This window comes from Monodon monoceros, unplaced genomic scaffold (genome assembly GCF_005190385.1).
Source record: "Monodon monoceros isolate NGI ecotype Baffin Bay Population unplaced genomic scaffold, NGI_Narwhal_1 Super_Scaffold_10, whole genome shotgun sequence".
Taxonomy (NCBI): Eukaryota; Metazoa; Chordata; class Mammalia; order Artiodactyla; family Monodontidae; genus Monodon; species Monodon monoceros.
Window position 1 is genome coordinate 56,943,119 of NW_021703766.1, and position 59,231 is coordinate 57,002,349.

The 59,231-nt window shown below is 43.0% G+C and overlaps 3 protein-coding genes and 1 non-coding gene across 5 annotated transcripts; 2 read left to right on the top strand and 2 right to left on the bottom strand.

The window, feature by feature from the left end:
- Positions 1-7,689: 7,689 nt before the first annotated feature.
- On the bottom strand, positions 7,690-20,043 carry LOC114886529 (zinc finger protein 211-like). 2 transcript variants are annotated; one of them, XM_029207074.1, is made up of 4 exons: positions 19,795-20,043; positions 19,131-19,169; positions 18,392-18,518; positions 7,690-9,841 (listed from the first exon to the last, which is right to left on the bottom strand). In XM_029207074.1, exons 2-4 carry the CDS (start codon positions 19,161-19,163, stop codon positions 8,448-8,450), a joined length of 1,554 nt encoding a protein of 517 aa, XP_029062907.1. In that variant the 5' UTR covers positions 19,164-19,169; positions 19,795-20,043; the 3' UTR covers positions 7,690-8,447. The 2 variants fall into 2 exon arrangements, with proteins under 2 accessions (XP_029062907.1, XP_029062915.1); XM_029207082.1 differs by lacking the exons at positions 18,392-18,518; positions 19,131-19,169; positions 19,795-20,043 and adding an exon at positions 10,531-10,595.
- Positions 20,044-26,486: 6,443 nt separating this feature from the next.
- Positions 26,487-35,136, top strand: LOC114907965 (zinc finger protein 211-like). Its single transcript, XM_029244129.1, has 5 exons — positions 26,487-26,735; positions 27,361-27,399; positions 28,012-28,138; positions 32,704-33,586; positions 33,755-35,136. Exons 2-5 carry the CDS (start codon positions 27,367-27,369, stop codon positions 34,185-34,187), a joined length of 1,476 nt encoding a protein of 491 aa, XP_029099962.1. The 5' UTR covers positions 26,487-26,735; positions 27,361-27,366; the 3' UTR covers positions 34,188-35,136.
- Positions 35,137-45,239: 10,103 nt separating this feature from the next.
- On the bottom strand, positions 45,240-45,346 carry LOC114890099. The gene has a single exon (XR_003792236.1). It is a non-coding gene; the product is annotated as a U6 spliceosomal RNA (small nuclear RNA).
- Positions 45,347-51,107: 5,761 nt separating this feature from the next.
- Positions 51,108-52,643, top strand: ZSCAN4 (zinc finger and SCAN domain containing 4). Its single transcript, XM_029236626.1, has 3 exons — positions 51,108-51,503; positions 51,628-51,812; positions 51,890-52,643. The coding sequence occupies exons 1-3, from the start codon at positions 51,108-51,110 to the stop codon at positions 52,641-52,643; spliced, it is 1,335 nt and encodes a 444-aa protein (XP_029092459.1).
- Positions 52,644-59,231: the final 6,588 nt, after the last annotated feature.

A 59,231-nucleotide genomic window follows, 5' to 3' on the forward strand; every position in this document is an offset into this window, starting at 1 on the left:
TAAGGAGGTTTGCTTCTACCATATAGAACCTAGGACTGGGTCACCCAGTCTGTGGCTCGATCAGCTCACTGCCCCGGGTGGGTGTCTGCCACCTGTGATCTCCCTTCTCCTCTGAGTCCCACATCTCTAGACCCCAGTGCTTTTCTTCCCTTCCTGCCGGATTACGTGTGTATGATGCTTACAACCTTGGTTGTACAGGAGTCCTTCTGCCAGTTTCCATTTAGTTTTCAGTGAAGATTTTTCCACTGTAGATGTATTTTTGATGTGTTCATGTGGAGAAGTGAGCTCAAGTCCTCTTACACTGCCACCTTGATTTCCTCTCAGCTGGTCCATAACGAACAAAAACAACCAAATGAGAAATGAACCTATATTGTTTGGAGGACAAAAGGTCACTTCCTTCAACACCAGAGACTGACAAAGCCCTCTATTTGCCTTAGCTTTAGTCGGAATCTTCTGAGCGTTCTTTCCCACAGATCTTGGTCTTTGACCCATCCTTGCAGGGCCTGCTTAGCCAAGTTTTATCAAGAAATCTGCAAAGCCCGCTTAGTAAGAATAACTCCCTCAGTGATATCTGATCAAACACCCATTTCCTATTCTCGATATCTGACCTCTACGGCAAGATTTTTAAGTTGGTTTACCAAGAACACCCCTTACCCTGTTTTCTGTTAGTAATTTTCCATCCACTGACCCGTTCACTCTACTCCTTGGCTCAAATCCTCAGCTGTCTTAAAGTTGAACTCAATATGTCACCTATATTGTCAGAAGCTTGACACATCCAAAATATTGATAGTTCTGAATAAAGAATTCCTTACCATTTTAACAAGTGTCAGAATAAAGTTTTCCCATAACACTGTTAAATCCATTTCAGTCAAACATAAACCTACTCTCTGTAGACAAGGACAGAGTATTGGGAGGATCCTTACGCACCACCAAAAAGGGCACCTAGGGAGCCACTTGGGCACTGAGGAACTTGGATCTCACATGTACCCTCCACATTCCTCTAAATCCATAGGAGGTATTGATAATATCCCCATTTCAGACCTGAAGTAATGGAAGGGCTGAGAGGGGACTTCCTCAAAGTCACAACCCCAGAGGGGACTCAGTCAGAATCCACAAAGAGGTCTCTAGACTCTGCAGCCTCTGCTCCTTGCTGTGGCTGCTCAAAGGGAACAAATGCTGTGAAGAGGATTTGAAAAGTCCCATTTCCTACCCAAGGAACTGTAGGAGAGGACCCAGGGAGTTCAGATGAAGCAGAAATCAGAAAGGTCACGGAGGGCACTGGGGTTGTAGTTTAGGTGGTAACAGGGTGGGAGGATGTAGGGGCATTTATCCTGCAGCAAATGGACCATTTCTAGAGAGGAAAGTGTGGCCCACATACAGGGTATCTTCTGCTCTGCTTGTGAACCCCCAGCAATGGACTAGGAATTGGGATTCAATGTTAGGTCACCTGGTTCAGGTCACAGACAGTCTGGTCACTGTAGTCCTCTTTCACTCCCCAAGCAGGTTTGGGGACTCAAAGAACACCTTGCCCATCCTGACACCCTCTGTACCCTTCTCCCCAAGAGCCCCTCTCATTCCCTCTACCCCATGCTGATGGACAGGACTATCTTTTCACTGGGAACAAACATTGATGGCTTTCCTGTGAATGACCCCACTTATCTACCCAACCTGCCCAGTGCTCGGAATGTATTATTATTTTTCCCATTTGTGAAAGGAGGGGTCTGCAGTTCAGAAAGTTTGAGGGACTTCCAGAATGGCATTCAGCTGCCATCCCTTTGATGAGAGTGCATCCTCTACACTGAACAGGTGCACTGGCTTCTCTTCTGCACCTCCCTGCACAGAATACATCAGCTGTGTCCTGACCATGAACTACCCACAGCTCACGTCTGCATCCACACCAGGGCCTCCAGCTCCACCTCCCCCAGTGTACATCTCCCTGCAAACACCTTTCCTTTTGTGAAGTTGTTCACAAGGAGAGCAGCACGAACACAACAAACCACACAGGGTCTTCAGCATCACCCCAAATATGACACGTACCTCCACCATAAGACATATGCAGTGATTTGTTTCCAAGGTCGTGTCCATGTTCTTCATGAACCCACTTCACAATGTGCCTGGGTACAAATTGTCCTGGTAAGTATTTCGAACCCTGTGAGGGTCCCTGAAGGACAAAGGATGTCCACTGCAGCACTCTCCCTGTAAACAAGGCTCTTCCTCCTAACCCCCTCACCCATCTCCTTACAGCTCCTCCTACCCACCAGAAAAACATAAATCACCGAATGATTGCTAATCAGCAAGAACGTGCCCACAACTCCTCAGGACTCACCCTTGACAAACCTTCATCCAAATGCTAAGGGCTGAATGCAGGCTGACACCTCACATAAACCCTGTAAATCCCCACCCCAAGTCCTTTGCTTGATAAAGCTGCTCACAGGTGTGAACCTCCCGCTTGTAACAAGGTGATGACCCAGTCCCTGAACACCATCAGTGCATCATCAAACTTGTAGTGATGTGGGAGAGGCTATACTTTCTAAGCCAGTCTGCACCCACCTCATCACATGGATCCACGAGAACTGTGTGATTGTGTGTGACCCACACGCCAGAATGTTGAGCATCCCTATAACACGCCTGTCCCACAATCTACCTGGAGTGTTTGTGTGGCCACCCCTGCCATGCTGGGTCAGCATCTCCCATTTTATTTTCCCAAGGTTTCATTTCTGTCACACATCTTTTGTGCTGTGGTACATGAGCTTGTACATCCAGGCTGCATTGAAGGGTGTTAGCATTCAAAATTTAACACACTGTGTCCCCAATTGTGCTGATATGCAGTAATATTTAGAATACTTTCATGTGCAATAAAGTTACCAGAGTTATGTGAGGGCTCTTTTATTTTAGAAATACATGCTAAGAAATTATGTATTCAATGACATGATACCAGGAATTATAAATTTAAAAATCACTACATATATGATGTTACACAAGCATAAAAATGTGCATGATATGATAAATGATCTAACACAGGGGTAGGATCCAACAGTCATTCCGTTTATATAAACACTTGAAAATAGTCATCACAAAAGTAGAATATGTTCTTGCATCAGTAATTTTAAAAAAATATTTATTTATTTGGCTGCATAGGGTGTTAGTTGTGGCATGTAGGATTTTTCGTTTCTGCACCCGGGCTCTGCTGTTGTTGTGGCACGCGGGCTTAGTTGCCCCACGGCATATGGGGTCTTTGTTCCCTGACCAGTGATCCAACCCGGGTCCCCTGCATTGGAAGGCGGATTTTTAAACATTGGACCACTAGGAAAGTCCCTTGCAACAGCAATTTTAATGTTGAGGATGAATTAAAAATGGCAGGAGGAAACTGGTTTCAGGGGTGTGCACAAGTATCAAAATGTCAAAATGTACATTTCAAATACTTGCAATTTATTCTAAGTCAACTATACATCCATTAAATGATTCATAAAATATGCAAAAGCTGTCACTTTATAATCATTCTACTATGGTAACTACAATCTTAAAATTATTTGCTGCTGCTGAACCTGTAAGGTGGAAAAAGTATACAATGGTGGCCTACTGAAAATGCTTCCCAACTCCATGTTCGGTGACATTATGTTGGCAATTTGACATTGGCTATGGTGGGAAATCGGCAAACACTACAAAACAGGGCTTAACTTACTGTGTAATTGAATGTTTGGACTTAGGCCTGAGGTAGCATATGTTAATGCAGATTTATCTTAAACATGTATAATGTATGTGGTCATTATGTCATGCATAGTAAAAAAAATTGAAGAAAACATGAGAACCTATTCCAAATTACAATTACATTCAGAAAAAATTCACTCACATTATTGGTGGATGAGTGAAATCTCACAGATATCTTTGTTGTTTCCCTGCTCTCCTATTTGTCAAAAAAAGAGAAAATAGGCAAATCTCACAAAATAAAAGTAGGCAAAAAATAGGAAAAAAAATTTAACCAGACAGGACACACACTAAGTCCTGGTTAGGACTTAGTTTTGCATGATATGAAGATAAAATGCTAAGATGCCTAGATGTTTCAACCAACACCTGTAATATAATAATTACACTTTGAATGAGTTAATGTGAAAAATTATATGTAAATATAATTTCTGTACATTTTGAAGTATGGATTTTTGGTTATACTTCAAGTTTGTTGCTAAAAATATTTTTAATAACAATAAACATATGTGAAAATGAGGGCTGAACACTCCATTGTCTTCAAGAAAGAAGGGTGAAGTTGGAGAGCTGAAAGCAGAGGTGGTTTTTTTTTTTTTCCAGAGGTGGTTTTTGATCTTCTGTTCACTCGCTGTTAATTGGGAAAAAGGACTTTATTATGGATCTCAAACTCTTCATCTGTGAAGGAATTATCTTTCTGCTTCCTCTGTTCATGGGTATGACGTGAGCATTAAATGCAATAATATATGTGAATGAATAAAGAGCATTTTTTGAGAAAAAAAAAAAACTTCAACATCAAGAATCCTGAGGGATGGGGCTTCCCGGGTGGTGCAGTTGTTAAGAATCCTCCTGCCAATGCAGGGACACAGGTTCGAGCCCTGGTCTGGGAAGATCCCACATGCAGCAGAGCAACTAAACCTGTGCACCACAACTACTGAGCCTGCACTCTACAGCCTGCGTGCCACAACTACTGAAGCCCACATGCCTATAGCCCGCACTCCGCAACAAGAGAAGCCACCACAATAATAAGCCTGCACACCGCAACAAAGAGTAGACCCTGCTCGCCGCAACTAGAGAAAGCCCGGGCACAGCAATGGAAGACCCAATGCAGCCAAAAAATTAATTAATTAATTTTAAAAGAAAAAGTATACTGAGAGAAATGCAATTAAAATCATAATGATTTCATAGTGCCATTTTACAGTCTTCATTGGAGATGTCTGCCTGCATTAAGACTTAGCTTTTAAGTTAGGTTGGTCAAGTGTGGGTCCCAAAGAAGGGTGGGCAAGTTCTTGCTGATTAACAATCATTGTTTCATCGGTTTCCTAGTTTGAAATTGTCCGTGGTAGCAGTATTTGTATCAGGCGAACTGGAAAATACTACAAACGAGGACTTCAGTATATTATTCAAAATCAAGATTTAAGAATATATGAATAGGGCTTCCCTGGTGGTGCAGTGGTTGGGAGTCCGTCTGCTGATGCAGGGGACACAGGTTCATACCCCGGTCTGGAAAGATCCCACATGCCGCGGAGTGGCTGGGCCCGTGAGCCATGGCCGCTGAGCCTGCGTATCCGGAGTCTGTGCTCCGCAACGGGAGAGGCCACAACAGTGAGAGGCCCGCATACCGCAAAAAAAAAAAAAAAGAATATGTGAACAATGCAGATTAAATTTAAGGTATATACATGGTTTTTGTGGTAATTACATTGTATGTAGCACGCAAAAAATTGAGGATAAAAATAAGCTATTTATTTGTTAATGAAAAGAAAAATAGTCAAAAGATATGAACAGACATTTTACCAAGAAGATATACAAATGGAAAATAATGCAATTAAAACTACTGGTTGCTTAAATTCAAAATTTAAGGAAATTCAAAAGACTGACCATACAAGTATTGGCAAGAATGTGGAAGCATTTTACATGCTCCTGGTGGGTATGTAAAAGCAAACAATTTCAGGTCACAGTTTGGCAGTTTCATAAGTTAACCATTCACCTATTTGATGAGTCAGGCATTATACCCTGAGTTACTAACACAAGGCAAGTGAAAATACATACATACATATAGAATTGCACACAAATGTTCTAGCACCTTTATTTACAATAGCCAAAACTGGAAATAGCCCAAATAACCATAACCAGACAAATGGATAAACAAATACTATAAGTATAGGAAAGAAACTACTCAGCAATAAAATAATGAACTGCTTATATATGGATCACTGAAGAATCTCAAAATATTTATTAATCATGAATGAAACCAGGAAAAAAAGTAAACATTTCATTAATAAAATCATATAAAATTCTAGAAAATGCAAACTAACCTACTATAAATAAAAGTAAATGAATGGTGATCTGTGGGTGGAGGAGAAGAAGGACATTATAAAATGGCATGAGGTAAACTGGAGATGATAGACATGTTCATTATCATGATTATGATGAGACTTTGTGGTTTTATATGTAAAAATTTATACACTTTAAATAGATACAGTATATCACATGTCAACTATACCTGAATAAAAATTCACAAAATTGTTCAAAAGAAAAATCTAGATCTCTCACTTTTTTCAAAAACTCAGGTCTGGGGAATTTCCCTGGCAGGTCCAGTGGTTCACTGCCATGGCCTGGGTTCAATCCCTGGTCAGAGAACTAAGATCCCACAAGCCACATGGCACAGCCAAAAAACAAAAACTAACAAACAAAAATCAGGCCTAGCAATCCTATATTGCCTCTCTTTTCTGATGACCTTGGAGGAACAGCCTTGCTTTAGTGGTAGCAAATACTGATGAGTAATAGATTCCTTCCCACCTGAGTTAACAGGAATGCTGGCTGGTCACAGAGCCACACTGTGGACTAAGGCAGTGGTCCCCAACCTTTTTGGCATCAGGGACCAGTTTCATGGAAGACAATTTTTCAACATACAGGGGAGGGGGTGTGGGGGGTGAGGGGTGGGGGTGTGGGGTGTGTGATAGTTCAGGAGGTAACGTGAGCAATGGGGAGCAGCAGATGAAGCTTCACTCACTCGCCCGCCACTCAGCTCCTGATGTGCAACCCGCTTCCTAACAGGCCGCGAATCAGTGCCTGCTGGTCCAAGGCCAGTGGGTTAGGGAACCCTGGACTAAGGGATTTCCTTTCTCTGTTTCTCTGTCTCTGTAGCAATGACCTTTAGGTGAACATCCAAGAGAAGCTATAGGAATCCAGAAAAACAATAGCTTATTTTCTTTCACAATGACCTCAGCTACAAAAGATACACTTGCTGGAAGTTGTGAGAATTTCTGGGCATCTGTGCCCACTGATACTGCACAGTCACAGTCAATGGAGCATTTGTTGATGCAATTTTAGAAGGGGCACACTCCATCTACTCCACTGCACTCTCCTCCACTCCAGGGTTTCTTTACCAAGATGGTTCCCCCTGGCCCTAGTCTTACAGTGGCATTATCTAGTGAACTCTGGGGATCACGGCATGTGGTTCTTTTGCAGGATAACTGCTGAGCATTATGTGATATTTACTGTGAATAAGAAAAAAAATTTGTGTTGTTATCAGAAGCACTGAAGGCTGTCATAACTTCCTGGCTCCTCAGGGTGTTTTCTGAGCCCACAAAAAATCCTGATACCCAGTCCACAAATTAGGACCCTAAAACCCTGCAGTCTTTTCTAGGAGACCCTGGGCAACAATATATTTACCTTAGGCCAAAACCAGAAAGATATATATATATATATATATATATATACACACACACATATATATATGTAGTGTGTGTGGGGGGGTACACGGGCCTCTCACCACTGTGGCCTCTCCCATTGTGGAGCACAGGCTCCAGACGCGCAGGCTCAGCGCCCATGGCTCACGGGCCTAGCCGCTCCGCGGCATGTGGGATCCTCCCAGACAAGGGCACGAACCTGAGTCACCTGCATCGGCAGGCAGACTGTCAACCACTGCGCCGCCAGGGAAGCCCGAGAGCTATATTCTTAATCATACTGACATGTGAGGCACAAAAAGCATGGGACCCCCCTCCCACCATGAGAGCTGTGCTGTCCTTAATGCTGGTAGAGTCCAGTTGTTTTCAGATCACCTCACACAGTGAATGGAACTCCAAGACCAAAGGTGGCTTAAACATTAATGCCTTTATTATTGCAAAATGCAGAGCAATAGGAGGCTTGCAATTCCCAGCTTTGTGACTCAGAGGCTGGGAAAAGCCAAAAGAAATGTCACCATAAACAAACATATCCCTGAAAATGCAGTCCTTCCTGGCAAGTCACAAATAGAACTCAGACTGGCTCCACTGGGCCCAAACTGGATCGGGTCCAGGCCCTACTTTGGAAATGGGAAGGGAATGAGGATCCCACAAGAGCTAAGACTACTCATTACTTACCCCGCAAACAGGAATGGGACAGAAGTCAACTTCCCTGAACATGTTGGGAGATAACTTTTGCACATTGTGTGAACCTGCTGGGTAACACAGGTGAAATGAATTCTGTCATACTGGCAGTGACATAAAGCTAGAAAGAGCCTGGCAGGAAATAAAGTATAACACAGCTCCTTAAGGATTCCTACATAACACTCCCCACTGCAGATTTTTGGATGTATGGGCTTTAATTCAGGTAAATGGCTCCCTCACAACTTCTCTCCTCCACTGTAATTACACTAGAAGGAAACTGCACATCCCAGCTATCTATGGCCCTTCACTAGTGTGAAGTCTCTCATGTTGAATGAGGTTATATTTGCAGCTGAAAATTTTTTCCAACATTCAATGCACTCAGGACCTTTTTCCAGTGTGAACTCTCTGGTGCTGAATGAGGCTGGAACTTTGGCTAAAGGATTTTCCACAGTCCCCACACTCATACGGCCTTTCTCCTGTGTGGACTCTCAGGTGTTTAACGAGGTTAGATTTGCAGCTAAACGATTTCCCACATTCATTGCACTCAATAGGCCTTTCTCCAGTGTGAACTCTCCAGTGGTTCTTGAGGTTGGAACTATGGCTAAATGATTTTCCACAGTCCCCACACTCATAGGGCCTTTCTCCTGTGTGGACTTTCCGATGTGAAATAAAGCTGGAGCTTTGCTTAAAGGATTTCCCACATTTACTGCACTCATAAGGCCTTTCTCCAGTATGAAGTCTCCTGTGGTGAATGAGGCTGGAGCTTCGGCTAAAGGATTTCCCACATTCACCGCACTGATGAGGCCGTTCTCCAGTGTGAACTCTCCGGTGGTAAATGAGGCTAAAGTTTTGGCTAAAGGATTTCCCACATTCACTGCACTCATAAGGCCTTTCTCCAGTGTGAACTCTCTGATGTTGAATGAGGTTCGATCTTTGACTAAAAGACTTCCCACATTCCCTGCACTCATAAGGTTTTTCTCCTGTGTGAACTTTCCTATGGCTATTGAGGCTATAGCTCTGGCTAAAGGATTTCCCACATTCACTGCACTCATAAGGCCTTTCTCCAGTGTGAACTCTCTGATGTATAATGAAGCTGGAAAGGTAGGTAAAGAATTTTCCACATTCATGGCATTCATAAGGCCTTTCTCCAGTGTGGACTTTCTGGTGCTGAATGAGGTTACATCTTCGGGTACAGGCTTTTCCACATTTGCTGCACTCGTAAAGCCCTTCTCTAGTGAGGACTCCTTGGTCCTCAACAAGTGTGTCTGTGCAGTTGAGGGCTTTTTTGCCTTCTCCCCAGTTCTGATGCTTTTTTCCACTGTGAAAGACAGCCTCACACTCATTACTGTTGTTTGGCTTCTCCTCAGTGTGAATGACCTGTTGATGGAAAAATCCCACGCTGGCTAAGAAGTCCTTCGCAATCTCCATACAGATAATGGATTTCCCTGACAAGTGGGTTGTGCAACTCTTTACATACAAGTCTCGGTCTGCAGAACTTCTGATGGGTATCTTTCCAATGTGCTGCCCCTGGTACTGCTGAAGGTTGGCAGTGAAATAAAATTGTTTCCCATATGTGTATGGTTTCTGCCCAAGATGCATTCCCTGGTGCTCAGGCAAGTGCAAAATATCTCTCAAGATTGGGCCCCACATCTCAAAGGGCTGGGCCTTCTGGGGAGATGAAATTGCTTTAAGAGTCCTGATCTGTGACACTCCTTCTACAGAAATGCTCTGTTCAGGAGATGTTTCCTCATCTTCCACTTCATGCCAACAGCCTGAAAAAGTGATGGTGAAGTACATGTTAACCATATTGAGAGGGGGCAAAACAATCACAAATGTAAATTGATGCATCAAAGAATCCGTCCATGAAACTGTTTTCAGGAAAAGAAAGTTGGGGTCAGCTTGAGGAAACAGCTGCTGTGCCCCACTGGGTCCCTAAGTTCACAGGATGGTGTGGGCCTCCCCAGGCACAGGACATGAGTAAAGGGTGTGGCCCAGGGAAAAAGGCATGTCCTACAGCTCATTCTTCTGCTAATGGCTTTTAGCAGGATTATATCTGCTGACAACATGGGATGCTGTGCAGAAGTCCAGTCCAGTCCCAGAAAAATCTGACTGGAACAAAGGTAAAAAATGCTTAAGGATAATCAGACACGTGCACACTTTAGGACACTACAAAGTGGGAATGCACTAAGGAGGGAACAGTGTGAGCAATAAGTGAGGTAAGCAGTCCAGAGAGGTGGGGAGTAGCTCTCAGCTGGAGTCAGAATAAAAATGACTAGTAGAAATGACAAGTCAGCAAAATGTTAAGAATGGAGAAGGGAAAGTAGAAGTGAGGTGTGGCCACTAGCAATGGCACCAAAACACAATTAAACAGGACAGGTTCTTTGTATGATTTTGACAAAGCCCTGAAGTGATGTTCTCTCTCAACTGCCATTCATCTGTGTCAGGCCTGCTCGGAGCCCACCTTGTTGAGAATGGAGTCATGTCCATCCTGTGAAGCAGAGGACATTTTCTGTAGCCTCATCTGAGGATCTGCATGAGACAAAGAGTACCCAATTCCTAAGGGAATGACAGGACAAGTCAGTAGCCAATACTGTCCCAGACAACTCAGCACACAATAGACCACCAGAAAGCTATTTAAATACTACAAAAAAGTTTCTAAGGACAGACAGAGGTAAGAGAGCAGAAAAGTAAGAACCAGCAATGTGTCTTCCCTTCTGGACAACTATACTGGTAGAATCAATCTGATGTAACCCCTCTGCAATGCTAAACTGCTTTAATTTTGATCACTTTCAGCTCTTAGCATGGTAATGGTTTTCATTCTCCAACTCCCCTAACTCTGAGCCCTGGGGCAGGCACCATGTACGTGTTCCTGGAGAAGCTTCTAGGAGCCAGGTTGGGCAATAAGGCATCTGTCCTCCAAATATCAGAAATCTGTGCTCTTTTTGCTGCTTCTAATGATGGTAGTGCTACGGAGTTGGGCAGCCATTGTTGGAAACCACACTACCAATGGTGCAAAGGCCCTCCCCTCACTAGCTGAAGCAATTTCACAGGGGATTTAAAGGGCAGGCGTCTATTCCGTCCACCCCCCTCACATCATTTTTCTCTTAGTCCCATTTTGATAGGCAGAAATTCAAGGACTAAGGCACTCAAAATCAATCATATATGCAGGGGAATTTACAAAGTCACCATGCATATCTGGGTAAGAAAAAAATCTGAGTAGACCTTAACTTTATACCTCAGACTGATCTCCAGGATGGAGACACCCTATAGCCATTAAACAAGCAAACAGAAAGACAAACAAACAGATCCCAGCAAACCCTAGGAAGAGGGAGAACTGAATCTCAAGTTACCACAATGTAAGACACAAACACCCATTTTTCAACAACAAAAAAAAATCATGGGACATACAAACCAACAGTTTATCCCTCCACCCCCTTTCACCCTTGTTAAAATATCGTTGAAGCTAAAAGGGTATAAATTCAAATAATGTGTTATAATTTTAGCATGGTAAATGCAATTTCCATGGTAACTACAAAGAAAAAAATAGCTATAGAAAGTACACAAAGGAAACGACAAAAAATGTAAACATTTTACTACCAAAAGACCAGTGGAACACAAAAAACAATAATGAGGAAACAAGGGACAAAAGAGACCAAAAGACATGTAGAAAACAAATAGCAAAATGACAGAAGTAATTCCCCCCTCATTAGTAATTATTCTAAATGTCAATGGAATAAAATTTCTAAGCAAAAGAGAAACTGGCAGAATGGATAAAAGAACATAATCCAACTATATGCTTTCTACAAGACACAACTTGCCAGGATGGTTCAACATAAAAAATTCAGGGGTTTCCCTGGTGTTCCAGTGGTTAAGAATCCACCTTCCAATGCAGGGGACACGGGTTCGATCCCTGGTCAGGGAACTAAGATCCTACATGTCGCGGGGCAACTAAAACCCTTGAGCCACAACTACTGAGCCTGCACGCCACAACGAAGCACGCACCACAACGAAAGATCACATATGCTACAAGGAAGATCCTGTGTGCTGCAACTAAGATCTGATGCAGCCAAAAAATAAATAAATAAATATTTTAAAAACAGATACAAAATTCAGTGTAATATATCACATTAACAGAATGAGGAAAAAATCATACCACCTCAATCAATGCACAAAAACCACATGACAAAATTTAATACCCTTTCATGATAAAATACTCAACAAACTATCAATAGAAGGAAACTAGCTTAACATAATAAAAGCAAAGGATTTAAAATCCATGACAAATATTGTACTCAACGGTAAAAGACTGAAAAGTATTCCTACAATATCAAAAACAAGAAAAGGACGCCAGCTTCCACCACTACTATTCAACATAGTACTGGAAATTCTAGACAGAGCATTAGGCAGGAAAGACAAAAAGCATCCATAGCTCATGAAATTTTAAAGATTCCACCACAAAACTGTTAGAATAAATGAATTCAGCAAAGGAAGAGGATACAAATAAAACAGTTGTGGGAATTCCCTAGTGGTCCAGTAGTTAGGACTCAGAGCTTTCACTGCCAAGGTCTGGGTTCACTCCCTGGTCCGGAACTAAGATCCTCCAAGCCAGGCAGTGTGGCAAAAAAAAAAAGAACTAAACAGTTGTGTTTTTTTTTTTTTCCTCCCAGCAACAGAGACATCAATGGTTTAATGGATGGGGGAGCTTACAAATCTGAAGCAAGGTCCTGACGTGACACCCCACCCTGTACAGCAGACAATGGGCAGGACATGACAACAGTCCTTGCTCCCAAGGGGAACAGAAGATTACCAGTTATAGGGGAACTGGCATCAGGTGGGCTCATTAGTTACCAGGGAAACCAGTAGAGAGGCAAACCCCTCACCACCCCTTTGATAAGAATGATCACTAGCTGGGGTCTGGGGCAAGTGAGTAGGAAGGTCAGTCATGTGCATAGGGTATAGATGAAGCAGGCAATGGTGGGGCAGAGGATGTACAGAGAGCAATAGAACAGCCATCTTGAGTGGCCTAACCATACACTCTACCCCTACACACACTGCACGACCCTTACAATCTTGGTCTACCCTCTTCCGCGATATCCCTGGGGTCAAGTATGTAGGGGGCACTGCAACCAGATACCACAAACACAATACAGACAGCAGCAGCCTCAGAGTATCAAGATACCTACTATGCTCAGAAGAGTCATTTGCCAGGATGTGGGCAAATTTTGGAGCCAAGATCTTACCAGGTCAATGGAAAGAGAGTCAATAGTAGGAGTGCCCTGTCCAGTTATAAGGAAGGTAAGGCCACCCCTGGTTTTCACAAACCCAGAGCTACCCCCATGGGGAGGTCCGGATTTTAAAGAAACATTCTGGTGGCCTGGCCAATGGTCAGCAGTCACACTACAGATCTGTCTCCCCATGCTGGGTTGAGTGCCATTAAGGTTGGACCCATTAGATCCTTCCAAACAAAAAAGAGTTAATCCCACTAGTTGGACTTATGTGTCCAGAAGCCAGCCTATTCCATTCCACACAGCATAGCCAAGGGAGGCTCATGGGCAGTCAGCTGTATAGTAACGTTTACCAACAGGGGTCCTTCTTTTTTTTTTTCTTTTTTTTAATTTTTGGCTGTGCCATGAAGCATGCGAGATCTTAGTTCAACAGGGCTCCTTCTGATGTACTGGCATGTGGGACAAAAATATGGTGAGAGTCTTTCTCCCCCATTGTCAGTAGTCCCCAAATAGTCATAGTAGCCAGGTCAATTTTTCATGGAAGTCCAGAGAAGGCTGACAATTGCATCTCGCTGGAGACCCAGCAATTAGACTCACTTCACAGTGAAGCCAGTGTTGCTGCTCAGTCGTGGAATAGATTTCCTCCTTCAGGCTAGAGATGAAATTTAAGACATCTAACAGGCACAACACAGGGGAGATTATGACAATTAAGCAAAACACAAGCAGTAACCACATTCTGAGATAACACACCTGCCTGTGGTTTTTCTCCTAGTCTGTAAAACAGCTCAAAAACTCAACTTTCAATAACACAAGAACGTGACTAAAATCATGTATACGATGGCTCCTTAGTTTCACCTTGGATGTCTGAACAAGTTACTCCATTTTGACTTTCAAACCCATTCCCTTCCTCAATGGCCAAAGCAGATGTACAACGCATGTCTGAAAGATCACAAATAGGCTGCTCTGATCAGTAAAATTTAAGTTAAGCCAGAATGACTCCCCTATACCTCAACACATGGCGATTTTTCCATCATTTCCCCTTCTGATTGCAAATCTCTCAGTAGAAAATATTGATGACTAAAATACCCGTCCCTCTAGGCTAGGGTGCTGGCTCCTACCCCAGGTTCAGATCATGTCCCTCAGTGCTAGGCCTCCTTTATATTTGCCTAGTTATACAAGGTGGGGGAAAACCAATCAGATCTCATGAACAGGCTCAGAAGAATGTTAATGGGCAAACACTTTATAGGCCATATACTTCTTTCTTTCTTTTTTTTAAATAAATTGATTTGTTTATTTTTGGCTACATTGGGTCTTTGTTGCTGCACACGGGCTTTCTCTAGTTGTGGTGAGCGGGGGCTACTCTTCATTGTGGTGCGTGGGCTTCTCATTGTGGTGGTTTCTCTTGTTACAGAGCACGGGCTCTAGGCACGTGGGCTTCAGTAGTTGTGGTGCACGTGTTTAGTTGTTGCGTGGCATGTGGGATCTTCCTGGTCCAGAGCTCGAACCCGTGTCCCCTGAACTGGCAGGTGGATTCTTAACCACTGTGCCACCAGGGAAGCCCTAGACCATATATTTCTTATACCCAATTGTCACACAAGCATTGTACATGTGCTTTTAGTAGCAGACTTAAAGCAAGCAGTGTCACACTTCACGTGACACAGTCACACTGTCACACACTCTGTGGCAATTTCACTACATAATTTTCTTTCCAACCAGAACATCAGGGCAAAAGTATGGCTAACACAATAACTTTCATAAATACAAACCTCAATTAAGAGAACTAGAATTTAATATCCACTAAAACATAGCCTTTTTTCTCCTTGAAATTACCCTCATCTCCACCAAACACAGCCAAATTGAAACTAATCTGTTTGTAAAACAAGTGTGGTCAATTGACCACTTAGGCTCCTCCAAACTAGTTGTGGTGGAATTCCTCAGAAGGAGTGTCAGAATGAATTCCCAAAAGACCTCTCAAGGCCAGGAAAGCCATGCCAAAGGCATGCCACCAGATTATGCCTTGGTGGATTTTTCTCTTCTAGAAGTCCCCAAAATATTGAGATTCCTGCACATGCCAGGAGTCAGCCTTTTCCATTCCCCTGATAAGGCTGTTCAGAACCCAAGAGTCCCCAATTTCTGGAGGCACCAGGCAGGGAGAAAAGAAAAATGTTTCAATTCTATGCACAGGTGTAGTTTACCCAATTGCTGTAAGTCATAACTAACTTCAGGGGAAGGGCTTTCCTCCACACGTATGAAGCAAGGTCCTGGATCGACTACCCACCATGTGTGGCAGGCGGCAGGCAGGACATGGCGGCAGTTTTCCACAGTTGTATTTCTACACACTAACAATGGACAATCTGAACAGGAAACTAAGAAAAACTCCACTTATAAAACTATCTATCAAAAGAATAAAATACTTAGAAATAAACTTAACTAAGGAAGTAAGACTTATACACTAAAAAGTATAAAACACTGCTAAAAAAAATTAAAGACAGTAAATGGAAAGACTTCTATGCTCATAAATTGGAAAACTTAATATTGTGAAGATGTTGATATGACCCCCAAGCCATCTACAGACTCAATGCAATCCCTATCAAAATTCTAATGATGTTTTCTGCAGTAACATAAAAATTCATCCTAAAATTCATATGCAATCTCAAATGACAACAAACAGCCAAAACAATCTTGAAAAAGAAGAACAAAGTTGGAGGAGTCACAATTCTAAATTTCAATTTATCAGTGTGAAGCTACAGTAATCAAAACAGTGTCATACTGGAATCAAGGCAGACATACAGACCAATGGCACAGAATAAAGAGCTCAGAAATAAACTCTCACATATCTGGTTAAATGGTTTTCAAAAAGGAGACCAAGACCATTCGACAGGGAAGGACAGGCTTTTCAACACATGATGCTGGGAAAACTGAATACCACATGCATAAGAATGAAATTAGATGGACACCAGGTACATAAATTAACTCAAAATGGATCAAAGATCTAAACTTAAGAGCTACAAATATAAAATGCTTCAAAGAAAACAGAGGAAAACTTCATGACATTGCATTTGGCAGTGATTCCTTGGAAACGACATCAAAGGCACAAGGAACAAAAGGAAAACAAACGACTTCATCAAAATGAAAAACTTTGGTACATCAAACGATGCTAAGAAAATAGTAAAAAGGCAACTTACAGAATGGGAGATAATATTTACAAGTCAAATATCTGATAAAAAATTAATATCCAGAATATATAGAGAATTCCTAAAATTCAAAAACAAAAACATCAAGCAACTTGATTCAAAAATTGGGAAAAGGGCTTCCCTGGTGGGTCAGTGGTTGAGAGTCCGCCTGCCGATGCAGGGGACACGGGTTCGTGCCCTGGTACGGGAAGAGCCCACATGCCGCAGAGCGGCTGCGCCCGTGAGCCATGGCTGCTGAGCCTGCGCGTCTGGAGCCTGTGCTCCGCAACGAGAGAGGCCACAACAGTGAGAGGCCCGTGTACCGCCAAAAAAAAAAAAAATTGGGAAAAGACTTCAACAGACATTACTCCAACAAAGATATACAAAAGGGTAATAAGCACACAAAAAGATGCTCAACATCACCAGCTGTTAGGGAAATGCAAATCGAAACACTATGATACTGGGACTTCCCTCGTGGTGCAGTGGTTAAGAATTTGCCTGTCAATGCAGGGGACACGGATGTGATCCCTGATCCGGCAAGATCCCACAGGCTGCGAAGCAACTAAGCCTGTGCACCACAACTCTTGAGCTTGGGCTCTAGAGCCCGCGAGCCACAACTACTGAGCCCACATGCCACAACTACTGAAGCCTGTGCACCTAGAGACCATGCTCTGCAACAAGAGAAGCCACTACGAGAAGCCCGCGTACCACAACGAAGAGTAGCCCCCACTCGCCACAACTAGAGAAAGCCCGCGCCCAGCAACGAAGACAAAATGCAGCCAAAAATAAATAAATAAATAAAAGAACATACCTGTTTTAAAAAAACAAAAACAAAACAAACAAAAAAACCCAACTATGCTACCACTTCACACCAATTAGGATGGTTATCACCCAAAAAAAAAGAAGTGTTGGCAAGGATGTGAGAAATTGGAACCTTTGTGCAGCTGTAATTTTAATTCTATTAAAGACAGATTTATCATAAGATGAAGCAATTCCAATTTTCCATATATACCCAAAAAAATTGAAGCAGGGACACTAAATATCTGCACACCCATGTTCATAACAGCATTATACACAAGAGCCAAAAGGTAGAAGCACTCAAGTGTCCACTGATAGATTAATAGTAAACAAAATGTGGTACATTCATAAAACAGAATATTATTCAGCCTTAAAAAGAAAGGAAATTCTGACACATACTACAACACAGATGAACCTTTAAGATATTATGCTAAGTCAAAAAAGCCAGACCAAAAAACAAAAGCTGCTGATGATTCCGCCAATATGTGACACTTGGAATAGTCAAATTCAGATACAGAAAGTAGAATGGTGGTTGTGAGTGGATGGGGGAAGTTACTGTTTAATGGGTACAGAGTTGAAGTTTACAAGATGAAAAACTTCTGTGGTTGCATGATTGTGATGGTTGTACAATGAGAATTACTAAATGCCACTTAGAAGTGGTAAATGTTTTGTTCTGCAAAATTGTCACAACTAAAATAAAGAAAAAAGAATCTTAGCTAGAGACCTCTCAAGATCATCTGTGTAAGCAGTGACTATATAAGTGACTACACTTTCAGGCACAGTCAGGAACAAATAAATGTGAGGTACAGGAAGGGAGCAATACTAGGGTGCCATGGAACTAGACAGTCACCCAGCGAGAGAGACGGCATGACAGGTGGGATCCATTAGGCTGACCTAAAGAACAGCGATACCTAATCCTTCCCTGTGAAGCTTCGGGGCAGGAGGTGCTGGAGTGATAAGGATGAGAAGTAGACATGCACTCAGCTCACCCCTTGAACCACAGCACATACCCAGGCAACTGGGAAAGGAAGCAGTACCCATGGTTTAGATGGAGACATACTTGACCCTGGAGAAAAGAGAAAGGCCAAGCCTTGCCCAGGGCATAGGGGCAGGCGTAAGAGCTTACCCAATGAAGATGTAAGTGCAAAATTCTCCAGCATCACATCGTGGTACAGGCATCTCTGAGCCTCATCAAGGAGAGCCCATTCCTCCCAGGAGAAATACAGGGCCACATCCTCAAAGGTCACACTTCCCTGCCAGGACAGAGACAGATGAAATCATCAACAGCCTCACTCCTGAAGACCCACAATCTATCTCCTCACACATCTACCCCACGTCCATCCTCCTCCTAAGATCGCAGAGGAGATCCCAGATCCCGGTGCCATTGGTGTCTGCTGTCTTCTCATACTCCCAGCACTGTGTTCACTCTGCTGCCCACTCTGCAACCACATGGGGCCTGTTAAGACCTAGATGCGAACACCTCCCTCATCTGATCCAGACCTCCCACTGCCTGCAGAACAGATGCCTAACCTCACAGGCAGTCATTCCAAGTCTGACTCTTACTCCCCACACCCAGTTTGTTCTCACCAGAAAGGAAGGAGACCTGCAATCCCCTAAACCAGCTTAGCCTCACCTCCAAGCACTTCCCGTTTTAGTGACAAGCTTCTACATCTCTTTCCATTGGTGGCCTGAAATGGGAACCCCTCCATCAAACCCCTGGACTCAACTCAGGACCCTGAGCTAGTATTCTCTAAGGTCCCCACACCCAAAGGTTGGGAAAATGGCAGGTGATAAGTCTCATGACACCACAAATTTGGAGAAAACAGGGGTTGGGACCAGTGAGGGAGGACGAAACCGCCACTTACCTGATTAGGTTCCAAAAGCACTTCCGCAGCCATGGAAACCTGTGGGAAGAGGCAGGTCTTAGGGGGATGTGAGCATGGCATCCTACCAGGGGCTCAGGCCTTCCCTGCACCCCTGGGAGTCACCAGAGCCAGGTAATCTCGGACCGACCGTCTAACCTCTGTATTGACTCTCAGCAGTTTTGTGTCCTTGGGGAAAAAACCCCAAACACCCTCTGCCGCAATGTCCTCAGCAGCCCTACAATTTGTGCTTCTACTGAACAGACTCTGGGGATTTTTTCAAACTTAACTTAGATCATGTCCCTTTTACGCAAAAATTTCCATGGCTCCAAGAACCCCAAGAAGGAAGGTACAACTCCTCAGCCTGTCACTGCAGGTGCGACTCTACCCACACTTTGTTCCCTGCAGAAGCAACACGGACCCCAGTTTTCCCCAATCCTCCCGGCTCAATCCGACCTCCCAGCCTTTGCACCTGCCGGTGCCTCCACCTGTGACCCTCTGCCACGCGCCATCACACCGTCTGTCAGAAACAGGGCCCCACACACGGCCACCTCACCGTCCTGGACACCGGGGCCTGGGCTGCGGGCACGAGAGCAGGCGCCCCGCACTCGGGGCTTTAGTGTCTGGTGGGGTGAGGGCGGTGAGGGCCCGCAGGACGAGCGTTTACCTGAGGCGGGTCCCTCGGCGCCGCCGCCGCCGCCACCTGAGCCACAAGCCGGGGCAGAGAGGGGACAGCCGAGCGTCCCGAACGGACCGGGCACCAACGTCTCCAGACCGGCCCCGCAAGCGGCGATGTGCCCGACTATAGAACCGCCTCTAGTCACTGGGGACAAAGCCTCTTCCCGCGCCTCCTCTGTCTGTCTCCTCAATGCAGACTCTGCGCTCTCGGCCTTCTGACCCCGAGGACTGCCAAAATGACCGCCACAAAATACAGGAAGTCTCGCCTTCGCCCAGTGCGCCCTCCCGGAAATGCCGAAAGTCTGGATGTTCATTGGGTGTTCTTCGCTGCCGCTCAGCGCATAACTTTCTGGGTAATGGAGTTCCCGCCGGCACACAGGCCCGCAGGAGCGGCGCCTTTGCTGGAATCTCCCAGGGAAAGGGTCAAGCAATGCCACGGGGCTGCTCAGAGCTGAAGGCCTTGTTCTTCTAGGTCGGAGAGAAGCTTCGCTTCCTCTCAAAGGGGCGAAGGCCAATTTCTGGGGAGTCCGAAGTGCATTTAGAAATCCTTCAATGCTATTGATCTCTGAAGTGTTTAGAAACTCGGATTCCATGCGAACATTGTCTGGTAGATGTGAACATTGTCTGGTAGCTGCAAGTGATTATACATTATCCTATTGTCCTGTAAATGCACTCAGACTGAGGCATTAAAGTCATTTTTGTGAGCTTTAGTACGTTTTGTCTGGGAATTTAAAGAAAAGAAAAAAATCACCTGAGCCACAGTAGACAAGATAGAGGAGGCATATTGGACGGCTCTGACGAAGCCGGATGTGGTGGGATCCGGGCCTCTCCTTCCTGGTAGTCAATGATTAATGATTATGCCCAACTCAGTGAGAAACACCGTCTTATCCATAAAACATTAAATCATTTTACCTAAAAAACATAAATCTGTTTAACACATGCACATTCCTTTTTGTACTACACAGCTGACAGTTTCCCTTGTATGAAATATAACATTGGCTATTGTTTATTAAGGAGTACTACTCTCTGTACATTTATAAAATAGAAAGTTGTTGATAAACAAAATTCAACTGACTACATGTTAAAGATCTAAATGTGTGTATTGAATGATTCATGAATCTGGCAGCATCATATGTAGCAAGTAGAGAGGAACTTCAAAGCTCCACGGAAAGAGAAAGATTTTTAAAGGCAACACAGGGAAGTCATAAACACAAAAAAGGATTATTTCACATAAGGTCATCTCCCTTTGGAGAAAAAAGTTCTTTTGAGGTGGGTTACCTCATCTTCCTTTGAGAAATGGAGAGGGCCCATGTGACAGATGGTCCAATTGGTACCGACCTCACAATTCCACACTTACTGTTTCTGATTACATTTCTGGGGAAGGTTATAACTGCAGTTATGTTAGGTATTAAGTCTTGGTGTTAGCATGAGTGACTCCACTTAGAGGCTGTTGTTTCTGGTTTAGCAAAGTGAAAAGTCTGATAATTCTATCTTGTGGAGAAAAGCAATGTTTATGCCATGGTAACTTTTATGAATTCTGTCTGCACATGAATGCATCTCTCTGTGTTTGCCTGTGTATTCATATATATATATATATATATATATATATATATATATATATATATATCATTTTTTTGTTTGTTTAGTAAAAGGGAATTCAAAATTTGTGTATAGATCTGTTGTTTGCTTATTTAGCAAGGGTTGTTCTTATTTACTATTATATCACCAATTCTAGCAGAATAATCTGGACCGACAATCATGTAATTTAAAAAATTAAAAATACAAATTAATATTGATCTAACTGGAGAAATCAGAAGACTTATAGCTATTTGAGCTAGATTAGGAAACTTTTTTTCCTGGTTCAGAAATCACGGAAGAACTTAGAGACATGGGTGTCACTGCTGATGAACACAAAGGAAAGCAGGGAAAGTGATGCTATTAGCACAGACGTGTCCATTAGCCACTGCTTTGGATTCACAATAAGAGTAATGCAAAGACTCAAAATGGAAGAGAGACAATAAAAGTAGACAAAGGAGCTCACTAGAATCAGGGTGGTGTGTGTGTCTGTAGCCTCATGGGAAGGTCTGGGGGAGAGTCTGTTGCTGTGAATGTGTTGGACTTGTTGCTTGTGCCTGTGCAGGAAAAGGACCATGTACCCACTAGTCCAGATCATGAAGCCCAAACATATAACATCCATTTAAGATAATATAATTACACGTAATAAGCTGATAAATTTATCAGGCATGAGTGGGGAACAGTATCCATAATTTGTTTTTACACTTATATTTTTGCTACTTCTTGGACCAATTACTCTAATAGGACTGCAGACATCTACCAAGAGTTGTAGGATCCAGAAAAGAAAACTACAGAAACCAATACACTTTGTGGATCGAATTCTGAAGTCCACCCATAAAGAGGTTCTGGGGCAAAACTTAATGGCCTGGAAACCACTCAGAAGACTGGTAGTGCTGAGAGAAACCTCTCTGGCCAGTTTGTGTAAATAGAAGACAAGTTTACATCCAGCATCATCCAGGAAATATTTCAATCAAGCTGCCATTGTCTGTGGGATCCCTATGGAGAAGAGAGACAAATTGTTGGCTAAGGCCAGTGGTTGATAATCTGATCTGTGGATCTCAACTTCTATCCAGTCAACAAAGTGAAGTTTAAAAGACAAAAGAGGGAGGAGTTTCCCAGGATCCCAACTCCAGTCTGAGTGAGGAAGATGATTTCCATTTCCAGGTTGGCATGCCTTTAACTTTCTTCTTCTTTTTTTTTTTTAATTTATGTTTGGCTGTGTTGGGTCTTCGGTGGGCTTTCTCTAGTTGTAGTGAGCGGGAGCTACTCTGCTGTGACGTGCGGTCTTCTCATTGCAGAGACTTCTCTTGTTGCAGAGCATGGGCTCTAGGCGTGCGGGCTTCAGTAGTTGTGGTACGCAGGCTCAGTAGTGTGGCACACGGGCTTAGTTGCTCCACGGCATGTGGGATCTTCCCGGACTAGGGCTCGAACTTGTGTCCAATGCATTGACAGGTGGATTCTTAACTACTGCGCCACCAGGGAAGTCCAACCCTTCACTTTCATGTCTAGGAGATATTGATTTTAATTTGAGATAGAAATAAATGAATAAATGCTAGAAAGATAAATGAACGTAAATGTGTCACCTTCTGCTCAGCTGTATCTACTGCTAAACATAGCACATGATTTCCTCTCTTTTGGTAACACGTTTTCTTAATTTAACTGGATTATAGGAGTACATACTTATGGGTGCAGTTGTTATTAATAAAGGTCTTGAGGTGGAATTCATACAAGTGTTCATATGAGGGGGTATTTGAATAAAGGATGCACCATTCACAGAACATATTTTCCTACAGCCATGAACTGAATGAAGATCATTTTCCTCCATGTATGAAATTACCTTCAGGATATATTCTTAAGTGAGAAAAGGCAAGTGGGTTAAGAGATGTTTAGTATTCTACAATTATTCTTATGATTGTGAAGGAATAAGAATATAAATAATGTAGATAAATACACATTTTCTCTCTACCTATCTATCTATACAATTACATTAAAAACAATTAAAGAATGAACTATAACCTTCAATAAGTAATGATATAGACGGGCAGAGATTAAACAATGTGGAGGGACGAATAGAAACTAGATATATCTGAATTAATTTACTTCAATTATAATTTTGACTTTGGGGTAAATATAAATATTTTACTTATTTATTAAACGATATTATATCAAAATGAAATTAAAACAATCAATCAAATTTAATGACAAAAGTAAAACAAATATATAAATCTCTTTGTGTAATAAAGTTGTAGTCTATCCATACAAAATAGTAATACTTAAAGTACTTTTTTTATTTTTGGCCGCACTGCACTGCTTTCAGGATCTTAGTTCCCCGACCAGGGATCCAACCTGGGCCCCTGGCAGTGGAAGCACAGAGTCCTGACCACAGGACCGCCAGGGAATTCCCCAACTACATTTTTAAAAACAGTTTTGACTGTACATTTGTACTGAAATATATCTATGGAAAATCCCTACGGAGATTTAAAAAATTTACTCATGTTTATATTTCAAGAAAATATTTATATTTAAAATTAATAAGTACATTATACAAGAGATTCGTCACAGTTTGATCAAAAGTTAGAAAAATTGAAAGGAAACAATTTAAGGAAAAATTATATCATTTTAAACTTGTTTGGAAGAATGAACTTAAACTTGATCTGTATTTGTTTAAACCATGTTTAAACCATATATGTATATTGTATCTCCTCTCATTAAAGGGATCTACAGATGATAGCCCTGTTCTGAGTAATTACCATCCAAATTACTCAGGCTGTGTTCTCCAAATGCACTTTCTCATGAAAGAAAATAGCATCTTTAAAAAATTTGCAAAAAAAAAAAAAAAATTTGCCAATTCCAGATCTAGTGCAGGAAATGTTCAAGATGGAACATCTATTCAATCCAGGACACAAGGACAGTCTACCACACAACTGGGGTCACGTGAGAATGAGGATGCCACAGGATTCAACTTGAAAAGCATCCCCCTCCACAGTTATGGTACAAATTAAATCTCAAAGAAAATTACCTGGACAAGTTTTAAATGCATCAAGTACTTTAAGTAACCACATGCTCGTAATGCTACAAAGCCAGAGTCAGAAGCCTTTCAGAAAGTTAAGGAATTGGCTATTTATTCTGGAAACATAAAAATAAGGGAAATATGAATGATTTCTACTGTCTTTCCAGTACAGACTATTTCAAGGTAATCAAATAGAGGATGCAGAAAAGTTTTTTGTAGGAGGATTCTAAGTGAAAATACAAAAATGGTAATAGAATATTAACATTCTGCTTCATCTAGTATAGTAGTGGATCTACAGAATGATCATCAGTGACAGCTGCAACCAACCGATGACAGGCTGTGGGAAATTGATATTGGGGCACATGGTTGTGCTGATCAATCCTCATGATCAATCCTCATGTCACAGAAAGGGTTAAATACAGCCTGTCATAATGGCTGTCCATTGTAGGCAATGAGAAGGACATTGTACCACCTGGGAAGTATCCTTGACAAAAATCTGAACCAACATTAGACCACCCTTTGGAGCAAATTATGCATTTATTGGCCATTTGGAAGAAGGTGTTAGACAATATAAAACAGCTGCAATTAGATAGTAGAATGATGGAAATGATTTCGTACAAATGATCCATTTTCTTCTCCACGAAAAAAAGTTTTGAAGGAGAGAGAAATATTAATTACAACTGGTCTAAAAGACAAAATGACTGGATCGTGATTCAAATGATCTAAAAAGGAAATTGTGGGCGGGGAGGAAATTTGTTATGCGTAAACTCTGACCATGTGTTTGATGTCACTGTTATTTTTGTAGGTGTGAAATGCACATACACGTTCTGCTCATGAATGAATTCCATGTTTAAGAGATACATTCATGATTATATACTTTTAATTTTTTTGAAAACTATTTTCTTTCTTTTTTAAAATTAATTAGTTTATTTATTTTTGGCTGCGTTGGGTCCTGGTTGCTGCGCGCTGGTTTTCTCTAGTTACCAGGAGCAGAGGCTACTCTTTGTTGCGGTGCGCAGATTTCACATTGCGGTGGCTTCTCTTGTTGCCGAGCACAGGCTCTAGGTGTGCGGGCTTCAGTAGTTGTGGCTAATGGGCTCTAGAGCACAGGCTCAGTAGTTGTGGCGCAGGGACTTAGTTGCTCCGCAGCATGTGGGATCGTCCCGGACCAGGGCTCGAACCTGTGTCCCCTGAATTGGCAGGCAGATCCTTAACCACTGCACCAACAGGGAAGCCCTCATTTAGATCTTTAACATGTAGTCAGTTGAATTTTGTTTATCAACAACTTTCTATTTTATAAATGTACAGAGAGTAGTACTCCTTAATAAACAATAGCCAATGTTATATTTCATACAAGGGAAACTGTCAGCTGTGTAGTACAAAAAGGAATGTGCATGTGTTAAACAGATTTATGTTTTTTAGGTAAAATGATTTAATGTTTTATGGATAAGACGGTGTTTCTCACTGAGTTGGGCATAATCATTAATCATTGACTACCAGGAAGGAGAGGCCCGGATCCCACCACATCCGGCTTCGTCAGAGCCGTCCAATATGCCTCCTCTATCTTGTCTACTGTGGCCCAGGTGATTTTTTTCTTTTCTTTAAATTCCCAGACAAAACGTACTAAAGCTCACAAAAATGACTTTAATGCCTCAGTCTGCGTGCATTTACAGGACAATAGGATAATGTATAATCACTTGCAGCTACCAGACAATGTTCACATCTACCAGACAATGTTCGCATGGAATCCGAGTTTCTAAACACTTCAGAGATCAATAGCATTGAAGGATTTCTAAATGCACTTCGGACTCCCCAGAAATTGGCCTTCGCCCCTTTGAGAGGAAGCGAAGCTTCTCTCCGACCTAGAAGAACAAGGCCTTCAGCTCTGAGCAGCCCCGTGGCATTGCTTGACCCTTTCCCTGGGAGATTCCAGCAAAGGCGCCGCTCCTGCGGGCCTGTGTGCCGGCGGGAACTCCATTACCCAGAAAGTTATGCGCTGAGCGGCAGCGAAGAACACCCAATGAACATCCAGACTTTCGGCATTTCCGGGAGGGCGCACTGGGCGAAGGCGAGACTTCCTGTATTTTGTGGCGGTCATTTTGGCAGTCCTCGGGGTCAGAAGGCCGAGAGCGCAGAGTCTGCATTGAGGAGACAGACAGAGGAGGCGCGGGAAGAGGCTTTGTCCCCAGTGACTAGAGGCGGTTCTATAGTCGGGCACATCGCCGCTTGCGGGGCCGGTCTGGAGACGTTGGTGCCCGGTCCGTTCGGGACGCTCGGCTGTCCCCTCTCTGCCCCGGCTTGTGGCTCAGGTGGCGGCGGCGGCGGCGCCGAGGGACCCGCCTCAGGTAAACGCTCGTCCTGCGGGCCCTCACCGCCCTCACCCCACCAGACACTAAAGCCCCGAGTGCGGGGCGCCTGCTCTCGTGCCCGCAGCCCAGGCCCCGGTGTCCAGGACGGTGAGGTGGCCGTGTGTGGGGCCCTGTTTCTGACAGACGGTGTGATGGCGCGTGGCAGAGGGTCACAGGTGGAGGCACCGGCAGGTGCAAAGGCTGGGAGGTCGGATTGAGCCGGGAGGATTGGGGAAAACTGGGGTCCGTGTTGCTTCTGCAGGGAACAAAGTGTGGGTAGAGTCGCACCTGCAGTGACAGGCTGAGGAGTTGTACCTTCCTTCTTGGGGTTCTTGGAGCCATGGAAATTTTTGCGTAAAAGGGACATGATCTAAGTTAAGTTTGAAAAAATCCCCAGAGTCTGTTCAGTAGAAGCACAAATTGTAGGGCTGCTGAGGACATTGCGGCAGAGGGTGTTTGGGGTTTTTTCCCCAAGGACACAAAACTGCTGAGAGTCAATACAGAGGTTAGACGGTCGGTCCGAGATTACCTGGCTCTGGTGACTCCCAGGGGTGCAGGGAAGGCCTGAGCCCCTGGTAGGATGCCATGCTCACATCCCCCTAAGACCTGCCTCTTCCCACAGGTTTCCATGGCTGCGGAAGTGCTTTTGGAACCTAATCAGGTAAGTGGCGGTTTCGTCCTCCCTCACTGGTCCCAACCCCTGTTTTCTCCAAATTTGTGGTGTCATGAGACTTATCACCTGCCATTTTCCCAACCTTTGGGTGTGGGGACCTTAGAGAATACTAGCTCAGGGTCCTGAGTTGAGTCCAGGGGTTTGATGGAGGGGTTCCCATTTCAGGCCACCAATGGAAAGAGATGTAGAAGCTTGTCACTAAAACGGGAAGTGCTTGGAGGTGAGGCTAAGCTGGTTTAGGGGATTGCAGGTCTCCTTCCTTTCTGGTGAGAACAAACTGGGTGTGGGGAGTAAGAGTCAGACTTGGAATGACTGCCTGTGAGGTTAGGCATCTGTTCTGCAGGCAGTGGGAGGTCTGGATCAGATGAGGGAGGTGTTCGCATCTAGGTCTTAACAGGCCCCATGTGGTTGCAGAGTGGGCAGCAGAGTGAACACAGTGCTGGGAGTATGAGAAGACAGCAGACACCAATGGCACCGGGATCTGGGATCTCCTCTGCGATCTTAGGAGGAGGATGGACGTGGGGTAGATGTGTGAGGAGATAGATTGTGGGTCTTCAGGAGTGAGGCTGTTGATGATTTCATCTGTCTCTGTCCTGGCAGGGAAGTGTGACCTTTGAGGATGTGGCCCTGTATTTCTCCTGGGAGGAATGGGCTCTCCTTGATGAGGCTCAGAGATGCCTGTACCACGATGTGATGCTGGAGAATTTTGCACTTACATCTTCATTGGGTAAGCTCTTACGCCTGCCCCTATGCCCTGGGCAAGGCTTGGCCTTTCTCTTTTCTCCAGGGTCAAGTATGTCTCCATCTAAACCATGGGTACTGCTTCCTTTCCCAGTTGCCTGGGTATGTGCTGTGGTTCAAGGAGTGAGCTGAGTGCATGTCTACTTCTCATCCTTATCACTCCAGCACCTCCTGCCCCGAAGCTTCACAGGGAAGGATTAGGTATCGCTGTTCTTTAGGTCAGCCTAATGGATCCCACCTGTCATGCCGTCTCTCTCGCTGGGTGACTGTCTAGTTCCATGGCACCCTAGTATTGCTCCCTTCCTGTACCTCACATTTATTTGTTCCTGACTGTGCCTGGAAGTGTAGTCACTTATATAGTCACTGCTTACACAGATGATCTTGAGAGGTCCTTTGCTTAAGTTCGTTTTACTTTATTTTTTAAAGGTTTATATTTCTTTCTCTTTTTTTAAACATTTAATTAATTTATTTATTTATCTTGTGTTTTCTTTTGGCTACACCTGGTCTTTGCTGTGTCATGCGGGATCTTCATTGCAGTGCACGGGCTCTTCGTTGTGGCACGTGGGCTTCTCTCTAGTTGTGGCTTGCAGATTTTCTCTATCTAGTTGTGGCAACCGGGCTCCAGCGCACGTGGGCTCTGCAGTTGTGGCGGGTGGACTCCAGAGCGTGTGGGCTCTGTAGTTGAGATGCACGGGCTTAGTTGCCCCACAGCATGTGGGATCTTATTTCCCCAATCAGGGATCCAACCCATGTCCCCTGCATTGTAAGGCAGATTCTTTACCACTGGACCACCAGGGAAGTCTCTTTACTTTATTTTAGTTGTGGCAAAATATACAAAACAAAATATTTACATTTCTAAGTGGCATTTAGTACACTCTCATTGTGCAACGATCAGTCATGCATCCACAGAACTTTTTCATCTTCAGACAAACTCTGTTCCCCATAATCAGTAACTTCCCTCATCTACTGACAACCACCATTCTACTTTCTGTAAATATGAATTTTCCTATTATGAGTATCCCATGTGTGTGGAATCAGACAGTAGTTCTCCTTTGATGTCCGGCCTAGTTTACTTAGCATAGTATCTTAAAGGTTCATCTATGTTGCAGTATGTGTCAGAATTTGCTTCCTTTTTATGACTGAATACCATTGTATATACCACGTTTTGTTTACCCATTATTCTATCAGTAGACAGTTGGGTGATTTTGCCTTTGGCTCTTGTGAATTATGATGTTATGAACATGGGTGTGCAGATATCTTTTAGTGTCCCTGCTTCAGTTCTTTTTGAGTATATACCCAGAATCAGAATTGCTGCATTTTATGATAATTCTTTTTTAAATTTTTTGAAGAATCACCATACTGTTTTCCATAGCAGTTTCACAAAGGTTCCAATTTCTCCCATGCTTTCTTACACTTCTTTTCTGTTTTTTTTGAGTAATAACCATCCTAACTAATGTGAAGTGGTATCTCATTGTGTTTTGATTTGCATTTCCCTGACAGCCTAGTGATGTTGAGCATCTTTTCATGCACTTATTGCCCATTTGTATATCTTCTTTGGAGAAATGTCTGTTCAAGTCTTTTGCCAATTTTTGAATCAAGTTGCTTGGATTTTTTGTTCTTGAGTTTTAGGAATTCTCTATATATTCTGAATGTTAACCCTTCATCTGATAGGTGATTTGCAGGTATTTTCTCCTATTCTGTGAGTTGCCATTTATTATGTTCATACTATCTTTGATGTACTAAAGGTTTTCATTTTGATGAAATCCAGTTTGTATTTCTTTCGTTCCTTGTGAGTTTGTCGTATCCAAGGAATCATTGCCAAATGTGGTGTCATGAAGCTTTTCCACTATGTTTTCTTAAAGAGTTTTATAGTTGTAGCTCTTAAGATCTTTGATGCATTTTTAGATAATTTATGTACCCGGTATCCATCCAACCTCCTTCTTATGCATGTGTATATTCAGTTTTCCCAGCATCATGTGTTAAAATGTCTGCCCTTCCCCATTGAATGTTCTTGGCCTCCTTGTTGCAAATCATTTGACTGCATATGCAAGAGTTTATTTCTGAGCTCTTTATTCTATCCCATTGGTCTATATGTCTGCCTTGATTCCAGTATCACACTGTTTTGATTACTGTACGTTTTCAGTAATATTTGAAATTTACAATTGTGACTCCTCCACCTTTGTTGCTCTTTTTCAATATTGTTTTGGCAATTTGGTGTCCCTTGAGATTCCATATGAATTTTCGGATGAATTTTTCTATTACTGCAGAAAACATCATTGGAATTTTGATAGGAATTGCATTGAATATGTAGATGGCTTGGATAGTATTGACATCTTCACAGTGTTAAGTCTTCCAGCCTATGAGTATAGAAATCTTTCCATTTATTGTCTGTAATTTTTTTTAGCTGTATTTTGTACTTTTTACTGTACAAATCTTACTTCCTTGGTTAAGTTTATTTCTAATTATTTTATACTTTTGACACGTACTTTTTTTTTTTGGTTGTGCCAAATCTTAGTTGCGGCTGGTGGGCTCCTTAGATGTGGCGTGCGAACTCTTAGTTGCAGCATGCACATGGGATCTAGTTCCCTGACCAGGGATTCAACCCAAGTCCCCTGCATTGGGAGGTGAATTCTTAACCACTGCACCATCAGGGAAGTCCCTTTACAGGTACTTTTATATGTGGAATTGTTTTCTTAGTTCCCCGTTCAGATTTTTCATTGTTAGTGTATCGAAATATAACTGATTTTTTTCATTTTGTATTTATATCTTCTTCCTTTGCAAACTTCAATTATTCTAACAGTTTTATAGTGGAATCTTTAAGATGTCATGAGCTGTAGTGAGTTTTACTTCTTCCTTTCTCTTTTGGATGCCTATTTGTCTTTCTTGCCTAATTGCTCTGTCTAGAATTTCTAATACTGTGTTGAATGGTAGTGGTGAAAGCTGGCATTCTTTTCTTGTTAGTGATCTTGGAGGAATAGTTTTCAGTCTTTTACCGTTGAGTTTAATGTTTGCTGTGGGTTTTAATTTTTTTGCTTCCATTATGTTAAGCTAGTTTCCTTCTATATATAGTTTGTTTAGTATTTTCATCATAAAAGGGTGATAAATTTTGTCAGATGGTTTTTGTACATTGATTGAGGTGATAATAAGTTTTTTTCTTACTGTTAAAATGACATATTACCCTGATTAATTTTGTATGTTGAACCATCCTGGCATTCTAGAAATAAATCCCAGGTGTTATGGTGTATAATCTTTTTACTATACTGCTGAATACAGTTTGCTAGTATTTTGTTGATTAATTTTGCACCAATAATCATCAAATATATTGCCCTGTAGGTTTCTTGTAGTGTCTTTGCCTGTTTTTTTTATATCAGGGTAATAGTAACGGCTGCAGTTGACCTAAATTAAAGCAATTTTGCATTGCAAAGTAGTTACATCAGATTGATTCTACCATTGTAGTTTCTGTCCAGGTGGGAAAATACCTGGTTTTACTACTCTGCCACCTTCCCTTTAGCTGTGCCCATGGGTACTTCTTGTAATATTTGAAATATCTTTCCTGTGATCTGTTGTGTCTGAGTTGTCTGGGACAGTATTGGCTACTGACATCTCCTGTCCTTCCCTTAGGATTTGTATCATCAATCTCTCATGCAGTAGCTCAGCTGGGGTTAGAGGAAGAGTCCTCTGTGCTTCCCAGGATGGATATGATCCCATTCTCCACAAGATGGGCCCAGATGGGGCCTGACCCAGATAAATGGCAGTTGGGGGAAGACATGACTTCAGGGCTTGGTTCATATCAATCATATCAAGAACCTGTCCTGTTTTAATTTTGTTTTGGTGATGCCATCACCAGTGGCCACACTTCACCTCCATCTTTCCATCTCCATTCTTAACACTTTGCTGACTTGTCATGTCTAATACTAGTCATTTGTATTCTGACTCCAGCTGAGACTATTCCCCACCTCTCTGGACTGTTTACCTCACTGATTCCTCACACTCTTCCCTCCTCAGTGCTTTACCACTTTGTAGTGTCCTAAAGAGTGCACGTGTCTAATAATCCTTAAACACCTGTTACCTTTTTTCAGTCAGATATTTTTGGGCCTGAACAAGACTTCTGAACAGCATCACATGTCATCAGCAGATATAATCCTGCTAAAAGCCATTGACAGGACTTCCCTGGCAGTGCAGTGGCTAAGACTCCATGCTTCCACTGCAGTGGTCACGGGTTTGATCCCTGGTTGGGGAACTAACATCCTGCATGCCGCATGGCACAGCCAAAAAAAGAAAAGCTGTTGACAGAAGAATAAGCTGTAGAACATGCCTTTCTCCTGGGCCACACCCTTTACTCATGTCCTGTGCCTAGTGAGGCCTGCACTATCCTGTGACCTTAGGGACCCAGTAGGGCACAGCAGTTGTTTCCTCAAGCTGACCCCAACTTCCTTTTCCTGAAAACAGTTTCATGGACTGATTCTTTGATGTGTCAATTTACATTTGTGATGATTTTGCCCCCTCTCAATAAGGTTAACATGTACTTCATCATCACTTCTTTACTTTCAGGCTGTTGGCATGGAGTAGAAGATAAGGAAGCACCTTCTCAACAGAGCATTTCTGTAGATGGAGTGTCACAGATCAGGACTCTCAAGGCAGGTTCATCTCCCCAGAAGGCCCAGCCCTTTGAGATGTGTGGCCCAATCTTGGGAGATACTTTGCACTTGCCTGATCACCAGGGAACACATCTTGGGCAGAAACCGTACACTTGTGGGAATCGATTCTATTTCTCTGCCAACCTTCAACACTATCAAGGGCAGCACATTGGAAAGATACCCATCAGAAGTTCTGTGGACAGAGCCTTGTTTATAAAGAGCCACACAACCTATGTGTCAGGGAAATCCTTTTCCTGTAGGGAGATAGGGAAAGACTTCTTAGCCAGCACGAGATTTTTCCATCAACCAGTCACTCACACTGAAGAGAATCCAAACAACAATAATGAGTGTGAGGCTGTCTTTCACAGTGGAAAAATGCATCACAACTGGGGAGAAGGCAGGAAAGCCTTTAGCTGCATAGACACACTTGTTGAGGACCAAGGAGTCCACACTAGAGAAGGGCTTTATAATTGCAGCAAATGTGGAAAAGCCTGTACCCGAAGATGGAACCTCATTGAGCACCAGAAAGTCCACACTGGAGAAAGGCCTTATAAATGCCATGAATATGGGAAGTCCTTTACCCAAAGCTACAGCCTCAATAGCCATAGGAAAGCTCACACTGGAGAAAAACTTTATGAATACAGGGAATATGGAAAATCTTTTAGTCAAAGATCCAACCTCATTCAGGATCAGAGAGGTCACCCTGGAGAACGGCTTCATCAGTGTGATGAATGTGGAAAATCCTTTAGCCGAAGCTCCACTCTCATTCACCACAGGAGACTTCATACTGGAGAAAGGCCTTTCTCCAGTGTGAACTCTCTGATGTTGAATGAGGTTCGATCTTTGACTAAAAGACTTCCCACATTCCCTGCACTCATAAGGTTTTTCTCCTGTGTGAACTTTCCTATGGCTATTGAGGCTATAGCTCTGGCTAAAGGATTTCCCACATTCACTGCACTCATAAGGCCTTATGAGTGCAGTAAATGTGGGAAATCCTTTAAGCAAAGCTCCAGCCTCAGTTCACATCGGAAAGTCCACACAGGAGAAAGGCCTTACGAGTGTCAGGAGTGTGGAAAATCATTTAGCTGCAAATCTAACCTCATTATCCACCTGAGAGTTCACACTGGAGAGAAGCCTTATGAGTGTCAGGAATGTGGAAAATCCTTTAGCTGCAAATCTAACCTCATTAACCACCTGAGAGTTCACACTGGAGAAAGGCCTTATGATTGTGGAGAGTGTGGAAAATCCTTTAGTCAAAGATCCATCCTCATTCAACATCAGAGAATTCATACTGGAGAAAGGCCTTATGAATGCCATGAATGTGGGAAATCTTTTAGCCGAAAGTTTAGTCTCATTTACCACCAGAGAGTTCACACTGGAGAACGACCTCATCAGTGAAGAGAATGTGGAAAATCTTTTAGCTGCAAATCTAACCTCGTTGAACATGCCATAAATGGCAGTTGAACATGCCCCAACTGCCATTTATCTGAGAATTCACACTGGAGAAAGGCCTTGTGAGTGTGGAGACTGTGGAAAATCCTTTAGCCAAAGTTCCAGCCTCATTCAACATTAGAGAGTTCACAGTGGAAGATATCTTACGAGTGCAGTGAATGCAGGTAATCTGTTAGCTGCTAATCTGATCTCATTCAATACCAGAGCCTTCAGACTAATAAAAAGCCATAGATATGCTGGGATGTACAGTTTTAGTATAATTACACTGGAGGAGAGAAGTTGGGAGGGAGCCATCTGCCTGAATTAAAGCCCATATATCTGAAAGTCTGCAGTGGGGAGATTTCCCTAAAGTCCCAGGTATGTGATAATCTTTAAGGAACTGTGTTATAATTTCTTGCCTGCCCAGGACCCTTGCCAGCTTTATGTCAGTGCCATCTATGGGAGAATTCATTTCATCTCTATCACCTGGGAGGTCCACAGTGTGCAAAAGTTACCTCTCAACATACTCAGGGAAGCTGACCTCTGTCCCATCCCCATTTGCGGGGGAAGCAATGAGTAGTCTTAGCTCTTATGGGGTCCTCATTCCCTTCTCATTTCCAAAGTAGGGCCTGGACCCGACCTAGTTTGGGCCCAGTGGACCCTGTCTGAGTTCTATTGGTGACTTGTCAGGGAGCACTGCATTTTCAGGGACACGTTAGTTTCTGGTGACACTTCTCTTGGATTTTCCCAGCCTCTGAGTCACAAAGATGGGAACTGCATGCCTCCTATTGCTCTGCATTTTTTAATAATAAAGGCATTAATGTTTAAGCCACCTTTGGTCTTGGGGTTCTATTCACTGTGTGAGGTGATCTGAAAACAACTGGGCTCTACCAGCATTAAGGACTGCACAGCTCTCATGGTGGGAGGGGGGTCCCATGCTTTGTGTGCCTCACATGTCAGTATGATTAAGAATATAGCTCTCAGTCTTCCCTGATGACGCAGTGGTTGGGAGTCCGCTTGCCAATGCAGGGGACGTGGGTTCGTGCCCCGGTCCGGGAGGATCCCACATGCCGCAGAGCGGCTGGGCCTGTGAGCCTTGGCCGCTGAGCCTGCGCGTCTGGAGCCTGTGCTCTGCAACGGGAGAGGCCGCAGCGGTGAGAGGCCCGCGTACCGCAAAAAAAAAAAATAAAGAATATAGCTCTCTTTCTGGTTTTGGCCTAATGTACATTGTTACCCAGGGTCTCCTAGGAAAGACTGCAGGGTTTCAGCGTCCTAATTTGTGGACTGGGTATCAGGGTTTTTTGTGGGTTCAGAAAACACCCTGAGGAGCCAGGAAGTTATGACAGCCTTCAGTGCTTCTGATAACAACAAAAATTGTTTTTCTTATTCACAGTAAATATCACATAATGCTCAGCAGTTATCCTGCAAAAGAACCACATGCCGTGATCCCCAGAGTTCACTAGATAATGCCACTGTAAGACAAGGGCCAGGGGGAACCACCTTGGTAAAGAAACCCTGGAGCGGAGGAGAGTGCAGTGGAGTAGATGGAGTGTGCCCCTTCTAAAATTGCATCAAGAAATTGACTGTGACTGTGCAATATCAGTGAGCACAGATGCCCAGAAATTCTCAGAACCTCCAGGCAAGTGTATCTTTTTTAGCTGAGGTCATTGTGAAAGAAAATAAGCTATTGGTTTTCTGGATTCCTATAGCCTCTCTTGGATGTTCAGATAAAGGCCATTGCTACACAAAGAAACAAGCATAGAGCGAAATGAGATCCCTTGGTCCAGGGTCCCCAACCCACTGGCCTCGGACCGGCACCGATCCTCGGCCTACTAGGAAGCGGGCTGCACAGCAGGAGCTGAGTGGTGGGCGAGTGAGTGAAGCTTCATCTGCTGCTCCCCATTGCTCACGTTACCTCCTGAACCATCACACACCCCACCTCACACCCCAAACCCCCTCCCCTATCTGCTGAAAAATTGTCTTCCACGAAACCTGTCCGTGGTGCCAAAATGGTTGGGGACTGCTGCCTTAGTCCACAGTGTGGCTCTGTGACCAGCCAGCATTCCTGTTAACTCAGGTGGGAAGGAATCTATTACTCATCAGTATTTGCTACCACTAAGGCAAGGCTGCTCCTCCAAGGTCATTAGAAAGAGAGGCAATATAGGATTGCCAGGCCTGATTTTCTGAAAAGCGTGGGATATCTATATTTTTCTTCTGAACCATTTTGTAAATTTTTATTCAGGTATAGTCAACATGCAATATACTGTATCTATTTGAAGTATACAATTTAAATTTTACATACATATAAACCCATGAAACCTCATCATAATCACAATAATGAACATGTCTCTCACCACCAGTTTACCTCAGGCCCTTCTCCCCAGGCCCCCAAGCCATCATTTATTTACCTTTATTTATAATAGATTATTTTGTATTTTCTAGAATTTTATATGGTTTTATTCATAAAATGTTTACGTTTTTTTTTTCCTGGTTTCGTTCATGGTTCATAATTATTTTCAGATTCTTCAATGATCCATAGTAGTTCATTCTTTTTATTGCTGAGTAGTATCTTTTCTATACTTATACCATTTGTTTATTCGTTTGTCTGGTTAAGAGAATTTGGGTTACTTCCAGTTTTGGCTATTGTGAGTAAAGGTGCTAGAACATTTGTGTGTAATTCTATGTGTATGTATGTATTTTCACTTGTCTTCTGTTAGTAACTCAAAGTATAATGCCTGAGTCATAGAATAGGTGAGTGTTTAACTTACAAAACTGCCAAATGGTGACCTAAAATTATGGTTTGCTTTTGTATACCCACCAGGTTTATGTAAAATGCTTCCACATTCTTGCCAATTCTTGGTATTGTCAGTCTTTTGAATTTACACTTTTAGTAAGGAAGCAGTAGTTTTAGTTACATCTCCCTAAGGATTCATGGTGTTGAGCATTTTTTTCATGTGTTTATTTGCCATCTGTTTGCCTTCTTGGTAAAATATCTGTTTATATCTTAAGCTTATTTTACTTTTTTATGTTGTGACTATTTCCCTTTTCATTAACAAGTAATACGCTCATTTTTGTTCCTCAATTTTTGTGCATTCTGTACAATGTAATTACCACATACACCATATACTTACAATTTTAATCTGCATTGTTCCTATATTCTTAAGTCTAGGCTTTCAATAATACAGTTAAGTCCTGGTTTGTAGTGTTTTCCAATTTCCCTGATATAAATACTCCCACCATGGCCAATTTCAAACTGCCAACATGATGTCACTGAAAATGGAGTTGGGAAAAGTTGTCAGAGGTCCATCATTCTAACTCCGCCATACTATTCCAGTAGCTACAATAACCTGTAGGACACAGATGATAATAAAACATAATAAAATTCTTAGGAAGTGACAGGTTTTGAATATTTGTTTCATGAAGGTATAATTGATGGAACATATAAACTGCATGTATTTAAGGTGTACATTTTGATGTTTTGATACATTCTTACACCTGAAACCAAAATTTTCATTGGAAACAAAAGACAGTCTATTGATATAATAATGGCACTTATTCAGTTAAATTATTCAATTCACTACTTCAATTATGCAAGAAACAAAAGTAGAGCAGGCAAGATATTTCAAGTACAGGCAGTTCTTGAGGGAAAAAACCCCCCAAACTTTGAAAATGTTTTTCTCACAAAAGATCAGAAGGAATGCATATTAGGGAATTCTCTGGCGGTCCAGTGGTTAGGGCTCCACACTTCCGCTTCAGGGGGTGTGGGTTCTATCCCTGGTCTGGGAACTAAGATCCCGCATGCTACTCAGTATGGCCAAAAAAAAAAAAAAAAAGCGTATAAATTAAAAGTTGAGATGCAGTTTTCCAGCATTTTATTTTGGAGTCAAAACCATACTGTTTTCAGTATGAATCCTCTAGTATTTTGTGTCTTTGTTCTTGTTGACAGAAAAGCCATAAGTAATCCAACATAATTCATAATAATTGGGGTTCTGTAAAGTGATTGGGGAATTTCAGTACATTTTAGAACAATCAGAGGGAGCACAGTTATAATTTAAAGTGCTATTAGCTCTAGACATTCTCAATATTATCACCCATATTTAACAGAGGAGCAGATTTTAGGTCCTAATTTCTAAAGTTATCCAGTGCATATAAACTAGGATTTGTTGAAGACTCTTTCTCTCTATATTTTTGTCTTTGTCACATACCAATTGTCCATATTTGGTGCATACTGTATTAATAAATATAATTAGCACTAATGTTTTGGGAAGAAAATAGTTGCTTATTGTCCACAGTTCTGGGGCAGGATCTTGAAGGGCATATCTCACGAGCTACAATCGTGCAGCTGTATACAGGCATCTGGCAGGGGCTAAAAGAGCACTATGGGAATGAATCAAACAGTCAGGAGGTCATATCGGGAGAGTGAGAACAGATGCTACTGTATGTAAGCAAATCCAAATGTTACGGAAAGGATCCTCAACCATAATTGATTCGTTTTGTACGTATACAGGTGGGGAGGAAAGTGTGTGTTAAATTTATCCTCGTGTATTTACACGAACTTTTCCAAGTAAATTTAAACATGAAATAAAAAAAGGAATTAATAGACAAAAATAACACATTAAATGAGAAAATAAAATGACCAGAAATCATGTTGAAGACATATCAAAAGAATATCTTTGACATACAGATCAGGTTCATTAACTTAAAGTAAGAAGTAACCAATTTTGTTTAGATCTGAGACACCACCATAGATGTTAATTGTCCTAGGAGGAATGGCGTCTCATGGTGGATTACAGCTACATTGATCCCATCCATTGAGGCCCCTATACCTCACATAATTCAAGTGAATGTGCCATTCAATCTTCACAGGCCAATACTTTGCTCTTACATGTATTCTAGCCAGTGTCTATTTTAACAGCCTCTCCTTCGTTTACATAGGAACTCAGTACTATACACTTTTACTTAGTTGCCCATGGGATACCGCAACGGTTCAGCCATCACATGCAACCTCAACTGACAAGAAATTAATTGGATCCAGCTGTCCCCACACACCCAAGTATGGCGCTACATTGATGACATCCCCTCGTGAGGGGATTTGCTAGACACTTGTGCAAGGCATACATTCATCGTTGTGCTTACAGAGAACAGATGGGCTACTGCCCCACACATTTCAGCTTCATGCCACCCCACTGGATTTCTTATCTTCATCCAGTGTGCCTAAGGGCTGCTCTTGCTTATGTAGTTAAAGGGCAAATTTCCCTGGCCTTCCCTTTAAAATACCAACTCTAGGGACTTCCCTGGCGGTCCAGTGGTTTTTTAATTAAAAAAAAACTCCAGCCATTCAGGATGGTCACTATAAGGTTCTGACCAAAATTCCTGTTGGCAATATATTAATTCTTGGTTGCTCATGTCAAATGCTGTTTTCAAGATTTTAGCCCTCAAGGTCTATTGGTTTTATTTCCCTAAATACTTCTCACTTCAGGCATATCCTCCTCCATATCAGACTTCTCTCTCTTTATGTGACTTGTAGTATCTGCATTTGGGGGCCACATATAACCTTTTGGCCTCCTGCCAAAAAAATTTTTGTGTCTTGATTGTGGTTGTGCCTACATGATTCTACACGTGATAAAACTGCATAGGGGCTTCCCTGGTGGCGCAGTGGTTGAGAGTCCACCTGCCGATGCAGGGGATGCGGGTTCGTGCCCTGGTCCGGGAAGATCCCACATGCCGCGGAGCGGCTGGGCCCGTGAGCCATGGCCACTGAGCTGGAGCATCCGGAGCCTCTGCTCTGCAACGGGAGAGACCACAACAGCGGGAGGCCCGTGTACCGCAAAACAAACAAACAAACAAAAGAAACAAAACAAAAAACTGCATAGAACTACACACATGCACACACACACGTAAAAACGGTGAACTGTGAAAAAGATACGAGGATTTAACCAATGTCAAATTCCTTGTTTTGATATTAAGGTTACATAAGCTGCTACCACAGAGGAAACTAAGTGAAAGATACTCTGTACTATACCTGCAACTTCCTGTGAATTTACAGTTATTTCGGAATAAGACATTGAAAAAAACAAAACAACAGATCATGTGTCTTGTCTTGCTAAATCCCCACAACTTCCCAGAGTAGTAAAAATACAATCCAAATTTCTCATCATAGACTCCAAAATACATGCAGCAGCCCTTGCCCCGCTCATCTCACTACCTACCAGTCTCCCGCTCCAGCCCTGCAGTCTTTCACTCTCTATACCAACAAGCCAAGCTCTCACTAACCTTGGGGTGTTAATACATGCTTTTCTCTTTGCAGGGAATTTTTCTTCACTTTCACACCTGGCTGGGGTCTTCATTGCACTGCATAGCTGTACAGTTCAATGTCCCATTTTCCCACATTTACAGATATGAATCCTGAGTACTGAGGAGAATGGACATGACCAAGGTCAGCCAGTTGGTAAATGGCACAGCTCAGACGAATTAGAAAAACAGTGTGTCTCTAGAGTCCAAGCACTTAGCTACTAGCCCACACTCCTTGCTTCACATGTGAATTGAGAAAAGAATATACAAGGCCAAGCAATCCAGTTCTAAGCTTCATCTTTTTTATTATGAAGACAATAATATGTTCTCTTTAAAAAAATAACAAAACATATATGGAAATGCAAAAGGCTTATAATAGTCAAAGCACTTTCTATTTTCTTAAATAGAACAAATTTGGACTTTAAAGACCTGATTTCAAAACTTACTATGAAAAAAAAAAAACTATGAAGCTATAGTAATGAGACCATGTGGTATTGGTGAAAGGATAGAAAATGGAGCAATGGAAGAGTCCAGAAATAGAGCCACATGCATATAATTAATTTATTTTCAACAAAGTTGTCAAATTAAAAATGAAAGGATAATATTTTCAACAAATTATTCTGAAAAATTGTGACATCCTCATGCATAAAAGTAAAGAACCTCAACCCTTCCCTCAAAATATTCACAAGTGAACTCAAAATGGGCCATAAACCTTAATATAAGAGATAGAAATATATACCATCTTAAATATAACAGGAAGAATGCTCTTTGTTCTTGCTTTAGGCCAAGATTTCTTACATAGGAAAAAAACACAAACCATAAAAGAAAAATATGATAAACTAGACTTTAATAAAATTAAAATTTCTTACAGTTCAAAAGGTACTGATAAGGAAATGAAAAAAATCTATGGCCTAAGAAAAAATATTTTAAAAACCTATATCTGACAAAAGGCAGGTATACAGAACATGTAATAAGGTAAACAACACTACTAAAAGAATAGGCAAAACATCTGAGCACATTTCACTAAATATGATATATGAATCATAAGTAAGCACATGAAAATATTCAGTATTATTATTTAAGAAAATATGAATGAAAACCAGAGTGAGGTCCCACTGCACACTCATTTTAATGGTAACATTAAAAGACTGACAATATCTAGGTGTTGAAGATGTGAAGAAAAGTGGAACTCTCACACATTGCTGGTAGGAATGCAAAATAGTAAAAATAAATTTGGAAACACTGGCAGTTAATGAAGTTAATCATCCACTTCTTCCTAAGTATAACTATAAGAGAAATGGAAACCTGTGTCCACTGAACTATTTGTACGTATTGGCACTTTCCAGGAACTTTATTCTTCAAACCCAACAACTAGATAACAAAAACAAACATCCATCCACAGATGAGTGGTTAAGAAATTGTTATATTTATAAATGGAATACTCCCCATCAATATTAAGGAATAAACTACTGATACAGGGGGAAAAACTCCCATCAATTTCAAAGCGTTATAGTAAGTATGGATGTGTGCATCATCTATATCAACAACAGCCTTAGAGAGACCAAAAGCCTTTCTACTGAGATTGGACGTTAACATCCAACAGGAAAACAAAAGAAAGACTGGGATTTGACCCTCAGCTGCCCAGTTCTGATAGGCCACCGCAGGTGAAATAATGAAAGATTGGCTCCTCACCTTGAGACAGGCTGGGACCTGAGACCTGAGACCCTTTACTGCAGTACTTGCACCTGGACAAACGTCTTCTTGAACAGCAGAATACAAAGAAACTCTAAGGGACTAAAAATATATGCATGAGAAGTTGGGGCAAATTATAAACAATAAGATATGAAAAGGCCAAAACCCAACTGCCACCTTTGAGGTGACTGTCTGCCAGGAGCAAAAGCAGTGTACTATGCATGATACCTGCACAGAACACCACTAAGGGGGCAGGCAGACCCACTAATCCGCTCCTGCTCTTCCCCCCATTTAAAAGACCAGCTTGCCTCTTCGTGAGGAGAGAGCAAGTGCATCTATTACTTGTTTTTCTCCCTCCTGATGCAGCACAAGTCCCAATAAAGCCTTGCCTAAATTTCTCATCTGTCCTCTTATCAATTTCTTTTTGTTTTTTTAATTAATTATTTATTTATTTATTTGGTTGCCCCTGGTCTTATTGCAGCATGTGAACTCTTAGTTGCAGCATGCATGTGGGATCTAGTTCCCTGACAAGGGATCGAACCCAGGCCCCCTGCATTGGGAGCTCAGAGTTAACCACTGGACCATCAGGGAAGTCCCTGGCCTCTTAACCAATTTCTATTGATTAAGGAAGTCCAAGAGGGATTTCCCTGATGGCGCAGTGGCTAAGAATCCACCTGCCAATGCAGGGGACATTGGTTCCAACCCTGGTCCGGGAAGATCCTACATGCGGTGGAGCAACTAAGTCCGTCACAACTACTGAGCCTGTGCTCTAGAGCCCACAAGCCACAACTACTGAAGCCTACGCGCCTAGAGCCCATGCTCCACAGCAAGAGAAGCCACCACAATAAGCCCACGCACCGCAACTAAAAGTCCACACGCAGCAATGAATACCAACGCAGCCAAAAAAAAAAAAAAAAGGCAAAAATCCAAGAACCCAAGTCGGTAACTGTCTCTGAGCTATACTAAATGGCTCAAAATTAAGGGCCACTGGGAGATGGGAGAGACCCTGCCGCACCCCCTCAAGTTAAATGAGCTGCGCCATTTCCTGATTAGGAATCTTGCCTTTTTTTTTTTTTTTTTGGATTTGTGTGTGTGTGTGTGTGTGTGTGTGTGTGTGTGTGTGTGATATTAGTTCCCCGACCAGGGATCGAATCCATGCCCTCAGAAGTGAGAGCGCAGAGTCCTAACCACTGGACCTCCAGGGAATTCCCAGGACCCTTGCCTTCTTGCATTCTGGCCTCTTTACCAGTCCTGCCAGCCTCTATACATATGCCCTCAGGTAACATCTTCATGGTGTCCCCAACTGCGGTCACCTGTGCCTCTGTCTTCTCGTCCCCTGACTCACCCGCATGGGTCGTCCTGCCTCATCCCTAAACTTTGGCCACTTCCAACCATGCCCTTCAGAGCCCAGCAACTCAAGGATCTCGTGTCTGGGAATAAAGACGCAGACGTAGAGATGGACTTGAGGACATGGGGAGGGGGAAAGGTAAGCTGGGACAAAGTGAGAGAGTAGCACTGACATATATACACTACCAAATGTAAAATAGACAGCTAGTGGGAAGCAGCTGCATAGCACAGGGAGATCAGCTCGGTGCTTTGTGACGACCTAGAGGGGTGGGATAGGGAGGGTGGGAGGGAGACGCAAGAGGGAGGGGATATGGGGATATTTGTATACATATAGCTGATTCACTTTGTTATATAGCAGAAACTAACAACATTGTAAAGCAATTATACTCCAATAAAGTTTTGGTTTTTTTGGGTTTTTTTGGGGTTTTTTTTTGCTGTACGCGGGCCTCTCACTGTTGTGGCCTCTCCCGTTGCGGAGCAACAGGCTCCGGACGCGCAGGCTCAGCGGCCATGGCTCACGGGCACAGCAGCTCCGCGGCATGTGGGATCCTCCCGGACCGGGGCACGAACCCGTGTCCCCTGCATCGGCAGGCGGACTCTCAACCACTTCGCCACCAGGGAAGCCCAAAGATGTTTTTAAAAAAGTAAAAAAGGATAATTTAGGAGGAAAAAAAAAGGATCTCATGTCTGCACCTGACTTTGGACCGCTGAACCCCATCCTCCCCCATCACCACCCCATGTCTCCTGCCCGGGCATCACATATTTTCCCCCTCTTTTGGATACTACTTGGATCCAGACCTTGGTGTTTCTAGTTCCATTTTCTTTATGTATCCCACAACTAGTATTTAATAGCAATAGGTGTTAGCCACTGTTTCAGAGGCATAAAGCAGAGAAAATCCCTTCCCACAGGTTGATCACAACTTTTGTTCTTTTATGCTTTCTATTTCATTCTCCTACCCTTGGCCATTTAGATGTCATCTTCAATCTGATCATCGGACTCACTGATTCATTCTTTAAATATCCCCATCTTCCTATGTATTCTACTCAGTCCTTTCTTTATCAATGTTTTCCATAACCAACATTTTCCCAATTTTTTGAAGCATATCTTCTTGCTCCTGTGGCTTTTTTCTTTCCTCATGTCCTGGATTATTTTATCCTCTTATTTTAATTTCTTTGTACTTCCAATTCTTTATACTATATAACATATGTTGCTTACTATGATTTTTGTGAGGTTGCGATTCTTCTTCCGTATCTAGTTACTTTTTCCTGGATGTATGAGTTGCTCTGTGTGTGTATGGAGGAATGGCCAAGGTCAGGCCAGATGCCCTGGCAGATGTAAGAGTATGAAATGAGGAGATGGGCCAGGGAAGGGAGCCCAGTTTTCACCACACTAGGCGACCAGGATCATCTGTTTTCATCTTAACTTAGCCAGGGTGGAGGCGTCTCCTGAGCTGTCATCCCAAAAGTCTGCGGGATGAGAGGGGATGGCCTGACAGCCCAGGGGCAGCTGATCTGCCTGACCTCTCCTCAGACTCCTCTTGCCAGATATCACGGTCTGTTCCAGCACCACAGTCTGAAGCTGGTACAGCTCGTAATGACTGAACTGAGGCCTTGTAGGTGGTAACTGAAACCGCTTTTCTGTGTGTGTGTGTGAATTGGCAAAGGGTTTCAGGATGGTAGGGAAGGGCACAAAATATGGAACACTTCCCTAATTTGTACGTCATCCTTGTGCAGGGGCCATGCTAATCTTCTCTGTATCGTTCTGATTTTATTACATGTGCTGCCGAAGCGAGTATGAAACCGCTTTTCTTTTTCTTTTTAATAAATTTATTTATTCACTTATGTATTTATTTATTTATTTTTGACTGCGTTGGGTCTTCGTTACTGCACGCAGGCTTTCTTTAGTTGCATCGAGTGGGGGCTGCTCTTCGTTGCAGTGAGCAGTCTTCTCGTGGCAGTGGCTCCTCTTGTTGCGAAGCATGGACTCTAGGCATGCGGGCTTCAGTAGTTGTGGTGCGTGAGCTCAGTAGTTGTGGCTCATGGGCTCTAGAGCGCAGGCTCGGTAGTTGTGACGCACAGGCTTAGTTGCTCCACGGCATGTGGGATCTTGCTGGACCAGGGTTTGAACCCGTGTCCCCTGCACTGTCAGGCGAATTCTTAACCACTGCACCACTAAGAAGTCCCTGATAATTTGGCTTTATTGAACTTTGTGAAACTGTGTGGCCACGGGGAACGGCGAAGTTTTTTTTACCAGAGGCAGTCTGAGCCCTGCTGTAATTAACTCGAAGCCACTGGGGAGCTTCCACAGAGGAGGCACGTGTCCAGGCTCGGTTATAACAGGGTCCCTATGATGGCTGCTTTGGGAATAGAAAGACTTGTGTGGGAATTCCCTGGCAGTCCAGTGGTTAGGACTCCGTGCTTTCACTGCCATGGCCCCGGCTTCAATCCCTGGTCAGGAACTAAGATCCTGCAAGCTTTGTGGCTCAGCCAAAAAAAAAAAAGAAAAGAAAGGAAGGAAGACTACTGGGAGGAGGGGAAGCCAGTTAGGAGCTGACCTCATTAATCCAAGGGAAGGATGATGGGGCCTGGGCAGTGCAGGGTAAAACGTGATTTGATTATGGATATAACTTGAAAGGACGGCTGCAAAATCCCTTCTCTCCAAAAAAACATTCCATCTGCTTCCCTATCTCTTCTCTGATCTTCCAGGTTGTCACTCAATCCACAAGAAGTCAGGAAACAGAAGTGCTGAGTTTTCCTAAAATCTCTTCCTCCTGCTTTTCCCCTAGTGAGTGTAAGACCCCACCCCTCCCACCACATTTTCAAACCAGAAGCCTCTCCCCATTTTAACCCCTTCCTCTAACTCAGTCCCCACAAGTCCATCAAACATCATGTGCTTTCTTTATATAAAATAAGAACTGCTCTTTCCCTTCCCACTAAATGACCTTAGTTTCAGCCCCTACAATTTCTTTGTTGGATTAGGAACCCCTCCTTTGGGGTCCTGGGGCACCCTCTGACTCACCAGACCCGATACACAGGAGGAGAGAATCCCCCCCACCCCCACCCCCGCATTGTGCCACAGGGCTTGAGGAATCTTAGTTCCCTGTGTCCTCAGCAGTGAAAGTGCAGAGTCCTAACCACTGGACCGTCAGGAAATTCCCAGAAGGAGAGAATCTTAGCCTTGTTTTCTGCACTTGCAATCCACAAGTGTTGGAAAATTGGAAAGTGTTAACTTTGTATAAGACTCACATAGGACAAAATTTGACGTGAGATTAAACATTATATCCCCACTTAAGTGCGAATGTTGTTATATTTCACTGCAGGAATATGTGTGTTTGATTGTGGCCTATTGCCCCAGGCCCAGGGCTGTTATATAATACCATACTGAAAAGCTGGAGCTACAGCTGATGAAGATTCCAACAGAGATTCCATCAACAGTTACACTTTATCCAATCACGTCTTTAAATGCATTATTTTCCCTGATCCTATAAAAGGGAGGAGCCTTGGGAAGGCACGTCAGATGAACCCAGTTCAGAAAGTGAGTCACACAGCGAGTCCTCAGCCTTCAGCTCAAGATTACCCAGTCTGAAGTTCAGTCTTCTGGAGGAGGTAAGTTTCCCATTTCGTGTGTGTGTGCAATTGTGTATGCGTGTATATTTATGCATAGCTGTGGGGAGAAAATTCCTAGGTACAAAGATATGGATGTCTCTCAGGCATGGGGGATCGTCGATTGTGAAAGCTTCTCTGGCTGTGCAAAATCTGGCCTGACTGAAGTAGACTTCTCCTAGGAATGTCTGTTAGTCTGGCATTGCTTTTTGTTAATTTTATGTTCTAGTAATTCATTTTTATTGCATCTTGTGGCAGTGGAGGTTCACGGCCGATTGAGATGATGGTGGGGCTGAAAATGAAAGGGTGTGTGTCAGTTACCAGTGAATGCTCCACGTGCTTCACATGTATCAATTCTTTTAGCTCCCATGGTAATTCTGAGCTGGGTGTCATTAGAGATCAGAACCCCCATGACAAGGATGGAGGCCTGATGCGTAACGTGTCTGGGGCTACACAGCTTGTAAATGCCAGCCTCCGGGTTGAGAACATTGGCAATCTGGGGGGTTTTTGTTGTGTTTTGCTTTTTATTGAGGTATGATTGACATATAACATTGTATTAATTTCAGATGTACTGCATATGATACAATATTTGCATGTATTGGGAAATGATCACAGTAAGTCTAGTTAACATCCGTCAGCATTCATCATTACATTCCTTTTTCTTGTGATGAAAATTCAAAATATGGCAATTTCGAATTCCAAGGCCCTAGCCATAATAGTGGTCCGTGGCCTTGTTTGTGTGAAATTGAGTGCATGTCTGCAAATGTGACCATGTGGTCTGTGTGTGCCTGGGGTAGTCCAGAAAGAGAACCCATGGAACTTCCCTGGCCACCCAGTGGTTAAGATTCCACACTTCCAGTGCAGGGGGCACAGATTCGATCCCTTGTTGGGGAGCTAAACTCCCACATACTATGTGGTGTGGCCAAAAAATAATATATATATATATATAGAGAGAGAGAGAGAACTCGTGGGGAGTCCCAGATGAAGGAGGAGGTATGGATTATATAGAAAAAAGAAAAGCAATAGAGACCAGTATACCAGGATGTAGATAATCCTGACCTGGATTATCTAAATATGTAGATACCAGGATGTAGATAATCAGCCACAGTACCTAAGGTGGGGTGGGAAGGGTGAGGACAGGCCCAGGCAAAGCCTGGTGGAACCACGAAGGACTTAGTGCTTTTCCCTGAGAGCAAGAGGGAGCCATGGAGGGAATTAAGTGGAGCATGACCTGAGGAGATTAACATTTTAAAAAGGTTGACTAAGGGCTTCCCTGGTGGCGCAGTGGTTGAGAGTCCCCCTGCCGATGCAGGGGACACAGGTTCGTGCCCCGGTCCAGGAAGATCCCACATGCAGCAGAGCGGCTGGGCCCGTGAGCCATGGCCGCTGAGCCTGCACGTCCGGAGCCTGTGCTCCGCAACGGGAGAGGCCACGACAGTGAGAGGCCCGCTTACCGCAAAAAAAAAAAAAAAAAAGTTTGACTAAATAGGTGTGATAAGTGGATTAGGGGAAGGCAAGGATGTGTTCAACTTTCTCCTATAGGGTTTTGCCTAGGATCATCTTTGCCTCATTCATTGATGAGATGAGGGTGGCTAGTCTGATCAGATCAGCAGGTGAGGTTGACATAAAACATGACATCAGTTAACAGAAATTAATTAGGTATTTGGGAGCCCACATATCCCAACAAACACCCACATTTTCTGATTTTGTGGCACAATGTTTGCTTTTAAAAAAAAACAACAACAAATCCAGGGACTTTCCTGGCAGTCCAGTGGTTAAAGCTCCAACTTCCAATGCAGGGGGTGTGGGTTCCACCCCTGGTCGGGGAACTAAGATCCCACATGCTGCATGGCGCAGCCAAAAGAAAAAAACTCTGGGAATTCCCTGGTGGTCCAGACTCCGTGCTTTCACTTCCAAAGGTACAGGTTCAATCCCTGGTTGGGGGAACTAGGATCCTGCAAGCTGCTTGGTGTGGACAAAAATAATAATAACAATAATACAAGTCTTTGAAATGTTGACTATATAAAAAAACACACACACACACACACAAATAGAGCAATGATATAGAAAGAGGATTAAATCTTTTATCTGTTTGACATCCCAAGGGATATGCCTGTGGTTGCCCAGATCATTGATTTGCAGTCACAAATCAATATTGAATAATACAAACTCAGTTTCTCCTCTGAATCCTACACTCCAGTAGAAAAGGATAGGCAATACAAACAGCTCAATAGGGACTTCCCTGGTGGTGCAGTGGTTAAGAACCCTCCTGCCAATGCAGGGAACATGGGTTAGAGCCCTGGTCCGGGAAGATACCACATGCCGTGGAGCGACTAACCCCGTGCACCACAACTACTGAGCCTGTGCTCTGAAGCCCGCGTGCCCATAGCCCGTGCTCCGCAACAAGAGAAGCCACCGCAGTGAGAAACCTGCGCACCGCAACGGAGAGTAGCCCCCGCTCGCCGCAAGTAGAGAAAGCCCATGTGCAGCAACAAAGACACAACGCAGCCAAAAATAAATAAATAAATTTACTTTTAAAAAGAAAGAAACATATCAATATAAAATTATAACTTTGATAAGATCAGTGAAGCAAAGACAAATGTTTTTCATAAGGAAGGGTAATTGGAGAAAAGAAAGAGGTGAAAGTAAAAGGAAAATTTCCTGAGGAATGTATCATTGGGCTGACACCGGGTGTAGCTGAGGTGGTTTTGCAGATGTTTGTGTCTGATGTACGAGTTTCTAACACAAGATGAAATCATGTATATGGATTCCAGCCTGTCCTATTTCATTCACTTTCTTGTCAATTGTTTGTTATACTTTGTTTTCTTATAATGACTGAAAGAACATCTTTGTACTAGATCGCCTTCGTTCAGTTAAATCATGTCCAATTACAACTTAAGACGCTGTTTACTGTTTAAAATTGAACTTTTAAAATTGAAATGTAATGCACATACAGAAAAAAGGAAAAGTGAAAGTATATAGCTTGGTGGATTTTTACAGAGAAACACTCATGTGTAACTACCTCCAAGATCAAGAGGTAGACTATCGCCAGCTAAAATTGGAAGTACAGCATCACACGAACTCTCCCTTTAGTCCCAGGCAAACTGGGATGGGGTCGTCCTATGGAGCTCTCCATATGTACCTATCCCAGGATCTACTATTGTTTCCAAAATTTTAACCAACATCCTAAATAATATTGATAGTATTTATATGCTTTTCAATGAACATAAACAAGAAGAAACAAAATGTATTGTTTGGTGCCTGGATTATTTCATTTGACATTCTGTTTTGTGGTTATTCTATGTTGTTGCATGAAGAATTTCTTCTTATTGCTATCAAATATGCCTCTACATCAATTAATTGTAATCTGTCCCATTGAATGTTGGACATTTAGATTATTTACAGCATGGGAATATTATGAATTATGTTGATAGAAACATTATTGTATATGCCTTTGATGCACACGAGTATATTCTTCCGTTGAGTACATGCCGAGGAGTAAAATTGATGAGTCACAGGGAATGCATAAATACAGATTTAGCACATACTAGTCAAAGCATTTCCAACGTGAGTATTCACTAGCAGTGTCTGAGAGTGCCAGGTGCTCTAATCCATGCCAATGCTAACTCTATTTTATTTTAGTGATTCTGGTAGGTATTTTGTAGCACATTCTTGTAGTTTTATTTTGCATTTCTGGGATGACTGATGAGGTTGCGCTTTTCTCCATTTGTGTATTCACCAAATGTCTAGTAGAATTCATCCGTGAACTCAACTGAACCTGAATTTTGTTTGTTTCTTTTCAGTTATACCAGTGTTGTAATTTATTACATATCTCTTCTATTTCTAGCTTGCAGTTCTTAAACATCCACCAGTTGTTGAAAGAGATCCCCCAAGAAACAAGTCAGCAGAGATTGAATCCCTGAAGTTGCAGCTCTCTGAGAATTCTTGTTAAGAATGGCTTTAGACCTCAGAATCTCCTTTCAAGATGAAACATCCAGGAAGGATCCTGGGTCAGATAATCTAGAGCTTAAACCCAGCCAAGGATCTGCCATCCAGGAGAGAGAGGGGATCTCTGAGTTCCAGAGCACTCAGCTCAGCTTATTTCAAAACAATAATAACTCATGTGCAAGGCAGGAGCTGCAAAGACTCTATAAATTATTTCACTCATGGCTGCAGCCAGAAAAACACAGCAAGGATGAAATAATTTCTCGTTTAGTCCTGGAACAGTTTATGATCAATGGCCGCTGCGGTGACAGGTCCACTTTACAAGAGAAATGGAATGCAAGCGGCAGAAACCTGGAGAAATTCATGGAAGGTCTGACCGATGATGGCATGAAGCCACCTGGCTTAGTAAGTAGAGGGTTCTGACCCCCAGGGTGAGGGGAAAGGGGGTGTAAGGAATAAGTAGTCTGTTGGAGTTGCCTGGAAGTAGAGAAAGAAGTTATTATAGATAGTAATCAGGATTTGTCCACAGGTCCACGTCCACATGCAGGGACAGGAAGCCCTCTTTTGTGAGAATACGTCCTTAAGAGAAGTCATTGTTCACTTCACAAAACAGTTGTCGACAGGAACTCCAGCAAGAGAGAAAATGGGGACACCTTTCTGGATTCCTCAAGATACTTCCCTGGAAACAAGACAAAGTGAGTGGGGAAAGCCCAGGTACCAGAGGGATGATCTGTGTGGACTCTTTCTTGGGCATAACTTCACTGAGTCCCTTTTTCCCCCGCTACAGAAAGTGAAGGTAAAGAAAATGGTGGCAACATTTCTTTGAAAACTTGTCAAGTAAATGACCGTATTACTAGTCCAAGCAATCAAATACCTTTCCTACTCATTATCCAAGAAGAGAACAGTACGAGGTCTGAAGAAGGAGGTGTTTGTTTGGAGAATCCACTCAGCTCCAGAAGAGCAGGTCCAGACCCCTCCAGGTCCCAGGAAGGATCCCTGAAAGGACCCTCCTATCAAGATGTCCTTGTGGAGGTGGAACCAGAGTTTCTCTTCAAGCCAGACCAGGTCACCCTTGAGACTGTTTCTACGCACCAGAGCACTGAGGGGAATTCTGCACGTGGGGAACACCAAGAAAGATTCCAGGGAGCCCCAAAAGTATACAAATGTGAGACGTGTCCCAAGATCTTTAGGTATTCCTCTCGGTTAAAAGTTCACCAGAAAAGACACAATAATGAGAGAACATATGTTTGTGCTGAGTGTGGCAAAGGCTTCTTCCAGGCATCAGACCTACATGTGCATCAGAGGATTCATGCAGGAGAGAAGCCTTTCATGTGCAGCGTGTGTGAAATGGCCTTCAGCCACAAAACCAACCTTCGGGCTCACGAGAGAATTCACACGGGAGAGAAACCCTATGTATGTTCCCTTTGCCAGAGACGCTTCCGCCAGTCCTCCACTTACCACCGCCACCTTAGGTTTCACCAGAAAATTGCCCTCAAAAGTGTTCCCTCCACACTAAAATCTTCCTTGGCTGTGGCCCCAATGTGATGTATATAAATTATGTATGTGCGTATGTTTATTTCCATAGTACTGCTCTATAGAATATACTTTATAAAAATAATTTAAAAAAGAAAAAATGTGGCAACTTCCCTGGCGGTCCAGTGATTAAGACTGCACACTTCCACTGCAGGGGGCACAAGTTCCATCCCTGGTCCGTGAACTAAGATCCCACATGCCTTGCAGCACGGCCAAAAGTAATAATAATTAAATAAGATTAAAAATTTAAAAAGGAAAGAAAATTTTAAAAGACAGTTAAAAAAAAAGAATGTAATTTCCTGATTGTATTTTCCATTTATTGTTTCACCCCTCCCTCCAAAAAAAGTAAGTTTATGAAGAGCAGGGAATTTCTCAGTTTTGTTCACTAAAGTATCTCAGGTGTGTAGAAAAGCATCTGGTACATTTCAAATAACCAATAAATATCTGTTGAATAAATGAATGGATGTGTTATATTGGTGTTTATTCTTTAAAATTTTGGCGTGTGTCCCACGTGAGAATGAAACGGAGCAGGACCCTATGGTCCTTGCCCCTCCACACACACCATGTCCTCAGCCTGCTTTTGTCTGTGGAAAAACTTTAGCAAAAGAATAAGTTTAATCAGAGAAGTGAGAATATGCAGAAACAAAGGAAAACAGTCAAAGGAGACCAAATAATAATTGTTTAGTCATTAAGCAAAAATCAAGGATCTTTAGTTCCTCCTTAAGGACTATAGATAATATTCTGAGCCATATCCTGTGAGCTGTCTTGTAGATACTGAAACCCCCACCTGGTGGAAGAAGTTAACAGCGTGATGACCAGGTTGTAGCCATGACATAGCTGCCACAATTTGGAGAATTGGCCTCAAAGAAATGGTGAAAGAACAGACCCTGAACCTGAAGACTAATTGTGCTTAAAACAATCAAGATGACGCTGATCAGAGCACAGATGACCAATTTCAAGATGACTGTTAGAGCTGACTGTGCTGTTTCTGCATGTGGTCCCCTCCCTCCGTCTATAAAAGTTCTTGCCCACTGATTGTCGCGGGGGGTGGGGGTGGGGGTGGAGTCAGCCTTAGGACAGGCGTCCACCCTCTCCATCCCCCGGTTGCCGGCATCCAAAATAAAGCACTTTCCTTTCCACCAACCTGGCCTCTTTATTGGCTTTTGAGTGGAGAGCAGCCGGACCCCACTTTCGGTTACAATAAGACAGTGAGTTCCAAGCTCAGTGGTCCAAAGAGACTTTCCCTGCCTGCTGCCTTGTCCTCTGTCCACACCCTTTATCTCTAGTGCAGCCACAGGCACCTAAAAAGTGGGGAGCGAAGATGGAAACTTAGAAAGAGACCTTAACTGAAGAAAGGGACCCTTTGTATTTAAATAATATATAATCATTTAATTTACTGGCAATTTAATAGCTAAACTGGACCTAAAGAAGAATGGTGACTGAAAGTTGCAGAATGCAATTTTATTAACAAATACCAGAAAAGTCCAATGTTTTCCATGCATTTCTTCAAGTAGATGGAACGTGTGGGGGTAGGGAAGGCTTATTTGCAAAACCAGTTTGAAAGAGCAGTTTGGAGAAAACAGATTCTGTGTACAGTCGAGGCAAAAGCTCACATGCTAGTTATTGTGAACACATTTGTGATCTGGCTTCCAATAGGAAATTAGGGTTCAGTCTCATTGAGAAGCTAGAAGGTACCCTGTAGAAATGGCCTGAATACTGGAACAGGGGCATTCTGCGGGGTAAATTGTGACACTTCTCTGATTCCCTTGCTATCGGGCTGGGATAATGCTCCACTATGTGGAGAAGCCCATTCATCCATCCTCTTTCCTGGGCTGTCTCCAGATATTTTACTATGGTGAATATTCTTGCAAATCTTGGTATGAAAGAAGGCTTTTCTTTGGAAAGACCTCTGGGAGATGGGTTGTGAAATAACAGCAAATATATATATATATATATATATATATATGACTCTGCCCGGTTCCCCAGCGTTCCCAAAACCATTGTATTTTCCTAAGAGATAAGAGCACTAGGAGCTTTTTGTTTGTTTTTGGCTGCGACGCGGAGCTTGTCGGATCGTAGTTTCCTGACCAAAGCTCGAACCCGCACCCACAACAGTGAAAGAGTGGAGCCTTAACCACTGGATCTCCAGGGAATTCCCCTGGGAGCATCTTTTGTTCTAAAATTTGATCTTGGACCCTGGCTTCTGACACAGAGCACCTAAATCCTTTTAAATTTCCTGGATGAAAGGAGTGTCTTTGGCTTTAAATGAGGTGGTGCTTTGTAGGCTCCTGGATGGCTTCAGGATGGCGACTGATCACCAGAAAGACCAAACTATGATTAGAAGCTTGGAACTTTCAGCCCCACCGCATCCCTTCATCCCTGGAAGTGGATAGGAACTGGAGATTGAGTTAATAATGGATCATGCATTCTTAAGTTCAGGACTTGGAGATCTTCCAGGTTGCCGAACACATCCATGTGCTAGGAGGGTGGCATGCCCCTACTTTACAGGGACAGAAGCTCCTATGCTCAGGACCGTTCCTGATATTTCCCTCTGTAACTCTGTCTGGCTGTTCATCTGTATCCTTTATCATACCCTTTAAAATATAATAAACTATTTAAGTAAGTGAGTATTTCCCTGAATTCTGTGAACGGTTCTAGTGAATAATCCAATTTGAGGAGGGCAGTTAGGGGAACCTCTGATTTGCAGCCAAATCAGACAGAAGTTTTGGGTAACATGGGTACCCACTATTTGCAATTGGCCTCTGAAGTGGGGGCCAATCATATGGGACTGAGCCCTTAACCTGAGGGATTTTCACTAACCCGAATTAGTGTCAGAATTCACTGAACTGTAGGACACCCAGTTGGTGCCACAATTGGTTGGTGTGATAAAACAGCCACACTTCTGGTGTCAGAAGTGTTGAGTGTGGTTACTTCAAAAAGACACACGCACCCCAATGTTAATAGCAGCACTACTTACAATAGCCAAGTTAGGGAAGCAACCTAAGTGCCATCAACAGATGAATGGATAAAGATGATGTGGTATATATATACAATGGAATATCACTCAGTCATAAAAAAGACGGAAATTCTGACATTCACAACAATATGGATGGAACTAGAGAGTATTATGCTTAGTGAAATAAATCAGACAAAGATACATACTCTATGTTATCACTTATATGTGGAATCTAAAAGAAAGAAATAAGTGAATGTACATGATAAAATAGAAACAGACTCACAGATATAGAGAACAAACTAGTGGTTACCCATGGGGAGAAGGAAGGGGAGAGGGACACAATATGTGAAGGAGATTAATAGATACGAACTACTATGTATAAAAGAAATAAGCAACAAGGATCTATTGTACAGCACAGGGAAATATAGCCATTATTTTGTAATAACTTTAAATGGAGTATAATCTATAAAAATATTGAATTACTATTGTATTGAATCATACCTGAAACTAATATAATATGGTAAATCAACTACACTTCAATGAAAAAAAATAGTGTTGAGTATGGCAGTAAAGTGAGAGTAAAGGAGAAACAAGTATTTTTCCAATACCCAGCGGCAAACTTTTTCAAAGTGGTTTTTACCCATTGTAGCACCATTAGAAATACAAAAGATCTTGAATGTCCATGTCTTCTGAAACGCTTGGTTTTGTGACTAGTCTGACTTTAATACCTGGACCCCTCGGGTACAGTTTATTGGAATCAGCAAGTAAGATAAATAAGTTAAAAAAAAAAAGCAGCTCTTTCACACTCTCTGCTTAACCAATATGCTTGGATTTTGCAGGTTAAATGCACAGTTGACACGTCTCCCTGACACACCAGCTGCTTGTCTGACTCTACTTGGCATCACACACATCACACAGGTACCGAAATCATAAATAGAATGAGTGCCTGGCCTCCACCTAGCTCCAAGCCCAGTGATTATATGCAGAGTTCAACAATACAAAGGTGGATTCCCACTGGTAACCTCCTGTGCATTCGACTGAGGTGGAGAGTTAGCTACGAGTCCAGACTAACATGTTTGGGGAATTTCTGCTTCTAAATGAAACGGGAGAGAAAGGGGCAGGGCACAACCTTTAAAAGAATGACATAGCTTGAGGACACGACCCAAACTGATTAGAACCAAATAAGTCCAAGATGGCGGATGAGTTGACTTCCACCAGACCTTGAGCCTCAGTATATACTCATTGTAACACATCAGCACACTAAGTGACATGCCCACAGTCACCACGACAGATCCGAGACCAACCATAAACGGCCAAAAAGTGGGTGGTGGCCTAATTCCTAGAAATCCCTACCCCTTCCCCAAAATAGCTGGAATACTCCTCCCACTCATTAGCCTATGAAATTACCCACCCCTATAAAAACTGACAACCCCATACCCTGGTGCCGCTCTTGCCTTCTGAGATGGTCCACACTCTGTCTGTGGAATGTGTTTCTCTCTAAATAAATCCACTTCTCTTTTAAAAATATATATATTTTTAAAATTAATTTATTTATTTTTGGCTGTGTTGGGTCTTTGTTGGTACGCGTGGGCTTCCTCTAGTTGCGGCGAGTAAGAGCCACTCTTCATTGCGGTGCACGGTCCTCTCATTGCAGTGGCTTCTCTTGTTGTGGAGCATGGGCTCTCGGTGCACAGGCTTCAGTAGTTGTGGCACGTGGGCTTAGTAGTTGTGGCTCACGGGCTTTGTTGCTCCACGGCATGCGGGATCCTCCCGGACCAGGGCTTGAACCCGTGTCCCCTGCATTGGCAGGTGGATTCTTAACCACTGTACCACCAAGGAAGCCCCCCCCAATAAATCAACTTCTTACCCATCACTTTGTCTCTCACTGAATTGTTTCTGTGACAAGACATCAAGAACCTGAGCTTTGTTAAGTCCTGAGACTAGGTGTGTGATCTCAGTTAAAAGAACGTGGGTTCAAGTCCCAATCTGAGGCCCACAGTTTCATAAACAGAGGGCTCCTGTGCAGAATGGAACCAAGAAGTTCACTGGATTTTTCTCTGCAGGTGGGTTTCCCTCTGTTTATTCCAAGTGGAGCTGGCTTACCTCTTACAGCTGTGAATCCAGTTTCTTCTTTAAGATATTTATTTATAATTGAAAAATGAATTCATTAAAATATCTAATAGTGATTATGTGTAGGAGCATTGTATCCCTTCCTATGGAAACCCAAATAAGGCTTAGGGCTACTCTCTAGCTGTGACCATGTTTATCCTCACCACAGCCCTGATCACTGTAAGATTTGTTTGTTTTCGGGTTTTTTTGGCCGTACCGCATGGGGTGCAGGATATTAGTTTTCAGACCAGGGATTGAACCCAGGCCCAAGGCAGTAAAAGCTCCAAGTTCTAACCACTGGACTGCCAGGGAACTCCCAGAATTTTCTTTTTATTAATTTGTAATCCACGTGGCTCCCTCACTTCATCCCAGACTGACTTGTGTCCTTTCCTGACAGTCCTCTGATTGCCCCCTGGGAAGTCACCCCAGACTCTAAGATCTTCTCAGTCTACTTTGTTGTCCTGAGGACACTGGTCATCTGACTCTGTCTTGGGCATTTACTTAGCACAGGCAAGAGAAACCCCCTCTCTGGGCCTCGGTTTCTTCTTGTGCAAAATGGAGAGGATGGAGGGGCCTGATCACAGGGCTTCCAGAGCAGGTAAGGAGAGGATGCACTGACCACACCCACACCCCCCAACATGCCCCGACGACGCAGTTACTGTGGGGCATGGCCGCCCTAGTGCTAGCTTGCCGGTGGTGTCCGTGGGGGACAGGGAATGACTAGGGGGAGCACCCTGGGCATCTACAGCTCAGGTCTGTCCCGGGAAATGCTCCTCAGGCCCACCACTCCAAGAGCGCTTTCCATCGCTCTGCTCTAATCGCTGCCAGACCTCCTCAACTTGGGGGGCATGAGGGGTGAGGGGCACCGTGCCTCGTCCCAGAGTCTCTGTGCCTTCTCTGGGCTGCACCTATACGGAGGCCTGGCTGGGCGTGGGGACCTGGAGCCTCCACCTGCTGTTATCCAATGGAGGTCTTGCTGCTCACAGCTTACAAAATCAATTACATACTCACAAATGTCCATAGAAAAAAAAGTGCCTTTAATCAGAATGCTGACAATCTGTGGAGATGGTGGACTCAGCGTCCCCCAGAAGCCACCTCTAGAGATTCTGCTCGGCCATGAAAGTTTTAAAGGAAAGGAGGGACGTCATCTCAGTTAATCATTGAGATTGCAACAGGAGGGAAGGGGGCAGGGCACAACGTTTGAAAGGATGACATAGGCCGAGGACATGACATAAACGGATTAGAACCAAATGGGTCCAAGATGGTGGATAAGTTGACTTCCCCTAGACCATGAGCTTCATTATATGCTCATTGTAACACATCAGTGAGCTAAATGACACACCCACAGGTGCCATGTCAGTTCTAAGTCGACAATAATGATCAAAAATTGAGCCGTGGCCCAATTCCTGGAAATTCCTGCCTATTCCCAAAATAGCTGGAATACTCCTCCCACTTATTATCCTATAAGAAATTACCCACCACTATAAAAACTGACAACCTCACACCCTCGTGCCTTTCTCACCTTTTGAGATGGC

Excerpts from the sequence above, each read along its gene's own strand:
- LOC114907965 (XM_029244129.1), top strand. The coding sequence starts at position 27,367 with ATGGCTGCGGAAGTGCTTTTGGAACCTAATCAG. Across the intron at positions 28,139-32,703 it reads TGCACTTACATCTTCATTGG|GCTGTTGGCATGGAGTAGAA; the intron begins GTAAGCTCTTAC and ends CTTTACTTTCAG. Across the intron at positions 33,587-33,754 it reads AGACTTCATACTGGAGAAAG|GCCTTATGAGTGCAGTAAAT; the intron begins GCCTTTCTCCAG and ends TGCACTCATAAG.
- ZSCAN4 (XM_029236626.1), top strand. The coding sequence starts at position 51,108 with ATGGCTTTAGACCTCAGAATCTCCTTTCAAGATGAAACATCCAGGAAG. Across the intron at positions 51,504-51,627 it reads GCATGAAGCCACCTGGCTTA|GTCCACGTCCACATGCAGGG; the intron begins GTAAGTAGAGGG and ends ATTTGTCCACAG. Across the intron at positions 51,813-51,889 it reads AGTGAGTGGGGAAAGCCCAG|TGAAGGTAAAGAAAATGGTG; the intron begins GTACCAGAGGGA and ends CGCTACAGAAAG.
- LOC114886529 (XM_029207074.1), bottom strand. The coding sequence starts at position 19,163 with ATGGCTGCGGAAGTGCTTTTGGAACCTAATCAG. Across the intron at positions 18,519-19,130 it reads TGCTTTTGGAACCTAATCAG|GGAAGTGTGACCTTTGAGGA; the intron begins GTAAGTGGCGGT and ends CTGTCCTGGCAG. Across the intron at positions 9,842-18,391 it reads TGCACTTACATCTTCATTGG|GCTGTTGGCATGAAGTGGAA; the intron begins GTAAGCTCTTAC and ends TCACTTTTTCAG.